This window comes from Chiloscyllium punctatum, chromosome 9, assembly GCF_047496795.1.
Source record: "Chiloscyllium punctatum isolate Juve2018m chromosome 9, sChiPun1.3, whole genome shotgun sequence".
NCBI lineage: Eukaryota > Metazoa > Chordata > Chondrichthyes > Orectolobiformes > Hemiscylliidae > Chiloscyllium > Chiloscyllium punctatum.
Window position 1 is genome coordinate 27,179,601 of NC_092747.1, and position 72,089 is coordinate 27,251,689.

Consider the following 72,089-nt stretch of genomic DNA (forward strand, 5'->3'; position numbering starts at 1 on the left):
TTCCATACACATATCACCTTTTGTGTGAAAAAGCTGCCCTTTAGGTCTCATCTACATCTTTCCCCTTTCACCCAAAACCTATGCCCTCTAGTTCTGGACTTCCCCATCTCAGGTGAAGGACTTTGTCTATTTACCCTATCCATGCCCCTCATGATTTTATAAACCTCTATAAGGTCACCCCTCAGCTTCCGACGCTCCAGGGAAAACAGCCCCAGCCTGTTCAGCCTCCCCCTATAGCTCAAATCCTCCAAACCGGGCAACATCCTTATAAATCTTTTCTGAACGATTTCAAGTCTCACAACATCTTTCCAAAGGAAGGAGACCAGAATTGCACACAATATTCCAAAAGTGGCCTATCCAATGTTCTGTATAGCCACAACATGACCTCCTAACTCCTATACTCAATACTCTGACCAATAAAGGAAGGCATTCCAAACGCCTTCTTCACTATTCTATGTACATGCGACTTTATTTTCAAGGAACTATATAAAAACAATGACTGAAGATGCTGGAAACCAGATTCTGGATTTGTGGTGCTGGAAGAGCACAGCAGTTCAGGCAACATCTGAGGAGCACTAAATTCGACGTTTCGGGCAAAAGCACTTCATCAGGAATACAGGCAGAATGCCTGAAGGGTGGAGAGATAAATGAGAGGAGCTCCTTTCAAGGAGCTATGAGCCTGCACTCCAAGGTCTCTTTGTTCAGTAACACTGCCGAGGACCTTACCATTAAGTGTATAAGTCCTGCTAAGATTTGCTTTCCCAAAATGCAGCACCTCGCATCTGTCACTCCTCAGCCCATTGCCATTTGATCAAGATCCTGTTGTAATCTGAGGTAACCTTCTTCGCTGTCCACTACACCTCCAATTTTGGTGTCATCTGCAAACTTACTAACTGTACCTCTTATGCTCACATCCAAATCATTTATATAAATGACGAAAAGTAGTGGACCCAGCACCGATCCTTGTGGCACTCCACTGGTCACAGGCCTCCAGTCTGAAAAACAACCCTCCACCACCACCACCATCAGTCTTCTACCTTTGAGCCAGTTCTGTATCCAAATGGCTAGTTCTTCATGTATTCCATGAGATCTAACCCTGCTAATCAGTCTCCCATGGGGAACCTTGCCGAACGCCTTACTGAAGTCCGCATAGATCACGTCTACCACTCTGCTCTCATCAATCCTCTTTGTTACTTCTTCAAAACCCTCAATCAATTTTGTGAAACAGATTTCCCACAAAAAAAGCCATGTTGACTATCCCTATTCAATCCTTGCCTTTCCAAATTAATGTATATCCGGTCCCTCAGGATTCCCTCCAACAACGTGCCCACCACCGAAATCAAACTCACTGGTCTCTGGTTCCCTGGCTTGCCCATGCCACCATTCTTAAATAGTGGCACCATGTTAGCCAACCTCCAGTCCTCTGACATCTCACCTATAACTATTGATGATATAAATATCTCAGCAAGGGGCCCAGTAATCACTTCCCTAACTTTCCACAGAGTTCTAGGGTACACCTGATCAGCTCCTGGGGATTTATCCACTTTTATGCTTTTCAAGACAGCCAGCACTTCCTCCTCTGCAATATGGACATTTTTCAAGATGACACCATCTATTTCCCTACATTCCATATCTTCCATGTCCTTTTCCACAGTAAACACTGATGCAAAATACTCGAATTGACGGAAATAGGGAGATATCCAGATGAAGATGTCAAGGAACAGCTCAAATGTCAGTGTTTATGCTGTTTCTTTCATACATTTACCCTCAAATAGAGTCTCTGCCTAACAATTCTAACCTATGCTAACCTCCACTTACAGGTCACCTCTGCATTCACTATCAGAAAACTTTAACTTTAAATTTAAGATTTTCATCACCATACTTAAACCTCCATTCTCTATATCTTATTACCTCCTCTAGCCCTACAACCATCTCCATTCCCCCATCTCTGTCTTCCAATGATTTGCCCATTCTATTTACTCCGACACTGATAGCTGCGCTTTTAGCTGTCTTCTCTTCATACTCTGAACGTTTCTCCATAAAACTCTGCTTCCCTTAGTCTCTCTTCCTTTAAAGTTCTACTTAAAGCCAACAACTTTGACCAAGTTTTTAACCACCCATCCTAATTGCCCTTGTTTTGATGTAGTGTCAAGTTTTGTCTCATCAAATTCTTGTGAAGTGCATTTTAAGCATCTTTCTTTGTGAATGTGAAACAAGGAAATGGCAGAGGAGTTAATCAAATATTTTTCATTACTCTTCATGGTGGAGTGATAGCCTAGTGATGTTACTGCTGGGCTATTAGTCTGGAGACCCAGATAATAATCTGGGTTCAAATCCCACCACGCCAGATGGTGGAATTTGAATTCAATTTAAAACAAAATCTGAAGTTAAGAGTCTAATGATAACCATGAAGCTGTTGTCAGTTGTCAGAAAGACCCACCTGGTTCACTAATATTTTTTAGGGAAGGAAACTGCCATCGGTTACCTGGTCTAGCCTACATGTGACTCCAGACTCACAACAATGTGGTTGACTCTTAACTGTTTAGGGATGGGCAATAAATACTGCTTAGCCAGAAACAACCTCATCCCATGAATGAATAAAGAAGAACCTACTTCAAAATCCAATTAATATTAAAGAATATTGGGCAGGAACTAAGAACCATTATCTCCACGAAAGAAATAATATCAGACAAACCGATACAATTAAATTAAATCCCTGATGGCTTATATCCTAGGATCTTAAAACAGGAAGCTATGGAGATAGTGGATGTATTGCCTGCAATTCTCCAAAAATCTTTGGTTTCTGGCGAAGTACCAGAGGACCGGAAAACTGCTAATGTGACAGCCCTATTCAAAAAAAGCAGGGGGGTGCATATAAGGGTAACTGTAGGTCAATTAGCCATACATCTTTTGTTGTACAAGTATTGGAATCAATTATTAAGGAAGTACAAGCAGCACATCTGAGTCAGGATGGTTTTTCTAAAAGGGAAATTGTGTCTGACTAATTTATTCGTTTTTGAGCAAGTCCCAAGAAAAATGGATAGAGAGGAATCACTGCATATGGTGCATTTAGACTTCCAGAAAGCATTCAACAAGGAATGTAACCAGAAGTTGTCATAAGGTAAGAGCCCACAATGATTGTGGTCGTAGACTGGCATGAATTGAGAATTGGCTCACGGGCAACCAACAGCAAGTAGGGATAAGGGGTTCCTTTTCGGATTGGTGACCCATGGCCAGTGGGGTTCCACATAGATCGTGCTGGTACTGCAACTATTTATAACATATAATGAGTGACTTAGAAGAAATGAATGTGCTGTAGCCAAATTTGCAGATGATACAAAAAAAAGGCAGAAAGGCAGGTTGAGAGAGGAATATAAACAACTTACTGAGAGAGATTTAGAGGCTAGGTCATTGGGAAAAAAAGTTTGGCAAGTGAAGTATAATGTGGGAAAATATGAAATTGTTTATTTTCGAAAAGCGTACAAAAGAAAAAAAGATTGTTTGAATAGAAAAAGAACTGCAGCAAGTTGCCACACAAAGGGACTTGTGGGTACTTGTAGATGAAACACAGAAAGCTAGCAGCAAGGTGCAGCAAATAAACAGGAAGGTGAAAGGAATGTTGGCCCTTATTTCAAGGGGTTTAGAGTATAAGGGTAGGGAATTCTTACTGCAACTCTACATGGTTCTGGTAAGACCACATCTGGAGTACCATGAACAGTTTTGGTCCCCTTATTTAAGGAAAGATATCATTTCATCGGAGGAAGTTCAGAACAGGTTCACTAAAATGATCCCTGGTATGGACGGATTATTTTTTGAGGAAAGGTTAAACAGGTTGGGAGAGTTGATATCATTGAAATGTACAGGATATTTTAGTGACTTGACAGGGTAAATGCTGAGACGATGTTTCCCCTCATGGAAGAGTCCAGGACCAGGTAGTATAGTCTCAGAAAGAAAGGGCCACTAATTTAAGATTGATATCAGAAGAAATTTCTTCTCTTAAAGGGCTGAGTGTCTTTGGAATTTCTTGTCTCAGAGAGCTTTGGGGCAGAGTCCTTGTGTATATTTTAGGCTGAGATAGATTTAGTTTTGATTAGTAGAGGAATCAAGGATTATGGGGAAAGGGCAGGAAATGGGACATGAGGAATGTCAATACTGGATTAGTGGTGCTGGAAGAGCACAGCAGTTCAGGCAGCATCTTTTTACCTCATGAGGAATGTCAGTCAGCCATGATCCTATTAAATAGTTGAGTCGGCTAAAGGAACGAAATGACCTTGTCCTGTTCCTATTTCTTATAATCTTACAGTCTTATGGTGAATCAATCCATGATATATAAAATTATCTACCAACAAGGTAGAAAGAAAGTGAGTGGAAGATAAAGGACTAGAATATAAGGTGCTTTGCCAGAGAGCATTTTGCAGAACTGACCATTAAAATGTGTTCTTGTATTTTAGGGAAGTTGGACACTATTATAGTAAGAGTGTAGAGGAATATGAGACTTGTTTGATTTGGCAAGCATATGTATATCAAATGGTTACATTTTAGAGACATGCAACAATGAAACAAAAATGAGCTAAATTGTGTAAAGGGTCTCTAATTAAATGTTCTAAAAGCTCTTTAGGCTCAGGATATACATATTTACTTTGACCTGCTGTCATGTTGGTCAGATACATTTCCTGCTCACAATTAGGAAACTGATGTTTGATCCAAACAACATTAGAATTAAAATACAAATTTGTGTTGTTGATCTGAAGCATTCAAAAGTAGTTAATTAAAATATCAAACAAAAGTTCACATGGGATTGTGCAGCTGTCAGACATTATATTTGATGAATGCAAAGGAAGGCTGTAATAGGATTATTACTATTTCAGCTGCTGCTTTAATCTGAACAGTGTGTCCACTGCCAAGTACGTTTTTTTAGCTCATTTTTGCCTTTGCATTTTAAAATAAATAGAGCATCAGGAATAATATTCCCAGCTTTGTCTATGATTTGGAGATGCCGGTGTTGGATTGGGGTGTTCAAAGTTAAAAAATAACACAATACCAGGTTATAGTCCAACAGGTTAGTTAGCTTTGTCTATGTTGCAATTGCAAGTGATATGAAGAGTTCTCTCATGCAGAGTCCACATCAGGAAACCTTTTGTAATCCCTTCCCAGATGCTAAAGAATCTATATTTCCAGCATTGTCCAGTCTTAATTCTATGAACCTGTTATGTTTGATGCCACGTGATTGCACTCAATGCAATATGAAAATATTTAAAGCAGAGTTTGAATGTGTATCTTGAATGAAAATCACATTTATGTGACAAGCAGAACTGCTTTAGAAATTTGCCATTCTTGAATTGTGATGTGTTCTGACTGACTAGAGAGAATGGAATCTTTTGCATTCATATGCATTAATGTATGTCTTTGAAAGAACACAAAGGCAAGAACCATTGAGACTGAACATAGAGGACGTAGAGGAAAATGTAAAGAAATTAAAGATCATTGCAAATGGTTTTTCAACAGATTGTTTCATATAGGGAATAAAAAGCTTTTATTGTTGCCACATTTAGGATAACTTTAACATTACCAAGTTATTAGGTTGGAAATCTCATTGATAGTCCAGTAATGTCACTGTTTTAGTATTCCAGAGGCCCAGGCAAGTGCTCTGAGGACATAAGTTCTTTTAAGTTCAAATCTCACCGTTAGTAGTTAATAGAATTTACAGAGAATTTATAAAATCAGGAATTGAATTGAATTGAATTGAATTTATTGTCACATGTACCGAGGCACAGTGAAAAGCTTTGTTTTGCGAGCAATACAGGCAGATAACAGAGTTAAGTTGCGTAGATAAATAAATAATAGGTAAACAGCAGCAAAAACAAGAGCATAGCGACAGGCAAATGTTAAGAGTTTGTGAGTCCATTCAGTATTCAAACAGCAGTATGGTAGCAACTGTTTTGAAACCAGCTGGTGCGTGTGTTCAGGCTTCTGTACCTTCTCCCCGATGGTAGAGTTTGTAGAAAAACATTGCCATGGTGGGATGGATCTTTAAGAATGCTGGTGGACTTTTCTTGACAGTGGGCCTGGTAGATTGATTCTTTCGATGGGAGGTTGGCCTTTGTGATTGTCCGGGCCAAGTTCACCACTCTCTGTAAACATCTCCGATCTTGAATGGTACAGTTGCCATACCAGGTCATGATACATCCAGAGAGAATGTTCTCGATGGCACACATATAAAAGTTGGCAAGGGTACTCGCCATCATGCCAAATATCCTCAGCTGCCTGAGGAAGAATAGACGTTGTTGGGCCCACATGAAGAGTCCAAGAAAGCTTGTTGTGGATGACCACTCCCAGGAACTTGACAATCTCCATTCGTTCACCTCTGTGCTGTTAATATGTAGGGGGGGCATGAGTAACATCCTGCCAAATGTCAATGTTCCTTGGTGTTGCCGGCATTGAGAGCTAGGTTGTTCTCAGTGAACCATTTTTCCAGGTCTCCCACCTCTTGTCTGTAGTCTGTTTGTTGCCATCTAACACTCGACCTACTGTGGTGGTGTCATCAGCGAACTTGTAAACGGCATTAGTCTGGTATTTGGTGACGCAGTCATGGGTATACAGTGAGTACAGTAGGGTGTTGAGTACGCACCCCTGGAGTGCTCCAGTGTTGAGTGTTAGTGAGGATGAAATAGTGTCATCCTCAGTCATTACTGATAGTGGCCCTTAGGTCCGGAAACTAAGGATCCAGATGCAGAGTGTGGGTCTTAGTCTGAGATCACTAAGTTTAGTAATCAGTCTCGAGGGGATAATAGTATTGAAGGTTGAACTGTAGTCAATGAGTAGGATTCTTATGTAACTGTTCTTGGTGTCAAGATGTTCCAGGGAGGAGTTAAGTGTAAGTGATATGGCATCAGACGTGGATTGTTGGTCCGATAGGTAAATTGGAGTGGGTCAAGTGTAGTGGGGAGGCTGGAGTTGATTAATGCCATGACCAGCCTTTCAAAGCACTTCATGACCACTGAAGTTAGATCCACTGAGTGGTGGTTGTTGAGACATGCTGCATTAGCCTTCTTGCTAATCTCAGTACTGATGATTGTGATGCTGTCATTAATTGTGGTAAAACCTATCTGGTTCACTGATATATTTTAAGGAAAGATACCTTTTGCCTGAGTTTACCCAGTCTGGCATTGTTGTGACTCTTGCCGTACAGCACTGTGGTTGATCCTTAACTGTGCTCTGAAATGGGCCGAGCAAGCCATTCAGTTGCAGGACAATTAGGGACAGATAAGAAATGCTGCCCTTGTCAGTGATAGCCACATTCCATGAGTTTGTTTTAATTAAATGCTTGCTTGACCCCACTAAGAAACCTGTCATAATTATTGCTCTTCTAGTTTTCATGATACCTTTGTGTACAGCTGAACCAAATGTAATGTCATGGACCTATCTCTGGCTGGTCACCCGTACAAACCATCACTTCCCACAGAATTCAGAACGGAATACTTGTTGGATCGTGAAATGCATTCAGACGACTCCTGCATTCCCCGCCTGTTTCATTTTGGCTGCCTGATTGTCACCCATTCCTTCTCTCCCTTGAATCTCTTAAGCCGTAGGATGAACATATCAATCCTGATGAAGGGTTTTTGCCTGAAATGTTGATTCTCTTGCTCCTCAGATGCTGCCTGGCCTGCTGTGCTTTTCCAGCACCATACACTCAACATCAATCAATGTGATATCTATGAAGCTGTAAACCTCCCTAAAGGTCCACAATGCTTAACGTCCAAAGCCGGGAGCTTAATTGCTGCAATTGACACCACTTCCTGCAGATAACAAGATAAGGATGTACTTAATAAATGGGAGGACACTAGAAAGCTCAGAAGGACACAGTTCCCTAAAGGCGGCAGATAGCTTAACAGGGTGATTAAGAAGGCATATGGGATATTTGTTTTTATTAGTTATGGCATAGATTTTAAGAATAGGGAGGTTATATAGGAGCTATACAGGACTTTGCTTAGACTGCAGGTGGAGTAGGTCTGGCCCTTCACATTCTACAAAGACTGTGATTGCACTTGAGGGAGTGCAGAGGAGATTTACCAGGATGTTGCCTGATATGGAGTGCTTTGGCTATGAAGAAAGGCTGGTTGCTTTGGTTGTAATTTTCCAAAAATGTTTTGATTTTGGAGAAATGCCCAAAGATTGGAAAACAGCCAATGTGAATACCACTATTTAAAAAGGGAAGGGGACAAAAAACAGATAACTATAGGCTGATTAGTTTAACATTCATTGTTGGCAAATTATTGAATCAATTATTAAGGAAGTGTTATGATGTGGAAGTCAAACCCCTCTGTTAATTAAAACCAAACACCCAGAAAAGCTCACCTCGCCCTATAATCTGTTAAGTGTGAGGGAGTGAAAGAGGACTCTTAATTTCCACTATTTAAAGAAAAATAACAATTTATTTTCCTCACAAAGCACCTAACCAAAGCTATTAATAAATCTAAGCCCCTTTTTTCTTAACTAATTATTATCTGACCCCAACTCTATAAAAAAGACTGCTCCAATAACACAATTATTAAGCATTACATTAACTTAACCTCAAGTCCACACAGTCTCTGTCTTCTCTGCTGTCTTCCATCTTCTGTCTCTGATCTCCCTGGGTTGTCTTCTTACTTTTTACTGCTTTTACAAGAAGATGTACTTTCTGATAGAGAGTGTCTTCTTATTTCTTTGGAAGCAAGTTGTTAGGTGGGCAGTTAGCTCTCTGACAGTTGTGTTGCTGTTTGTTGGCAATTGCTCTGACCAATTTTCAAAATGTCCTGGGTTTATACTCCCCAACATCATACCCTCTCATTGGGCTGATGTTGGCAATACAATAAATTCAAACATAGTTGGGTTTTGGTATACTCGGCATAATTTAAGTTAATTGGTTAAATTTGAATTGTTTTCAAAACAGCAGTCAAAACTCAGGTACCCATTGAACAGCCATTTGCTAGATATATCTATGTTGGAACAGCCTGTCTCTTAACTGTTCTGTTCTGTAGCTATGGCTCTACTTTAAAAATTCAGAGAACACTTGCGATCTTAAAATAAACATATATGCTTTAGACTCTGTACCAGGAGCAATAACAGAACATTTGGAAAATCACAATCTAATCAAATAAAGTATGTATGGCTTCATGAAAAGGAAATCATGTCTGACTAATTTATTAAAGATTTTTTGAAAATTTTCAACCAAAGTAAATAAAGGCAAACCAGTAAATGTCATATATTTGGACTTTCAGAAGGCATTTAACAAAGCACCTCACAAAAGGTTTAGTCATAAGATAAGAGCCCACGCTGTTGGATGTAGTATAATGGCTTGGATAGAGAATAGGGTCATGGCCAGGAAACAGTGAGTGGGGATAAAGAGTTCTCCTTCAGGTTAGTGACCAGTGGGGTACGACAGGAATCAGTGCTGGGATCTCAACTGTTGACAATATACATTAATGTCTTGGAGTAAAGAAGTGAATGTACTGTAGTCAGATTTACAAATGACACCAAAACAGATGGGAAGGCAGGTTGTGAAAGGGATGCACACAGTTTACACAGAGCTATTTTTAGGTTAAGTAAATGGAGTATAATGTGAAAAAGTATGAAGTGGTTCATTTCGGAAAGGAGAACAAAAGAACAGAACATTATTTAAATGGAAAAAAAAACCTGCAGAAAGCTGCAACACAGGGACTTGGGGATACTTGTGCTTGGAACATAGAAAGTTAGCACACTGACATATCAGGTATTCAGGAAGGCGAATGGTGTGTTGGTCCTTATTTCAAGGGAGTTGGAGTATAACAGTTGGGAAGCTTTACTGTGACTGTACGAGGTGACATCACATCTGGAATACTGTGAGCAGTTTTGATCCCCTTATTTAGGGAAAGATATTATTTCATTGGAGGTGTTCAGAATAGGTTCACTAGAATAATCCTTGGTATGGGATTGTCTTATGAGTAATGGTTAAATAGATTGGGACTTTACTCATTGCAATTTAGATGAATGAGAGATGATCTCATTGAAACATAAAGGATTCGTAATGGGCTTGACAAGGTTAGTGATCAGAGGATGTTCTGCTCATGGTTCAGTTTAGGACCAGAGGGCATTGTCTCAGAATTTAGGAGCACCAACCTAAGTCTGAGATGACATGAAATTTCTTCTCTCAGAAGTTTGAGAATCTTTGTAATACTTTGCTACAGAAAGTTGTTGGGTCAGATTTCTTGTGAATTTAAGGAATATTTATAGATATTTAAGGTTGAGAAAGATGGATAAATTCTTGAGCAGTAGGGAAATTAAGGGTTACAGAGAAAACACCTAGGAAGTGGATGTGAAGAATTGTGGATCAATCTTTATCATATTGAATGGAGGAGTGAGGTTGAGGGAACAAATGGTCTACTCCTGTTCCTATTTCCTGTGGTCTTATGGTCTCAGAAGGCTGAAGGGATTCCTGGTTATGGTGTATAAGATTAAGAGAGCATTGAAATAATTGTTCCACTTAGTTGAAGGGACAATAACAAGACAGCATAGTCTTAACATGAATGGAAGGAGGTTTAGAGGGGACTTGAGGAAGACAATTTTCACCCAGAGGGTGGTGGGGATCTGTACTGCTTGGGAGCAAAGTTGAGGTGGGAAACCTCATGACCTTTAAAAATACTTGGATTAGCACTTGAAATGTCATAATATTGAAGGTTATGGGCTAATTGTTGGAAAGTGGAACTGATGCAGATTTAGAGTAGTTTATGTCAGTGCAGACTTGGTGTTTCAGAGGGCATCTTCAATAATATACTTTTCTATGATTCTATATATAGTTAGTGAGGAAGCATCCTGGGAAGAAAGGACTGCCCTGCCATTATCTATCACTATATCTGGCACGTGTTTGCCCTACTAAAGATACAAAAAAAGACCCACCAGCTACTCATTCCCCTTTCCTTGGTATCCCTTGAAAATAGGAATGGAATTCTTCACTAACTCTTACTTTAAAAAAATAAATTTCTTAGCTGATTAAACTAACTCCCTAATTTTGTAACTAAGGATGCTGCCTGGCCTGTTGCGCTTTTCCAGCACCACACTTTTCAACAATAATACTCACCAGCCAATCAACTCCCAACCTTCCTACCAATTTGATTCTTGCAGCTGTTTGGAGATAAATTGTTGTTGAAGTTTTTGTTTTCCTCAATTTTGATGAGAGTTTCGTTTAGAAAAGACTACATCAAGAGTGACAAATGTATCAGAGTTTGGGCCAACTGCTGACCAGACTTTGGCAAGTTTACTTTGCTCAGTAAACATTTTCTAGAATGTGCTATCATTCAATGCTTGTTAGAAAGGTTGTCAAGTCAGAAAACATTTTTGTGCTAACTGTCAGCTGTCTGTACCTTTTATATATTTTTTATTTGTTCTTTAAAATCCATGACTTGTGTCTGGTGCCATTATTACCATTGATTTGTGGGGGTCTATGTTTAGTCTTCCATGAAATGAAAACTGCAGCCAGACCTTTTGTGGTCTGAACTGCCTGTATAGATTGCAAAATGTTATGTGGATTATTTTTGAGTTTCTTTTTGTGTGAATGTCTTTTGTCATTAGGACTCTGAGACGTGTCTTTTCAAAGATGTTAATATTCTCTATCTGAACTGAGATTACTTTAAACAGTCTGTCATTGCAAAGGTTGGCTTTGAAGTGTACCTCAACCTTCAGCTTAAAATTGGTCTCATTATCTTCTTGCATGCTTTGTTGGTTCCACATATTCTTCCTGCGATGTTACCTATATTTTGCGAACTTTGATATGTACAGCGTTCAGAATCAGTGTAGATAGGCCATTCTTTTAGTCATTTTTGTTAGATTTCGGTTATTCCATTAAATCCAAATGCACCAAGCCACAGAGACGGAATGGTGACAGAAATTGTGATGCACTGCACCTGTTGTTTAGACAAAAAATGGCACATTTCATGCACCTGAAAGCAGACCAACTTTTCTCCATTTTGCACAGATATCGGTCCCATTGGTACATTTACCAACATGTTCATTAGGTACTAGCACCATCTGAAGTCTTGTTTTTAAAAATAAAGTTGTGGAACCAGAGGAGAATGTGTATTCCCTGCTACTTCACAGGACTTATGGTCACTCCCCCCACCCCAGCAACCTTCAGATGAACTGAATCCTCACAGGCAGCATTCTTTATAATTCATTAAAACAGAATATCTGCTTTTAGACAGGAGGATAGATTAATGCTGTTCTGCAATGCAAGTGAGAAGTTGTGCTTTATCGCCAGAATAACCATCACTTTACATGAAAAATAGTCGATCACAGCATAGGTCTACACAGCCGTGAAGAGAAAATGACAAATGTATTTTTGAGAAAGCTATCTAAGGCATTAGCATTACCAGCTTTGAAACATGGCCAGCAAAGAACAAAGGATATAGAACAGTATCGGAAAAGCCCCTTCAGCCTGCCATGTCTGTGCTGATCATGATGTCATTCTAAAGTAATCACATTTGTCCGTACATGATTAGTCTCCCCCTATTCCCCAACTGTTCATATGTCTGTCTCAATGTCTCCTAAACATTACTATTCTTTATGCTTTCACCACCTCCCCTGACAGTGTGTTCCACTCTCTGTGTAAAAAAAAATGCCCTGCTCATCTCCTTTAAATTTTTCCTCCTCCCAATTTAAATCTATGCTCCCCCTAAAACTTGTCATTTTCACCCTGGGAAAAAGTTCTGACTATCTGTCCTATCCATGCCTCTCATAAGCCTCCAACACTCGAGCAAAAACAATCCAGGCTGTCCAACCTCCCCTTATAGCTAATATACTCCAAACCAGGTAACATCCTGGTAAACCTCTTTTGCATCCTCTGCAAAATGTCCACACCCTTCCTATAGTGTGGTGACTAGAACTGCACACAATACTCCAAATGTGGCCTAACTAAAATTTTTTACAGTTGCAAGATGACTTGACAACTTTTGTACTCAGTGTCCTGACTGATCAAGATAAGTATGCCATATGCCTTCTTTACCAGCTTGTCCATTTATGTTACCACTTTCAGAGAGCTATGGAATTGCATGACAAGATCTCACTATATATATCAATGCTCCTAAGGGTCCTGCCATTAACTGTATACTTTATTTTTGTATTTGACCTTCCAAAATGTGTCACCTCCCATTTACATAGAACATAGAGCATAGAACAATACAGCACAGAACAGGCCCTTCGGCCCACAATACTGTGCCGAACATTTATCCTAGCTTAAGCACCCATCCATGTACCTATCCAATTGCCGCTTAAAGGTCACCAATAAAGTTCACCAATTTGTCTGGATTAAACTCCATCTGCCATTTTTCTGCATAGCCTTCCAACTGATCTATGTCATGCTGTATCTTTTGACAACCTTCTTCACTACGCAATTTGCCACCAATTTCGTGTAGTCTGAACATTTTCTAATTGGACCATCTACAGTTTCATCCAAATCATTTATTTATATTACAAACAACAGAGGTCCCAGCGCTGACCCTGTGGAACACCATTGGTCACAGACCTCCAGTCAGAAAAACAACCCACTACAACTGCTGTCTATCTGCTATGACCAAACCAATTTTGTATCCAACTTATTAACTCACCATGGAAGCCATGCAACTTATTCTTTTGGACCAGCCAACCATGAGGAAAGTTGTCAAATGTAAAGTCTGTGTAGACAAAATCCAATGCCCTACCCTTATCGATCATCCCATGACTTCCTCAAAAATCTCAACCAAATTTAAGAGATAAGACCTCCCCCATTGCAAAGCCAGGCATGTTCTTACAATGAATTAATCCAAAGAAAATTGCAATAGTGTTTGGAAACCACTAACTATTTCTAAAATTAATAAAGCAGATTTCATAAGAATGGCATTGGTCATCAGTTCATTATACAGTCTGCATTACATGCTAATCAACATCCATCCCTAACAAGGCTTATAAAGCTAAGGTCTGATACCACTGTAACTATATTTCAGTCAAGTTTTATGTTTTCTTAGGATTAGCTGTGTAGTGTCCAACTATTACCCAATCAAAGGTGAGGAAGGATTTAATGAACAATCAAAATGGCATGAACGCTCTCAATGGCCAGTTCTTTCATCATTGCCATTGAAGAAACTCAAAAACTTAAGGATTGGTAGAATGACAATAAAAATCTTCTTGTTGTTTCTTAATTTACATATTAATGACAGAACATGAGCTGCTTGCACATTTTGGAAAAAGATGGAAGGAAAATTATTCACACATATTGTATATTCTTATAGGGTATGAGCAAACAGGGTTTGTGTTCAGGGTGAGAGGATTCTCAGCCTATTCATCTGGATCCAGTTGTACCAGTTACAGAGCAGGATACATAGAGTCAGGGGACAGGTGGCTTCCAGTCTCATTTTATCACTGACTTGTGCTGCAAAGTCAAATGCACAGGGACTTCACAACAGGTTTATAAAGAATAGAGTAACTTAAAACCAGATGATTAAACCCAAAAAAAAACAAAGTTTGGAATTAAATCTTGACCTGAACTATTTGATAAGACCTCACTTGTCCTCACAAGTGGTTTGAAGCATAGTTTGATCTCGGCATTAAATGAAATTTATTATCCATTGAAGTTTTCATAGTTCTTTATGACTGATCGAATTTCAAAATTCTGCTTTTATTTATTCTTGGTTCTTTTGAGGGGGGGGGGGGGAATTACAAGGAAACAAAAACAGCCTCGACTTGGTTAATTGTAGTGGGGCCTCCATCTATAGGTGGCAACGGTGGTGGAGAGAACATCAATATATCTGGGCCTGTTCTTTCAGGGTTCAGAGTTCTTGGCAATGTGGACAAGGCATACAAAAGGAGCAGATAGCCAACACTCTCTGGTGAGGGAACCAGGAAGAATTGGACCAGGCAACCAGTTGCTGGATACCTAGCCAGATCATGTGGTAGCACCCCTGAGCCAGAGTAGCCTCATGGAGTGTGAAAGTGAGTAGATTTCCTGCATTGAGTCAGCATTGAAGACTCAAGGCCGGGACCAGAGCAGACCAAAGACACTAATGGTAGCTAGAAAGCTAGGACGTAGTAGGGGAATAGGTTGCAAGACATCTGAGTGAAACATTTGGGCAAAATCCCTGAGTTCAAGGGGCCACAATGAGAACTTCATCACCTTGGGATCTGGGAGACAAGCTAGTTGGTATTATGTGGCCGTGAGAATTTAAATGTAGGGAGTTCCTCCATCTAAACTCATTATCTGGCTGATCAGAGGTCAGGAGTTAAGCTCTATAGCAATATCCTGATGGATTGGTAGCATCTGATGATTATCCATTATAAATAGCTCATTCTTCTGAGTTATGCTATTCAATTAATGTTTGTAAAGATTCATTGCCAACTGAATGAAAACAAAATCTCTGTTTTATAATCTTTGGGTAGTGCAGTTGTTAAACTGCCTGTTAGACAATGATAAAACAGATGTGAGCAAAATGATCTCAAAAGTTAGTGCAATAAGGGAAATAATGTGATTTGGATTGTGCTGCAATACTCAGAGTATGGCAGCACTAAAAATATCTTCTCTATCCTCAGAAAATTCTTTTATTAAGAATGCACAGTTTAGAGTCCATTTGTCATACAAGATGTAGATCTTTAAGAAAATAGAAAAAGGAAGAATTTTCTATCCTGAAATGTCCTCAAATGTATAGCCACTATTGATCTTCCTGCTTTCTGTATTCAGTCATTTTGGATGACCTGCAGGCAAATTGTTCCACGCATTTGACAAAAGAATGGCTCATCTCCTCATTCAGTTTGCACCAGGTGTCATTAGTGTTAATGAAAAGTGAGATAACTAGCATGTAGCATCCTGGATAGAAGCATATTATTGTATCGACTTGTTAAAGAGTCTTGCAGAGCAATGTCTTGCCACTGGGACAATACTCAAACCAGGACATGCAGCATATTGTCATGCCATTGATGACAAACACATTTGCTTTAACAGTCAACATAAAATCTGAGATAAAAGCAAAAGCTTGAAGCTTTCAGCCAAATGAAAAATTATATCACATAAATTTCAATGTAATACACAAATCAAAAGAAATTTCTCAACAACAACAATTTGTTTATGTGTCTATAAATTCATAAAATATCTCATGGCATTTCATAAGAACTTTATAAGGCAAAATTTGACACTGAGCAGCTCAAGGGTAAATCTTAGGGTAAATGACAAAGAGGATGGTTTTAAAGGAAAACTTATGCAGAAAAGAGAGAAAAATTGCAAGAGGGACTTCCAGAGTTTTGGGTGTGAACACAGGCGAGCAAGGGATCAGAATTAGATGAGTGAAGATCTCCTTTTAGAGCTGGTTTACAGAAGTTTACAGAGTCCTGGAGAGGTAAGGGATGTGAAAACAAGGAGGAGAATTTTAATACCATGACATTGTTTCACCATATGCTTCACAGGAACCAGTATAGGACAGTGGTCAGTGACTGGAGCTAAGGACAACAGCAACAAAAGTTTCAAATTACCTCAAGCTTCTAGAGAGTAGAATATGGGAGGCCAGCCAGGGAGTGCACTGAGTTGCCCAAATCTAAAGGTTACAAAGGCGTGGGTGAGTGTTTCTGTAGCAAATGAACTGAGACAGGGACAGTATTGGACGATATTCAGAAAGTGGAAATAGGTAGTTTTACTGATGGCACAAATGTGGTTGAGAGCTCATTTCAGGGCTAAATATGTTACAGATGTTGTGAATAGACTTGTTCAGTTTGGACAGTTACCATGGTGGTGTAGACTTAGCTAGGGAACAGTGTTTATAGTGAGACAGAAGGGGCTTCGGTATTTTAAATATTCAATAGATGATTTTTGCGGATCCAGTAGTGGATCGTCCAATAAGCATCTAGTAATTTAGCAATTGTAAATGAGGTGAGGAGGAAAGATATAAAAGAGACCTAAGGGGCAATTTTTTCAAGTAGAGGGTGGTGTGTGTGTGGAATGAACTGCTAGAGGAAGTGAAGGTAAAAACAATGACTGCAGATGCTGAAAATCAAATACTGGATTAGTGGTGCTGGAAGAGCACAGCAGTTCAGGCAGCATCCAACGAGCAGCGAAATCAACGTTTCGGGCAAAAGCCCTTCATCAGGAATAAAGGCAGTGAGCCTGCAGCATGGAGAGATAAGCTAGAGGAGGGTGGGGGTGGGGAGAGAGTAGCATAGAGTACAATGGGTGAGTGGGGGAGGAGATGAAGGTGATAGGTCAAAGAGAAGAGGGTGGAGTGGATAGGTGGAAAAGAAGATAGGCAGGTCGGACAAGTCAAGGAGACAGTAAGTGAGCTGGAAGTTTGAAACTAGGATGAGGTGGGGGAAGGGGAAATGAGGAAGCTGTTGAAGTCCACATTGATGCCCTGGGGTTGAAGTGTTCCGAGGCGGAAGATGAGGCGTTCTTCCTCCAGGCGTCTGGTGGTGAGGGAGCGGCGGTGAAGGAGGCCCAGGACCTCCATGTCCTCGGCAGAGTGGGAGGGGGAGTTGAAATGTTGGGCCACGGGGCGGTTTGGTTGATTGGTGCGGGTGTCTCGGAGATGTTCCCTAAAGCGCTCTGCTAGGAGGCGCCCAGCCTCCCCAATGTAGAGGAGACCACATCGGGAGCAACGGATACAATAAATGATATTGGTGGATGTGCAGGTGAAACTTTGATGGATGTGGAAGGCTCCTTTAGGGCCTTGGATAGAGGTGAGGGAGGAGGTGTGGGCACAGGTTTTACAGTTCCTGCGGTGGCAGGGGAAAGTGCCAGAATGGGAGGGTGGGTCGTAGGGGGGTGTGGACCTGACCAGGTAGTCACGGAGGGAACGGTCTTTGCGGAAGGCGGAAAGGGGTGGGGAGGGAAATATATCCCTGGTGGTGGGGTCTTTTTGGAGGTGGCGGAAATGTCGGTGGATGATTTGGAGGAAGTGGTGGAGGCTGATACAATTGCAACATTTAAAAGGCATCTGGATGGGTATTTGAATAGGAAGGGTTTGGAGGGATATAGGCTGGGAGGTGGGAGGTGGGAATAGATTGGGTTGGGATATCTGGTCGGCTTGGACGAGTTGGACCGAAGGGTCTGTTTCCGTGCTGTACATCTCTATGACACTATGACTCTAAGATGCTGATCTATTGTATTATGATGGATATTGTCGGCATGCATGTGAAAACGAGCACCAAGGGGAGGTTGGTTTTCTCACGAAGTTAAATCCCCCTGAAACTGATACTGTGTCAAGATTCTGAGCAAATCCCAGTCTCTTCTGGGTTTCTGTGGGGTTGGATTGAAGGTGAGTAGGGAACTTAGATTTATCAACTAAGTTATTAAGCTAATTAAGTAGCCAATTTAAGAACTGTTTCAATTCTTAATTCAGGAGTTTTCAGCCTGTTAGCAACTCACTAGAGTTACCAAGGTGAGTGTAAGATGGAAAGGGCTCTTCAGTAAAACTGACAAACCAGGAATGCTTTGATCAGCTACACAGAAGAAGAAAGCTAATAGAAAGTTATGTTTTATTTTGAGGGAAATGTATGCAAGAATAGGGAGGTTATGCTCCAGTTATGCAGGGTGTTGGTGAGTCTACACCTGGAGTGCTATATGCAGAATTGGTCACCATACTTACGAAAGGACGTTAATGTTTTGGAACCAGTTCAAAGAAGGTTTACTTGACCTGAAATGAGTGGATTGCCTTATGACGAAAGGGCTGCATCTTTTGGAGTCTATAAGAGTCAAGGGCGTTAAATGAAAGAGCCTGAGGGGACTTGACCAATCAGATGTGGAAAGGATATTTCCTCAATGGGACAGTCTAGAACTAGGAGTCATAGTTTTAAAATAAGTGGTCACCCATTTAATACAGAGATATGGGGACCTTGTTTTTCTATTGGAAAGTGTGAGTATTTGGAGTATCCTTTTTCAAAAAACAGTGGATGCAGAATCTTTAAATTATTTTTAAGAAAGAGGTACATAGATTCTTCATTAATGGGGACGTGAATGATTATCAGGAATGGAGAATTGAGATTAAAATCCGATCAGCCGTGTTCTTACAGAAGGCCTGAGTGACCTGTTTTTGATCCTTGTCCATATGAAGATCTGCAGCCATGACCAAGTAATAAGTTGCTGTTCAAAGCTCTTCTTTCTGAGAGTTCCCTGCTCAAAAGGTCATAAATTCGTTAGAAACCTGTCCACTGATCTAACAATTCACTCAGCTTCACCTGCACTCCCCAGCTGTAAACCTTATTGCAGCCGGTGAGCTGCTTATGCAGTGCTTCCTTACATCTCTAATAAGAGACAAGAGCAGAAATGAGACCATTACCAACACCTTGAAAGATAGCAGTGCTATCATTGTCTTCTTCTCAACTATATGCTTTTCTGTAGCATAGAGGTGCTGGACACAGCCTTGGCTGGAAGGAGGTGACATCCTCAACACGAGGCCCACGATAGGGAGGTAGCTCTCTTGACACAACTGAGCACCAGTGCTCCTAGAGGCTCAGACTCTCATGGTAGGTCACTGGTGACATTTGCAACCTCCTAGAACAAGATCTCTTTCCCAATTGAGCCGCTGGTCTCAGCTTCTCAGTGAGTTTGGCTCCCACTAGGTCCTGAATGGAGGGAAAGCAGAGAGTGTGAATGTCTGTTGTAATTCATGTGGCGCATACTTTGAGGGGAGGGTGCTTTTGGTTAGAGCACTTTTGGAATACTGCATTCAGTTCTGGTCTCCCTGCTCGAAGAAAGATTTTGTTAAACTTAAGAGGGTGCGGAAAAGATTTACATGGATGTTGCCAGGGTGAAAGATTTGAGCTAAAGCAAGATGCTGAATAACCTGAGGCTATTCTTCCTGGAGTGTTGGAGGCTGAGGGGTGACATTATAGAGGTGTGTAAAATCATGAGGTGCATGGATGAAGTGAATAGCCAAGTTCTTTTTTCGAGGGTCGAGGAGTCCAAAACTAGATGGCATAGGGTTTAAGGTGAGAGGGACAAGATTTAGAAGGGACCTAAGGAGCAACTGTTTCACAGAGGGTGGTGCATGTATGGAATAAGCTGCCAAAGGAAATGGTGGAGGCTGGTACAATAGCAACATTTAAAAGATATTTGGATGGTTATATGAATAGGAAGGGTTTGGAGGGATGTGGGCCAAATGCTGGCAAATGGGACTAGATTAAGTTTGGATATCTGGTCAGCATTGACAAGTTGGTCTGTTTCTATGTGGTATATCTTCGAGGAGAAAGTGAGGACTGCAGATGCTGGAGATCAGATTTCCTGAAGAAGGGCTCATGCCTGAAACATCGATTCCTCTGCTCCTTAGATGCTGCCTGACCTGCGCTTTTCCAGCAACACATTTTCAGCTCCATGTGGTATATCTCTATGATTCTATGTGCCTTCCTGCAGTGGTCACCTCCATGTGATCAAAAACCAGAACAGATACTGTGTTCTTCATAGCCTGAGATACTAAGTCCAATTGCTACATTACAGGAAGGATTTATTTTCATTTAAGGAATGTAGGCTTTTCTGGCTAGGCCAACATTTATTGCCCATCTGTAGTTATACTTGAGAAGGTGCTGGTGAGCTGCAATTCATGTCCAAAAGGTAAACTCACAATGCTGTTATGAGAGTGTTTCAGGATTGTTGACCCAATGACATTGAAGGAATGGTGAATTATTTCCAAGTGGTGAATGGCTTGGATGAGAACTTTCAAGTGGTCATTTTCTGGTGCCCTTGTCCTTCTAGTTGGAAATGGTCTTTGATTTGAAAGGTTCTATGGAAGGAGCCTTAATGAATTTCTGCAGTGCATCTTGTAGATAATACACACTGCTGCTACTGAGCATCAGTGGAGCAAGGAGAAAATGTTTGTTGTCGATCTGTTGCCATTCGAGTGGGCTGCTTTGTCCTGGAGGGTGACAGAGACAAAATAAAAACTGCAGGTGCTGGAATCCAAAATAGACAGGCAGGAAGCTGGAAGAACACAGCAAGCCAGGCAGTATCACGAGTTGGAGAAGTTGACGTTTACTGTGTTCTTCTGGCCTCCGGCCTGTCCTGGAGGGTGTCAAGCTTCTTGAATGTTGTTGGAGCTGCACTCATTCAGGGGTGATGCCCATGCTCTGTTTGGATTTGTATGCTTTCTAATTTAAACCTATTCAATAGTGATAGTTGACATTTATGTCAGAGTGAATTACCATTTGATACTGAAGCCATCTCAACTCTCTTAAGCTTTATCGTGAGAGAGAGAGAGAATTATGATACCTTCGAACAGAAATTAGCTAAGCACGGCTGATGTTTTCCTTACCTTAAATACATGGTAAAGTTTCTTTATAGTGCAGACCATGGAGTTAACAGGACACAGACAAATTGCAAGGTTTCTTGCCAAAAAAGCTCTAAATGGATTCAACATTTGTAAATAGTTCTAAATCATTGACTACCATATCCCAGCTGGATGGTTTAGTGAGTCTAATCTTTCATTATAAAGTAAGCTCTCTCATTATTGTACTGAATGTCTCCCTGAAGACAATATGCAGAAGAGATGTAATTGCCAAAATAGATATTTGCATTATCAGCTTGTACCACAATAGACTATTGTACAGAGAGAGAAATAAATGATTCCTTGCTGTTGCCTTTGCCTGTTTGACTCCTGAATTGTATATGTATTCCTTAGATTTTAGTACCCATCAGCTCATATGAGAATAATCAAAACATGTTTGAAGTTGGTACTTGTAAAGCAAATATTTCGAACAGTTTTTGAACATTGTATTTAAAATCCGCAATGATTTTTGATGAACTTTATATTACAACAGAAAATATTGAGCTAAGTATTTTAATTTGCATTTGTTTACTTTTAAAAATTGTACAAGAATGTTTCTAAATTGATGATAGTATAACTAGTATAGAGTCATAGAGTCCTGGAGATGTACAGCAGGGAAACAGATCTGTTAGTTCAACTCGTCCATGCCAACCAGATATTGTAAATTAATCTCGTCCCATTTGCCAGCATTTGGCCCATACCCCTCTAAACCCTTCCTCTTCATATACCCATCCAGATGCCGTTTAAAGGTTATAATTTTACCAGGCTCCATCACTTCCTCTGTGAAATTTGTTTTTATACTGTGTAACTAGTATTAAAGGGACTAACAAAAGCGATCTTGTGGTTCAGTGATAATGTTCCAGTCTCTAAGCTAGGAGGTCCAAGTTCAAATCCCAAATCCACAACATGATAGTCATGGAAGGTGCATTTATAATGTGGTCAAACAGATTGATTTCTAGAATGCAATTCGTTCCGACACAGTTACGGCAGATGGTGGGAGCCTGACAGTTTCCTGGCTGGTCATGCTGTAGTTCTCAGCCCCGGAAAAAATGGGGAAGGTTAATAGCAGGAAGGACTTCCAACTGTAAAACCAGCTGCCAAATCCAAAAAAAGTTATGGCTGACACCAGGGTGATCAACCAATATTCTAGTGACCCCATGTAATATGGGAAAAGTTGAAAGAAAGATAAAAAATGAGGTAACTTTTTGTTTTAAAAAATAATTTCTATTTTTATTCATATTTTGACAAATGCTGTAATAAATATCTTGACTCATGGGGCTTAAAGGTCAGCTTATTATTTCTTCAGGACACTGTAACTGTGATTTGCTGAAAATACTTAGAAGTGGAAAAAGGAAGGAAACAAATTATATTGGTGCTGCGCAGAAGGTTTTGATGGGTTTTAAAGCATTGATAATAAATGTCAATAAACCTGCCAGTGTACAATGTTAACTGTTGTGAGATTATGTTGGGAAAGTGATTGTTGGGAAAGTTCAACTTGGAAATGGCAGTAATCCGGGAAGAAAGATCATTTAGGAACAGGCTTGTTTGTGGAACCTGGATATTGCTGACAGAACCAGCATCTGTGTCTCATCCTTGAGTGCTTATGAGAGGTAGTGATGAGCAGACTTTACTGAACTCAAAGGTGCAACTTGTTATACTTGGAGGGCAGCTAAGGGTCAAACAAAATGCTAACTCCTTGAGTGAAATATCGGCCAGAGGTAGTAAGGACAGCAGAGTTCCTGGGATATTAGTGAATAAGAGGGATTTTAGGAACAATGAAGATACCAGGTTCCAGATATTTAAAAAAACATTGAATTTAAGTCCCCCAACTGTTGTGGTGGGAGCTGAACTGCTATCTGGGACTGCTTTGTTGCAAAAGTATTGAGTTAGTCAAACAGTGTGTCAGCATTTCTTTCAGTTTTATTGCTTTGTTTTTTCTATAGTCGTATTCTCATATTTGGCATATGCTGATGTTTCATTCCAGGATCTTAAAGGGTTTTAAATGTCTATTGGAACATTTGCACATTTGTGCAGTTTATTCTTAAAAGCATATTCTATCCAAGAGAATGAAATAATATGCAGGCCCACTGTGAGGAAAACTAACTTCTTTGGTGAGTTGCATCCTCTTCATTTTGTGCACTTTGATTAATTTAATCATTTTTTGAACAATGCTATTTAAAGGGAAAGGTCATTCCTACCTGTTCATCAGGAAACTGCATTCATTGACTTGCCAGAGCTGGGTGAGCATCTTGAACCACTCCCATAACCTTTCTTCTTGAAGTGTGAAAACTAGGCTCTCATTATGACATTGGAGTTCAATTCTTCTCTTAACTATTAGTTTGATGGGGGAAGCTGGAAGCAAGAGGTGTGGCTCTCGGAAAGGGTAGTTTTTTTTAGGTTTTTCGTTACTTGTCTGGTTGATCAGGGACCAGCAGCAGGAATGCCCCTTCAGATTTCACAGGAGGTCTCTGTTTCTGGATTCTGGAATCTGTTTAAGTATGGACTGGGAGACTCATCTTGAAGGCAGCTTGCCATGACTGACCTGAGTGTCAGATGACACTCGTTTTTTTTGCCTCCACTGATGGTAAACTCCGTTGAGATCAAAGCGGTTTGGTACTGCACTGTGCCACCAGGTGTCCCCTTTCCATTGTGAGTTAAAAGTGGTATTCTCCAGCCAACCGAGCTGAGGAACCTGCACATAGGCCATCCTAAACTTGTATACAATGATATTCCAAAACCCAGTCTCAGAGAGGATAAACTGCACCATGCTACATGAAAAAATCAACCCTGGACGGATCCAAATTAAGAAATCTTCATGATCAAGCAATCTTCTGATTTGAGGAGAACTGACCCAGGTTTGAATTGGACAAATAACTACACTAAAAAGCCAATGCCTTCATCAAACCTTGAGTAGTAATTTTAAATATAATACTTTCAATCAGAGTTGCAAATCATATTTGATTTTAGCTTCCACATCACATCTGAGACAACATCAACATAGATGTTGGGCAATCATTTCCCTTACACACATCCATTGAATTGACAGGATTGCCTAAGAAAATATAGAAAGGATGGAATAAGTGAAGAAAATAGGCTTCCACCCCGCCCCCGCCCCCCCCTCCCCCCACAAATCCTACCATTACTATAGTTGAAGTGCAGCCCAGTTGAAAAACAAAATTATGGGCAGAACTTGAATCTGTCCGTTTTTTATCCCATTAATTTAGTGGCAATAGGAAAGACTGCCCACCCTTGCAACTGGGCAAAATAACCAAATAATAATTTACAATCGTTTCTGCCCTGAGTCCTATCTTTTCTACGCTGCCTTAAGTCATTGCCAAAGAGAAAGCTAAAGTTGAGGCAGAACCTTGAAATATCTCTGAAAATTGCAAAAAAAACCCTGTTGTTGCCAGTTGTACGGTAAATAATTCTGCTCAGCAAAACAGCTAGCACATTGAAACCAGAAGAGGGTGTGTTAAGCTGAGAAGCATGTTGTTGGAGCAGATCTAGATCACAAACTGCTGATCAGCAACAGAATTCTGTTGGAGGTGTGCTGCATTTGGTCATTTTCGTCATGAGTAGGTTGTTCTGTTTTTAACCTCTGTGTTCTCAATAAATCCATGAAACGAAAAGGATAGATTTTAGGATAGATCCATCAATTCTTCCACCTTAACTTCCAAAATGCGCACACAATCTATAAAATCTATCTTGAAATGTGTGCGAGTTTTTTTGCTCCATGCAAAAGGAAACTGATGTAAGATAATGGAAGAAAGAAACAGATGAATAAGATCATGCTCTCCAATTTTGCGACTTATTCCCCATTCGCTCCAAACCATGTGACCAATGCAGATGACGTCACAAATTTATCCCTCAGTCACTGAGTCAGAAATACTACGCTCCTTTTGGGTTTGACATTCAGAGTGTGGATGAGGATCGATATGCCATGACTGAATGCTATATTTTTGGAATGCAGTGGACATCAGTTGCTCAGCAAATACATGATACATTCATTGATCCCACATGAGGAGTTCTGCTTGAAAGAAGCACAAGTCAGAAACTCACATCTACAATGTTGTCATCCTTTTACTTAAGTGTTCCTTTCAGGCATAATCTCTTCTTCAGAGGGCATAACATCATCAACAACTTACACTTGAAAGCACTTTGACATAATAAGTGTCCCATGACACTTAATGGCGATTGGAGTACACTGGACAGGAGGTGAAATAGGAATTGTGGCTAAATCTGTGCTTGAGAAGCTATGTCTTTAGATTAGATTACTTATAGTGTGGAAACAGGCCCTTCGGCCCAACAAGTCCACACCGACCCACCGAAGCACAACCCACCCAGACCCATTTCCCTACATTTACCCCTGCACCTAACACTATGGACAATTTAGCATGGCCAATTCACCTAACCTGCACATTTTTGGATTGTGGGAGGAAACTAGAGTAAACCCACACAGACACAGGGAGAATGTGCAAACTCCACACAGAGAGTCGCCTGAGGTGGGAATTGAACTCGAGTCTCTGGCGCTATGAGGCAGCAGCGGTAACCACTGTGCCACCGTGCTGCCCACAGATGGTTGAAGGATCGGGCAGAAGTGATGAGCTATATGGTATGGGGAAGAGAGATTCGGCATGCATGAATGGAGCAGGTGAAATCTCCACCACTGAATTGAGTGGAAGGAACCACACAGTAAATCATGATTGGAGAGATACAGAATATGTGCTGCATCAAGATGGAAATTGGAAATAATGAAGATTGATGAGAGCAGGAGTTGTTGTATATCTTAGAAGGGGGATGAAGATAAGCACCAGATTTGTCAATGACTTTGAAGTTTGTCTAGGGTGAGGATTAACAGGTTGGCAAGGTGAATGCTGACGGAATTAAAGTTAAGATAGCAAAACTGTAGTTGTGTTTTTAACCATGATGGACATACTGTAGATTACATTACAGGATGAAAGCAAGCAACCTTGGTGACATATTGAATGTATATTTTGGAAATCAGTTCAGAGGAAGAGGATAATCAATGATAGAGGAGACATAGAATCAGACCCTGATGATAAAGGAGAGTTGTATAGAAGTAGAAGGACAGCAAAATAGAAGGATAAGAGCTAAAAGTTCAATTATTTCTCTCTTTTAATAGAAATAAAGATTTGAATGAAGGATTAATTACACTGTTAACAACTTGCATTTATATAACATCCAAATATATTAAAAGGATCCAAAACATTTCACAGCATGGCAATCAGACAAGAATTGACAAAAGTCAAGTGTGTTCATATAACTCATGACTCAAGCTTGATTGATTTTTATGTTATTTGAACTTTTCATTGTAGGTTGACTTAAATCTCACTAATGCCATTTATTAGATGCCTTGATCTAGTTTAGCTTCTAAGTAGACAACAGGGTCAAGTTTTTTGACATTTAACTACAATATGCCGCTAAGAATAGCTATAAGCGCTAAATATAATGGATATACATAGGAATCAGGTTCAGGCTGAAATTCTATACACATTTTCAAATTATGCACACTTATGTGGTGTGTTCTTAAGTGAATTCTACTGTACAACATGATGAAAGTGGCATATTGTGCTCCAGGATACAAATTCAACTGAAAAGTGAAATGGAGAGTGACACGCTCAATATGTACACTAAGCCCAGTTTGGCATTAACATGCTGACTCTGCCTTTTCAAGTATTCTGTTTCACTGACTTGATCTATCCAAGGAGAGATTCTGTGCCCATTATCATGAGTCTGTCATTGACATTTTTTGCAAATTGTCTTTGATAGCCTCGGATAATACTAAGGCAGTGCATTGTCGTCTCTATGGAGATAAAGTAGAGACTTAGAAGATCTGATAACAACACTGAAAATTAAGCATCTTACTTTAAAAAAAAGTGCAGGATTTTTCTGTGGTAGTCAGATAAGAAACGACAATGGCAGTGACTGTAAGTATGTGCTGCCTGTTGCGATAGGGATGCATCCATAGTTTTCACGATAGCAGGCAACTTTGTGTCTGGTTTGGTTAGAGGATCAGAATCAGAGCTGAACAATTTGTACCCAACATGTAGGGTGAGTTATTTTTCAGCTACTTAAACTAAATAAATGTCATTTTCTTAGCCGCATTAATGTTAGCTTGATCATTTAGAGTCATAGAGATGTACAGCATGGAAACAGACTCTTCGGTCCAACCCGTCCATGCTGACCAGATATCCCAACTCAATCTAGTCCCACCTACTAGCACCCGGCCCATATCCCTCCAAACCCTTCCTATTCATATACCCATCCAAATGCCTCTTAAATGCTGCAATTGTACCAGCCTCCACCACTTCCTCTGACAGCTCATTCCATACACATACCATCCTCTGCGTGAAAAAGTTGCCCGTTAGGTCTCTTTTATATCTTTCCCCTCTCACCCTAAACCTATGCTGTCTAATTCTGGACTCCCCGACCCCAGGGAAAAGACTTTGTTTATTTATCCTATCCATGCCCCTCATAATTTTGTAAACCTCAATAAGGTCACCCCTCAGTCTCTGATGCTCCAGGGAAAACAGCCCCAGTCTGTTCAGCCTCTCCCTATAGCTCAAATCCTCCAACCCTGGCAACATCCTTGGAAATCGTTTCTGAAACCTTTCAAGTTCCACAACATCTTTCCAATAAGAAGGAGACCTGAATTGCTCACAATATTCCAACGGTGGCCTAACCAATGTCCTGTACAGCCACAACATGACCTCCCAACTCCTGTACTCAATACTCTGACCAATAAGCACACCAAACGCCCTCTTCGCTATCCTATCTACCTGCGACTCCACTTTCAAGGAGTTATGAACCTGCACTCCAAGATCTCTTTGTTCAGCAACACTCTCTAGGACCTTACCATTAAGTGTATAAGTCCTGCTAAGATTTGATTTCCCAAAATGCAGCACCTCGCTTTTATCTGAGTTAAACTCCATCTGCCACTTCTCAGTCCATTGGCCCATCTGGTCAAGATCCTGTTGTAATCTGAGGTAACCCTCTTTGCTGTCCACTACACCTCCAATTTTGGTGTCATCTGCAAACTTACTCACAGTACCTCTTATGCTCGCATCCAAATCATTTATGTAAATGACAAAAAGAGGAGGGCCCAGCACCGATCCACTGGTCACAGGCCTCCAGTCTGAAAAGCAACCCTCCACCACCACTCTGTCTTCTACCGTTGAGCCATTTCTGTATCCAAATGGCGAGTTCTTCCTGTATTCCGTGAGACGTAACCTTGCTAACCAATCTTCCATGGGGAACCTTGTTGAACGCCTTACTGAAGTCCATATCAATCACATCTACTGCTCTGCCCTCATCAATCCTCTTTGTTACTTCTTCAAAAAACTCAGTCAAGTTTGAGAGACATGATTTCCCATGCACAAAGCCATGTTGACTATCCCGAATCAGTCTGTGCGTTCCAAATACATGTACATCCTGTCCCTCAGGATTCCCTCCAACAACTTGTCCACCACTGAAGTCAGGCTCACTGGTCTGTAGTTCCCTGGCATGTCCTTACTACCCTTCTTAAAGAGTGGCATCACGTTTGCCAACCTCCAGTCTTCTGGTATCTCACCTGTGACTGTGATTGATGATACAAATATCTCAGCAAGAGACCCAGCAATCATTTCTTCAGCTTCCCACAGAGTTCTAGGGTACACCTGATCAGGTCCTGGGGATTTATCCACCTTTATGCATTTCAAGACATCCAGCACTTCTTCCGCTGTAATATGGACATTTTGCAAGTTGTCACCATTTATTTCGCTACTATCTATATCTTCCATATCCTTTTCCACAGTAAATACTGATGCAAATACTGAGGTTTAGTACCTCTCCCATTTTCTGCGGCTCCACACAAAGGCCGCCTTGCTGATCTTTGAGGGGCCCGATTCTTTCCTGAGTTATCCTTTTGTCCTTAATGTATTTGTAAAAACCCTTCGGATTTTCCTTAATTCTATTTGCCAAAGCTACCTCATGTCCCCTTTTTGCCCTCCTGATTTCCCTCTTAAGTATACTCCTACTTCCTTTATACTCTTCTAAGGATTCACTCGATCTATCCTGTCTATACCTTAGATATGCTTCCTTCTTTTTCTTAACCAAACCCTCAATTTCTTTAGTCATCCAGCATGCCCTATACCTACCAGCCTTCCCTTTCTCCCTGACAGGAATATACTTGCTCTGGATTCTCATTATCTCATTTCTGAAGGCTTCCCATTTTCTAGCCATCCCTTTACCTGCGAACATCTGCCCTTAATCAGCTTTTGAAAGCTCTTGTCGAATACCGTCAAGATTGGCCTTTCTCCAATTTAGAACTTCAACTTTTAGATCTGGTCTATCCTTTTCCATCATTATTATAAATCTAATAGAATTATGGTTGCTGGCCCCAAAGTGCTCCCCCACTGACACCTCAGTCACCTGCCCTGCCTTATTTCCCAAGAGTAGGTCAAGTTTTGCACCTTCTTTAGTAGGTACATCCATATACTGAATCAGAAAATTGTCTTGTACACACTTAACAAATTCCTCTCCATCTAAACCCTTAACACTATGGCAGTCCCAGTCTATGTTTGTAAAGTTAAAATCCCCTACCATAACTACCCTATTATTCTCACAGATAGCTGAGATCTCCTTGCAAGTTTGTTCTTCAATTTTCCTCTGACTATTCGGGGGTCTGTAATACAATCCGAATAAGGTGATCATCCCATTCTTATTTCTCAGCTCCACCCAAATAACTTCCCTGGAACTTTACGGGAATGTCCTCCCTCAGCACAGCTGTAATGCTATCCCTTATCAAAAATGCCACTCCCCCTCCTCTCTTGCCTCCCTTTCTATCCTTCCTGTAGCATTTGTATCCTGGAACATTATGCTGCCAGTCCTGCCCATCCCTGAGCCATATTTCTGTAATTGCTATGATATCCCAGTCCTATGTTCCTAAATTGGAGAAAGGCCAATCTTGACGGTATTCGACAAGAGCTTTCAAAAGCTGATTAAGGGCAGATGTTCGCAGGTAAAGGGATGTTTGACTCTCTTCTGTTCTCAACTGTGCCCGTCTCAGATCGATCTCTTTCCTCACTATCTCCTTGGGTTCCCCCCCACCTTACTAGTTTAAATCCTCCTGAACAGCTCTAGCAAATCTCCCTGCCAGTTCCTTTTTAATTTAGGTGCAAATCGTCCTCCTTGTACAGGTCACTTCTACCCCAAAAGAGATTCCAATGGTCCAAAAATGTGACTCCTTCTCCCATACACCAACTCCTCAGCCATGCATTCATCTGCTCTACCCTCCTATTCCTGCCCTCACTAGCTCGTAGCACTGGGAGTAATCCAGGTATTACTACGCTTGAGGACCTCCTTTTTAAGTTCCTGCCTAACTCTCTGTAATCTCCCTTCAGAATCTCAACCTTTTCCCTTCCGATGTCATTTGTTCCAATGTGGACAATGACCTCTTGCTGTCCCCTCTCCCTTGAGAACATTCTGCACCCTCTCTGAGACATCCTTGATCCTGGCACTGGGGAAGCAACACACCATTCTGATTTTTCGCTGCTGGCCACAGAAACATCTGTTTGTACCTTGGACTAGAGAGTCCCCTAACACAATTGATCTCTTGGAACCTGACGTACCCCTCATTACATTAGAGCCAGTCTCAATACCAGAAACTTGGTTGTTCATGCTACGTTCACGTGAGAATCCATCACCCCCTACATTTTCTAAAACAGCATACTTGTTTGAAATGGGTATAGTCACAGAAGGCTCCTGCACAAGCTACCTACCTCTCTTACCCTTCCTGAAGTTAACCCATCTATGTGACCGTATCTGAGACTTTTCCCCCTTCCTATAACTGCCATCCATCACATACTGTTGCTGTTGCAAATTCCTCGTTGCTTCTAACTGTCTCTCCAATCGATCCATTTTATCTGGTAAGATTCGCAACCAACAGCATTTATTGCAGATATAATTCGCAGTAACCCTTAAACTCTCTTTAAACTCCCACATCTGACAAGAAGTGCAAATCACTCTACTAAAGGCCATTTTTGCTCCTTCACAATCTACAGACCCAGAAAATAACACTGTCTTATTCCTCTACAAAACACTGCCCCAGGTTAAATTAATAGCTATGGCTTATATTTTAAGTTTAATCAAGAGACATATCTCAAAAAGCATATAATCAAGGAAGAACCCACTCTACCCACTACTGCAGACTTTCTGTAGGTCCCACTTCAAACAATACACTTATCTGCTTCTGTGCTGTGAACTTTGCCCAAACAGTTCCTCCAAGATCAGTTGTGAATTTCACTGTGTGTTAATTTTCCCAGATGCACTCCAATGTCCAGCAATATTTGAATTCAAATAGCAAAGGCAGTAACTGTGCTGGTTCACTGCTGTGTCAGTTTCTTTCTCTCTCTCTCTCCTGCACTGACCTCACCATGTGCTTCCTTTGTCTGTTCTTCTCCGTTTTAAAACTGCTGTTGTTTTGACTTTTTTTTCCCGAAGTTCCAAAACAATGCAACAGCATATAAAACAGTAATTGCTGCTCCTGGAATTTGAGGAAATCACCTCCAGCACCTTAAATACCTCAATAAAGGAACAGCTGTTACAGCCAGAAATTTTTCCAGTCCTCCATCTTGGATTACCCAGAATCCCCTTCTTTTCCAACGTTTACTAAAATTTATTATTTTCAGCACTTCAGTGAATATGTGGAAATCCTTTTAATCAACAAAATACAAGTCGTAACCAAGTGATGATTGAAGCTTTTGTTATGTTTACAATTTATTTGGCTTTTAGCTTTGAAATAGAAAACCAAAAGAGAAATAGTATTAGTCGAGCATGTGAAAAGAAACAGAAGTGAAATTTAAGCAGCAAGCTGGAAGCAGACTTTTTTTTAAAAAAGCACTGTAAGTAAAACACATAGAATCTGCTTTCATCTCTGCATATCTCCGAGGCATAAAACACTACCTTTGTAAGTGAGATATGAAGATGACCGACATTAACACTGGAGGTTGAGGGACATTCGCTGATGACTGTGGACTGAAATGCCAACCTCAGCAAGGTCAGGAGGAGAGTTAGAGAAACAGGAACCAGGGAATCCTTACTGGTCTTGGCCACTTTCACCCGTCTTCAGTAAATGCAGCAGAAAATGCAACAGTAAACAGTAAACAGTAAACAGTGGGCGGCACGGTGGCACAGTGGTTAGCACTGCTGCCTCACAGTGCCTGAGAGGTTCAATTCCCGCCTCAGGCAACTGACTGTGTGGAGTTTGCACGTTCTCCCCGTGTCTGCGTGGGTTTCCTCCGGGTGCTCCGGTTTCCTCCCACAGTCCAAAGATGTGCAGGCCAGGTGAATTGGCCATGCTAAATTGCCCATAGTGTTAGGTAAGGGGTAAATGAATATGTAGATGTAGGGGTATGGGTGGGTTACGCTTCGGCGGGGCGGTGTGGACTTGTTGGGCCGAAGGGCCTGTTTCCACACTGTAAGTAATCTAATCTAAATGCAACAGAGTCTGTCTTGCCAGAGTGGGGTTCCATTACCAGGTAATTTTTTTTAAAAAGTATTTTTCATTGAAAAGTATTTTTAAAATATTACGATAAACCGATAACAACACAACTTAAAAACAATGCAAACCGAACAAGGTTACACCCATGTGCATATAAATACAAAAAATGTAAATAAGCGGATAGAATAAAAATAAAAATAACAAATAATACAGCTCAGTGTAACAAAACAGTAGCTCTCGATCTTTGAGAGCATTAACTAATGCACATTCATATGTTCGTAATTCTTCCTCTCAGGATATTAGATTCATTTGACAAAATCATCATGGCTATACAAAAGTCCTTAATAGAGGGGCAGATAAGTCTGTATAAAAGTCCTCGGTTTTTTTGGTGCGCCATACTCGTGAGAAAATCTAAAGGGATATGCTCTGTGATTAACTTACACCAACCTGATAGACCCGGCAGCGGGGAGTGGTGGTTTCAGACACCCAACACAGCAGAATATTTTTCCTAGTGCAAAAAGTAAGGATATTTAAAAGTTTTTTTCCTATGCATGTCTCAGTAAGGTACCCCTGGACAGGTCCAGGTGATGTTTAACAGAGAGTTGACTGCCATGCAGGATTGTATAGATGGAAGGCTGCCAATGAATGACCTGGGAGCTCTGAGGCGGCGCAGATAAATTCCACCTGCATTCTGTTCTCCAAACATTACAACAGAATTGGCTTAAATGCAATGGTCCATATTCAAAATGAAATCTGTGTTGTATCAAATCTGACGTGTTTGTTTTTCTGAAGTAAGAGCTGTCCTCATGAATTTTAATGTCGGCCAATGAGAATTGTCGCTTGCTCCAGTGTATTGGATGTATACATCCTCAGGCAAACCTCTTGATCCTGTGGAGTTCACCGCTACTGCTGTATCAGCCTGGCCAGTGGCTCACTACAAATGGGGTTTTCCTGCCAGATGGTGTAAAGCCCCACTCTGACTCCCTTCAGTGTAACTTAGCTATGGGCAAGTTGGATTTCATGTGGATTGCTTCTTCACAGAATTTTCACTTAGGGTGGTTAAAATGCCCCACCACATTAAAATCCACCTACATGTTGCCCTGTGAAGAAGATACTCAATTTTACAATTCTTTTCACAATAATAAGATCTGGGTAGCACTCCCCAAACAGGACAGATTAAATATCAAAGTCAATTACTTGAAAAATCCATAGACATTGTTGTAAAACTACCAAAATCATAAGAAGATACTCCTTAAATTTAACAATACCCTCCTGGCTTTAACTGCACTATCTAACCTTTCATTGAAGTTCACATATCGTGAGTGACAAGATACAAGTAGAGATGGAAAAGGTGCTCAATATAATCTACCTTTAATATTCTGGTTTTCTGCAGTACAAGATTCAGACTGAATCCAAAGATAATGGTGTGTCCAAAGCATCTAACAAATAGAACGTTGCTTTTAAAAAAATACTGATAACAAGCTGTCTGTTTTACTACTTGAAGCTACCAAGAATTTCAGTCACAGTAATTATAGTGGGGTCACTGCATTGATGTTGTATTCATGAGTTATATCAGCAATTCCTTCATGACGCTGATAACACTGATTTGACGGTAAGCTCTGTATAATTTGCTCCCGATAGCAGCCACAGAGAATGCTTACTTTTGGGATTATTTAATGATGCATTCAGCATAGGGCTACGTATACAAACAGAAAAACAAACTACTGACTCCTTTGCCAGCTTACATTGCTTTGTTACATGAATCCACTGAGCCCACATCAACAGAACCTATAGGCCCATAAATCAATTATTATATCAATACTAATGATTTTTCAAGGAGAAAATTAATAAATTCTTTTTCCTGTATTTCAAGAGCAATCTAAGTTGCTGACATAGGACTCACAGAAATGACTGATATGCTGATAGTGGCTCTGACCTATTGATACACCAGAATCCCAACTGCTATTACATCAATACTTCAAGTCAATCAATGCTTTGAAGTCTACACTGCAGTAAATCTTAGAAAACTCATGCTATTATCTTAGCGACAGATGCTTTATGTGTGTGTGTGTGGTGGTGGGGGTGGGGGGGAGGTGCACAGTGGCTCAGTGGTTGGAACTGTTGCCAGGGACCTGGGTTCAATTCCACCCTCAGGTGACTGTGTGGAGTTTGCATGTTCTCCCTGTGGCTGCGTGGGTTTCCTACAGGTGCTCCAGTTTCCTCCCACAGTCTAAAAGTGTGTAGGTTAGGTGATCTGGGCTTGGGAAATGCAGGGTTACAAGAATTGGGTAGGCGTGTGGGTCTGGGTGAGATGCTCCTCAGAGGACCAATGTGGACTGATGGGCTAAATGGCCTGCTTCCACACTGTAGGGATTCTATTATTTGTGAAACGTAAGTTGCTTTAAAGCACAAATATTGTACAGTACAATTTTGCTTAACTTCTTGACAAGTATCCCTTATCAGCAACAAGATTTTGATTCTAACCTCCCCATAAGAGTGGGGGTGTCAGTGGTATGGTATGGGCAGACCTTGGGAGGGGGGTGGCTAGAGTTCAAAATCATCTCAAGCTCATTTCAGGCCTCTTTAAGTTTAAAATACAAGCTTTGGACAAAATTCCCATAAAAGACAGGTCAGGACCAAATTTACAGATAAATTTAACGTTATATTGCCACAACTTGAAATTAATAGAAAAGAAATAGGTGGCCCAGGTTGAACTGAAATGGAAACTTCTGGCTTCCAAGGGAGGGGTATTTAATGGCTGCCACAGACAGCATATAAAAACACTTACAGCAGCCTTGGGCGACTGACTGTGTGGAGTTTGCACATTCTCCCCGTGTCTGCATGGCTTTCCTCCAGGTACTTCAGTTTTCTCACACATTCCAAACATGTGCAGGTCAGGTGAATTGGCCATGTTAAATTGCCTGTAGTTGTTAGGTGCATTAATCAGAGGAGGGTGGGTTAATTTTCAGAGGGTCGGTGTGGACTTGTTGGGCCGAAGGGCCTGTTTCCACACTGTAGGGAATCTCATCTAATCAGAGCTAGAGGCCATATGACTACCAGAAGCTAACCAGTATAAAAAATACGATTGCATTTCTCCAAACAGACGTAACTGTTAGGACCTATTGTGGACCAGGAACAGCAGTAGTTATTATTCCTTAAAGGAGTCTTACTTTCCTCTCATCCCAATATCTAGCCTCTGGCCAGCCTTCCCAGTCACCAGCTGAACCCTTCAACTGTTTCAATGGCCTACCACTTGAATGAGGCATGGTGCCAGTGAGGGGCAATGTACTGTACAATCCCTATAATAAAGCATGGGCTGAGTCTGCCTGAACTTCAATGCTCAAACCAGCAGGTGGCACTTGCAGCATTTTGTTCTTCTAGAGTTTGCTGGGCCACCATGTTGGGTAATGATAATGAGCTCTATTTAATTGTCAAAATTCCTTAATAATATAGGATCTTTTCAACTATAAATGCCATATTTGTGGTCAACTTTTTCAAAGCTTATTCCAGATGATAGTCTTTGAAAATTTATACTGGGTGACCTACCTGGTCTCTTTATATCTCATAATATTAGGTTTCTAAATATCTGCCTGCTTTTCGTTTTGATCACTCAATGTTCACAAATGTGTAGTTTTTCTCAATTTTGACTCATTAATACTGTTATGGAATTCTTGTCTGATTAAAGGAATATTTGTTATTTTCAAAGAAATCCCCACCAATTCCAACATCTCAAGTCTTCCATTCTCCTCATGCCAGATCTGTTTCTCCTCTTTGTGAAAGGCCACAGAGCAGCTTGGAGCTCAATGCTGCAGTTGGGCTGCTTTGGGCCACCCTCCTGCTTCAGTTCATGTCCCTGACCTGAACCCTTATGCCGTGACCCCTGCGCCCCCACCATTACTTCGGTGCTGCTTTGACCCCATCTCTCCCCTGGTAGGCTGCTGAATACACGTCCTTGATTGTTTTACACTCCTGGCTTCATATTCTCTTCATTGTGATGTCTCTCTGATATTGGCAACTGTCTTTTAGCCCCCAGGATTGTTACTTTTGCTTCTTTGATTCACTGATATGTATAATGTGACTGCATGTTGCTTAAAGCCATAGGAAAACATCCTGTTCAAAAAAAGCTGTGAAATTTTGCAGGACAGAAACATTGGAACACACAGAATAAATAAATCATCTCCTGCTTTAGATTGATTATAACATGACAACACCGGTAATTTTAAATATATTGCGCACTGCTGTAAAAATATGAGCTACTATTTTAAAATCATCCTGATTATAAAACAAAATTCTCACTAAGATATTGCCTACTTTTTTGAATTGTTCATCTATTTTGCATTAATATATGGAATTTCTGTTTCCCTCCTTCCCTCTCACTTCCCAACATTTCCTTTCTTGACTTCTTTCCTCAGTCAACCTCATTCTTTCCATGTCCCTTTCCCTCTCTCTCTCCTCTTACCGTTCTCCCTGCTATTTCTGATGCTGTTTGTACTCCAAGCCGGGAGATGCTGACAGGAAAAGGAACACTGAAAGATGTGAACTGGCTTGAAATAAAAATGAACAGAGAATGATAAATGTTTGGAATGATCACTTCTTTCATTTATTTTCTGGTTTTGACAAATGGAGGTCTTGAACAACTAAATGTACACAGACTCCTTTCTTCAGAGCGCTGAGAGACAAAGGAGGAGTTTTGTGAGGCTCTGTGCATCCCTGTGAGAGACTGCGTGGGCACTAGGGAGACAGCAGTAGATTTGAAACAAGCTAGTGAGATGACTGTATGTAAAGTAGATCCTGGGAGCTATACATCTGGTAGTTTACTCCAATTCCATACATAATCATAATAAAAATTAACCAGGAAGCAATTTGATTATTATGCGCGCAAAATCAAATTGTAAACAATAGTCCAGCTTATTTCAGTTAGGATATCTTACCTGACCAACTTCTCTACTATTTGAGAAAATTGCATCCCAAAAGACTACTATAAAGTTTGTGGACCGATACAACCCAGTTGCATGATTTGAGTCATGTGTGTAGGTAGTTTAAAAAGACAAATAAGAAATTTTGGTGAACATCTATTAGTCCATTTCATTTTTGTTTCCGTAGTCCTTTCACATGCCGTAGTCTTTGGGCCAATTGCTCAGCTCTATTAATGCCATCAATCCATTAACTGATGGGTATTCACTTATACATGATAAATGATAAGACCTATTAACATTGGGTGTTAGATGAATCATCAGAAGCACCTCAATCACTTTCTGTCATGTTTTTAAGTGGCAATGGGAAAGGTCACATTACGCTGATCACTGACATGAACTGCATTTATCAAAAGGCCAACCTCCCACATGGGCACGGCTACCTTGTAATATCTATGAGGGATCACAACCGAAGGTTCCAGGTCAACAAAGAGCCAAGGACAACTATGTTAAGCATGTAATTGTAGAAATTAACACACTTATTATATCACTTTTCTTTTAGTGTGCATTCATGAACAGTAGAACTTTTAAATGAGAAGTGGTATTTACTCATCAGCAGACAAAACAACTTGCCTTTAACACAGTAACATGCCCCAATGTACTTCCCAGGACTGTTAAAGACAAAATTTAGCAGGGCGTTATATAAAGTGACCTGAAATTGTGACAACAGAAAGAGTTTTAAGAAGCATCTTTACGGAGAAGGTTATTGCACTTAAAATAATTGCGTTAATGGTTTGTTATTATGGTGGACAGATAAATATCATATGAATGGAATGAGCTTTCATATATTAATAATGGAAATAATTATTTTCAGGCGTGTATTCTTTGATCATTATGATCACTGCAGTTGTAATGTCTTGTATTTTCATGGCACTTTGTGACATAATCCCACAACATTTATTTTTGTTCCTACAGCAACAAAAACTATGTAAATATCATAGATAAATTTGCCGTAATGAAATACATAACATAATTCATCAGAAACCAACCCCTAAAAGTCAGCGGGAGAAAGCTGTAAAGCAAAGCTGAGGGAATTGATGTCCAAAACGTAAGACTTAAGAAACACAAGCTGGATTTTTAATACTTATAATATTGGAGTATGATGCCAAATAGTTTCATATTTTGAACATTGAAGATGAATGAGATTCACAATCTGTTTTCTCTGGGACTTAACAATAACCATATATTTGAAATAAGGCAGATTATAGGATTTTTTTCATTGTGCGGTGGTAGTTTTATACAAGAGTTAGAAATGCTGGCCCACAATTCTTATGGGGCTTTCCTGATCTCCTGCATAACATTCAGCTGGGGATTGATGGACACTCTGTGGAAAATAGTATAAATGGCCATTTTCTGACTGCCTATGCTATTTCACTGGGGCTTCGTTCATTCATTTAGCCAAGAGCCCTTGTGGAAATTCCAAACCAGCACATTTTTCTTACAATAGTGACAGCATTTCAAAAGTATTTAATTGGTTATGAAGTGCTTTGGGACATCTGAACAATATGATAAGGTGCTATTGAAAATGAAAATCCCTTCCTTTCTAAACATGTCCAGCTGCAGAGTTCATACAATCGTGCTGGTAATGAAACATCTCCAGCACCAACATAAAAGTGAAATACTCTGGTTGCTGGAAAACTGAAATAAAAACTGAAGTTTTGGAAAATGTCAGTTGACAACCAAGTCCAATAAGTATATGGCCAAGAGTAGGCCATTCATGTCATTGAACCTGTTCCTCCTTTTAACTAGGCCATGGTTTATCTGTATCTCAACTCTACTCACCCTCCTTGGTCCCATATTCATTAATACCCCTACCTAATAAAAATCTTTCAGTCTCAGCTTTTCAGGCTCTCAGCCTCAGCAGTTTCATTTTAGGAAAGGTTCCAGGTTTCTATTACTCTCTGTGTGAAGAAATATTTCCTGATATCACCCTCAGTGTACTTGATCTAATGCTACAGTTATGCTCCCTTGTTCAGAATGCCTACTAATTAGAATCACCACTGTCACATTTAAATTAATCACCCTTTCCGTTTAATGACTCACCATAATAACTTGCAATCCGAGACAGATTTTGAAATTCTTCTACATTCATCATTCTGTTACTTTCTTACTTTTCCCTTCATTTTCCACCCTCACCATTCCTCTGTTGAAAGCAGTGACTCAAGTTATGTTCAGCAGATCTCAGGTACCTTTCTTTTCACAACTCTGAAATGTTAGCATCTTCCGCCAACATAGACGAGCCGTGATAATCAGGAGTTGGAACCCTAGCATGTTACCATTGTGAACTATTAAAACTCAAGTGTTGATCCTTTGGAGGACCTCATTCATCAATGGTCCGTTTATCCTTGATGTGGAGGAGCCGGTGTTGGACTGAGGTAGACAAAGTTAAAAATCACAAAACACTAGGTTATAGTCCAACAGGTTTATTTGGAAGCACTAGCTTTCGGAGCGATGCTCCTTTATCAGGTGGTTATGGCCTGATGAAGGAACATCACTCTGAAAGCTAGTGCTTCCAAATAAACATGTGTGATTTTTTTTAACTCTATATATCCCTACCAGTGTCTTAATTTAAAGGTCGTGCTGTCTGACTGTTTTTGTGGTCTGGTCTTGATTTTCTTTTGCCATATTTTGGCCAGCAATCCCTGTAAATTGTTACTTAGGTGCATTGACTTTGTTTAATTTTATTTTGCTGGTTCAACATTCACCAGTAGTATTGTTCAGCCAAGCAAGTGATATGAGAATATACAATCTAAAAATCAGGAGTGTCTTCATTTGATCCAAATTTAATTAACTGCATGACTAAACATCTTATTTTCCTTTGTGGCATATGTATGTATATATGCACACCCTGAGATAAGTTGACATTTGTGCAGGACTGCACAGTTCACTTATAGCGAACAATTAAGAAACAGGTCATGTGCTGTCCAGCCCCAGTCACAAAGAACTGGGAGTTAGTCACTTTGTGGCTTAATGAGTATGCGAGAAAAGGAATATGAAGTCAGGCTGACGCTACCCTTCAATAATCTGCCTCATTGTAAAGGAGGGGATGAAAGGGGCTTATTGTTAATTACAAAGTGTGATACACCTATCCAGGTTTCAGTAGTGCTGAGAGACTGGTGCTGTTGCATATAGTCATGGAAAGAACTGCTTCCTTAACACACTGTTCAGATGTCTTCAGTATCATTTTATGCAGCATATTTCAGATGCAGTTTTGAACTCTGAGTGGTTTTATAAATTGTTTAATCCCTCCAGGTTTTGCTTATACTTATAGGCCAAAACCTTTTCTCTCTATAAACATATCTGTCTTTTTATGGCCAAGGAGGTGGCTGCTTTACTTATTGAGACGAATTGGCTCTTCAGAGCTCTCTGTTCTCAGGACAATTGAAGCCTTACTAAATGGCACTGCCTAAATAGCAAATGACTCTTAAGACCTTCATGCGGGTAAGTGAGTTTAAAACGTTAATGATATCATTTGTCTTTGTTTGTATTACAAATGGGGATGAAGATAAAATGCAGGAGGCAACATTTATTAACATTCCCAGAATGAAGAGAGTAACATTCCCTACTCTGTGAGCTGTACTGTAATCCTACAGCATGGAGCTAACAAGGTCAGAATGTGAAAATCTCCTGGGGATGGAGGAAACACTTATTGCTGTGAAATCCTTGCCAAACCTCTTGCTGTCACAATGTTTCCCACTGGGACGTATTTTTTGCTTTTCAGCAGGGAATCACTTGCTATCCCAAACTGCTAGAAAGTCAGTCGGCGTGTGTTTTTCCAGTCCAATTTAATATTTCCTTTTCAGTAATGGAAAGTGGCGGAGAAATATTTCTGGAAAGTTTTACCCTGAAAACAGACAGGAACCACGGGAAAGCAGAGATTCAGGAGAGGGAGACTGGGACTATCGGAGGTAAAGTGGAGAGACTCAGATGACATTGAAAAAGGGGTCACACCAGTCCTGTCCAACAGGCATGATGTACTCTCTTTTTCCTTTAAATATCCTCTCAATATCCTCCTTTGTTTGTCACACCACTATGCAAATGCATAATCTCACACTTGTCCAGACTGAAATCTATTTGCCACTTTTCATCCCATTCAAACCATCAACATTTTCCTTCTGCAATTATTGGCCACCCTCTTCATGATCAGCTACATGACCAGTCTTTGTATAGTCTGTAAATTTCTCAATCATGCCTCCCACATTTAAGTCTAAATCACTAACATATACCACAAACAGCAAGAGGTCCAACTTGGAGCCCCATGGAGCACCACTGGAATCTGCTTCCATTCACAAAAACATTGGTTGACCATTATCTTTTATTTTCTGTCTCTGAACCACTTTTGATTCCAACTCATCACATTGCCATGAATCTCATGGGAATTCATTTTTTCTGAGCTGTTTGCCTTTGTCAAAAATCAATGGTGACCAGGTATGAATCCGGACACAGCCAAATATTGTTAAAGGAGTTTGATCTGTACAAAACAGGCCTAAAGTCAAGTTCTCCTACTAGCCAAGACTAAAGGTCTCTTGGGAGAACTGACAAAAAGTTATTATTCAGATATAGCAAATAATGCAGGAAGCTAATAGACTGTATTTACACCACAGTAAGATGCTCCAGCGACAGCCTGCCCACTTCGTCTGTTCCATCTCTAAATTTTCTTCCCCTTATCCTCTCTCGGGTGGTTTCTTCTTCTCTTCTGTCTACTCAGACTCTTGACCTTGGACACCAGGTCCAGGTTTCAGACTCTAGGCCTCCTAAGCAGGGATGCCAGTGACGAGCAGCCCAGAGCAGGAATGGCAGCAGCCAGTCTGCCAGTGCAGAGTGCAGAGTGTGGCAGTAATGGCCCAGTGTGGAGTGTAAGGGCAGGAATGACCCAGTGTGGAGTGTAAGGGCAGCAATGACCCAGTGTGGGGTGTAAGGGCAGCAATGACCCAGTGTGGGGTGTAAGGGCAGCAATGACCCAGTGTGGAGTGTAGGGGCAGCAATGACCCAGTGTGGGGTGTAAGGGCAGCAATGACCCAGTGTGGGGTGTAAGGGCAGCAATGACCCAGTGTGGGGTGTAAGGGCAGCAATGACCCAGTGTGGGGTGTAAGGGCAGCAATGACCCAGTGTGGAGTGTAGGGGCAGGAATGACCCAGTGTGGGGTGTAAGGGCAGCAATGACCCAGTGTGGGGTGTAAGGGCAGCAATGACCCAGTGTGGGGTGTAAGGGCAGCAATGACCCAGTGTGGAGTGTAGGGGCAGCAATGACCCAGTGTGGGGTGTAAGGGCAGCAATGACCCAGTGTGGAGTGTAGGGGCAGCAATGACCCAGTGTGGGGTGTAAGGGCAGCAATGACCCAGTGTGGAGTGTAGGGGCAGCAATGACCCAGTGTGGGGTGTAAGGGCAGCAATGACCCAGTGTGGAGTGTAGGGGCAGCAATGACCCAGTGTGGGGTGTAAGGGCAGCAATGACCCAGTGTGGAGTGTAAGGGCAGCAATGACCCAGTGTGGGGTGTGGCAGCAATGACCCAGTGTGGAGTGTAAGGGCAGGAATGGCCCAGTGTGGAGTGTGGGGGCATCAATGACCCAGTGTGGAGTGTGGCAGCAATGGCCCAGTGTGGAGTGTAGAGGCAGCAATGGCCCAGTGTGGAGTGTAGGGGCAGCAATGACCCAGTGTGGAGTGTAGGGGCAGCAATGACCCAGTGTGGAGTGTAAGGGCAGCAATGACCCAGTGTGGAGTGTAAGGGCAGCAATGACCCAGTGTGGAGTGTAGGGGCAGCAATGACCCAGTGTGGGGTGTAAGGGCAGCAATGACCCAGTGTGGAGTGTAGAGGCAGCAATGACCCAGTGTGGAGTGTAAGGGCAGCAATGGCCCAGTGTGGAGTGTAAGGGCAGCAATGACCCAGTGTGGGGTGTAAGGGCAGCAATGGCCCAGTGTGGAGTGTAAGGGCAGGAATGACCCAGTGTGGAGTGTAAGGGCAGGAATGGCCCAGTGTGGAGTGTAGGGGCAGGAATGACCCAGTGTGGAGTGTAAGGGCAGCAATGGCCCAGTGTGGAGTGTAAGGGCAGCAATGGCCCAGTGTGGAGTGTAAGGGCAGCAATGGCCCAGTGTGGAGTGTAAGGGCAGCAATGGCCCAGTGTGGAGTGTAAGGGCAGCAATGACCCAGTGTGGAGTGTGGGGGCATCAATGACCCAGTGAGGAGTGTAGGGGCAGCAATGGCCCAGTGTGGAGTGTAGGGGCAGCAATGACCCAGTGTGGAGTGTAGAGGCAGCAATGGCCCAGTGTGGAGTGTAGGGGCAGCAATGGCCCAGTGTGGAGTGTAGGGGCAGCAATGGCCCAGTGTGGAGTGTAGGGGCAGCAATGACCCAGTGTGGGGTGTAGGGGCAGCAATGGCCCAGTGTGGAGTGTAAGGGCAGCAATGGCCCAGTGTGGAGTGTAAGGGCAGGAATGGCCCAGTGTGGAGTGTAAGGGCAGGAATGGCCCAGTGTGGAGTGTAGGGGCAGGAATGACCCAGTGTGGAGTGTAAGGGCAGCAATGGCCCAGTGTGGAGTGTAAGGGCAGCAATGGCCCAGTGTGGAGTGTAAGGGCAGCAATGACCCAGTGTGGGGTGTAAGGGCAGCAATGACCCAGTGTGGAGTGTAAGGGCAGCAATGGCCCAGTGTGGAGTGTAGGGGCAGCAATGACCCAGTGTGGGGTGTAGGGGCAGCAATGGCCCAGTGTGGAGTGTAAGGGCAGCAATGGCCCAGTGTGGAGTGTAAGGGCAGGAATGGCCCAGTGTGGAGTGTAAGGGCAGGAATGGCCCAGTGTGGAGTGTAGGGGCAGGAATGACCCAGTGTGGAGTGTAAGGGCAGGAATGACCCAGTGTGGGGTGTAAGGGCAGGAATGACCCAGTGTGGGGTGTAAGGGCAGCAATGGCCCAGTGTGGAGTGTGGCAGCAATGACCCAGTGTGGAGTGTAAGGGCAGCAATGGCCCAGTGTGGAGTGTGGCAGCAATGACCCAGTGTGGAGTGTAAGGGCAGCAATGGCCCAGTGTGGAGTGTAAGGGCAGCAATGGCCCAGTGTGGAGTGTAAGGGCAGCAATGGCCCAGTGTGGAGTGTAAGGGCAGCAATGACCCAGTGTGGAGTGTAGAGGCAGGAATGACCCAGTGTGGAGTGTAAGGGCAGCAATGGCCCAGTGTGGAGTGTGGCAGCAATGACCCAGTGTGGAGTGTAAGGGCAGCAATGGCCCAGTGTGGAGTGTAAGGGCAGCAATGGCCCAGTGTGGAGTGTAAGGGCAGCAATGGCCCAGTGTGGAGTGTAAGGGCAGCAATGGCCCAGTGTGGAGTGTAAGGGCAGCAATGGCCCAGTGTGGAGTGTAAGGGCAGCAATGGCCCAGTGTGGAGTGTAAGGGCAGCAATGACCCAGTGTGGAGTGTAGAGGCAGGAATGACCCAGTGTGGGGTGTGGCAGCAATGACCCAGTGTGGAGTGTAAGGGCAGCAATGGCCCAGTGTGGAGTGTAAGGGCAGGAATGACCCAGTGTGGAGTGTAGAGGCAGCAATGGCCCAGTGTGGAGTGTAGAGGCAGCAATGGCCCAGTGTGGAGTGTAAGGGCAGCAATGGCCCAGTGTGGAGTGTAAGGGCAGGAATGACCCAGTGTGGAGTGTAGAGGCAGCAATGGCCCAGTGTGGAGTGTAGAGGCAGCAATGGCCCAGTGTGGAGTGTAAGGGCAGGAATGACCCAGTGTGGAGTGTAGAGGCAGCAATGGCCCAGTGTGGAGTGTAGAGGCAGCAATGGCCCAGTGTGGAGTGTAGAGGCAGCAATGGCCCAGTGTGGAGTGTAGAGGCAGCAATGGCCCAGTGTGGAGTGTAGAGGCAGCAATGGCCCAGTGTGGAGTGTAGGGGCAGCAATGACCCAGTGTGGAGTGTAGGGGCAGCAATGACCCAGTGTGGAGTGTAAGGGCAGCAATGGCCCAGTGTGGAGTGTAAGGGCAGGAATGACCCAGTGTGGAGTGTAAGGGCAGCAATGGCCCAGTGTGGAGTGTAAGGGCAGGAATGACCCAGTGTGGGGTGTAGAGGCAGGAATGGCCCAGTGTGGAGTGTAGAGGCAGCAATGGCCCAGTGTGGAGTGTAGAGGCAGCAATGGCCCAGTGTGGAGTGTAGGGGCAGCAATGACCCAGTGTGGAGTGTAGGGGCAGCAATGACCCAGTGTGGAGTGTAAGGGCAGCAATGGCCCAGTGTGGAGTGTAAGGGCAGGAATGACCCAGTGTGGAGTGTAAGGGCAGCAATGGCCCAGTGTGGAGTGTAAGGGCAGGAATGACCCAGTGTGGGGTGTAGAGGCAGGAATGACCCAGTGTGGAGTGTAGAGGCAGCAATGGCCCAGTGTGGAGTGTAAGGGCAGGAATGACCCAGTGTGGGGTGTAGGGGCAGGAATGACCCAGTGTGGGGTGTGGCAGCAATGACCCAGTGTGGAGTGTAAGGGCAGCAATGGCCCAGTGTGGAGTGTAGAGGCAGGAATGACCCAGTGTGGAGTGTAGAGGCAGCAATGGCCCAGTGTGGAGTGTAGAGGCAGCAATGGCCCAGTGTGGAGTGTAGAGGCAGCAATGGCCCAGTGTGGAGTGTAGAGGCAGCAATGGCCCAGTGTGGAGTGTAGAGGCAGGAATGACCCAGTGTGGAGTGTAGAGGCAGCAATGGCCCAGTGTGGAGTGTAGGGGCAGCAATGACCCAGTGTGGAGTGTAAGGGCAGCAATGACCCAGTGTGGGGTGTAGACCCAAGGAAGACAGGCCTTGTGAGGTGATTGTGGCAAGTGACATCTGTGTGTAGACATAACAGGGGAAAGCATTATTCACGGGTGAAACCTGACAGCTCACAGGTCGTTTCTGTCAACAGCAAAGTTATCAATTATTACAGGGCTTTTATTAATCCAATTAATACAGGCCCAATTATTAATCCTTAATTGAAATTCCGAAATCCGAAAAGCTTTGAAATCCAAAATCTTTTTTTGTTGACTGTGGAGCGTCATTTTGGTGTGCAAACAGGTGACCCAATTCCACACCCACTCGACCCGTCACTCAGATTTGATGTGGCGGCGTGGCCCAGCACTGGTAGGCATCAATTGTGTCTCAGCGCCCGTACTATTCACACGTGCGTCTGCTGTTGGGTAATTATGTTTTATTTCACTGTGAAAATGTCATTTATTCCAAAATCCAAAAAAAATTCCCAATTCCAAAAAGCAACTGGCCCCAAGGATTTCGGCTAAAGGATTGTGTACCTGTACTTTGTTTCCATTACTTTGTTTGAGAGCAATGACAGCCTCGAGGGGAGCAGCGGCAGTGATCACTCTCCTGACAGCAGCAGCAGCAACAACACGGGAGGGGGAACTCACATTCTGCTTAGCAGACAGTGCATTCAACTACTGAAGGGAGAGAGTCAAGAAGCCAAATGTATGGCTTTTCAACATGATCACTACCAGAAGTCATTGTAGATTGCAGGTTTCCCATCAGGAAAGGACAGAGAAAACGAACTGACATTATCCTGACCCAGTGTTAGATAACTGTTGAATTTTGAATGATTTTATTGACATGAGTATTTTACAGAGAGAAGTACAATAAAATACAGTGAAAAGCTTTCATTTGTCACTGTGATATGGCACTATATTGATAGTTTAAGAATAAGGAAAAAAAAGAGAAGTCCAGAGTTTCTGAGCCAGCTGAGAACTACCACCACCTTGCTGCCGTACACACACCAGACACATCAACATCAGAGTGGCGTCTCTCACTGCTAGGCCCACTTTGATGATGTCATCTTGATGCCCTTCTGCTACTGCTTTGTTGCCGCCAGTGCTGGACCCAACCAATGACAAAGTCTCCAACTCTCAGGCCTACACTACTGACATTTCCTCTCCTGATAAAGCAGTCACTGATTCTGAATCCTGTCTTTGCCCTGGAAAGACAAGTAAGAGCTCACTCAACTCCACACTGGGCCTGCTCTCGCCTCACTGGGCTTGCTTTCCCTCACACTGGGCCTGCTCTCTTCACACTGGGCCTGCTCTCCCCCACACTGGGCCTGCTCTCTTCACACTGGGCCTGCTCTCCCCCACACTGGGCCTGCTGTCCCCTCATGGGCTTGCTGTCCTGTACTCTGGGCCCATTCTAACCCACACAAGGCCCACTCTTCCTAACAGCGGGCTCTCCCCTCACTGGGCTAGCTCTCCCACACACTGGGCCTGCTCTCTTCACACTGGGCCTGCTCTCCCCTCACTGGGCTTGCTGTCCTGTACTCTGGGCCCATTCTAACCCACACAGGGCCCACTCTTCCTAACACTGAGCGGGCTCTCCCCTCACTGGGCTAGCTCTCCCACACACTGGGCCTGCTCTCTTGTACTCTGACCCCACTCTCCCCCACAGCAGGCCTGTTCTCCCCCACACTGGGCCCGTTCTTTCCACAAAGGCCCGCTCTCCCCCACATAGAGCCAGCTCTTCTCCAGAGTGGGTCTGCTCTCCCCCACATTTGGCTTGCTCTCTCTCACAGTGGGCCCGCTCTTCCCCACATTGGGCCCGCTCTCCCCCACACAGGGCCTGGTCTCCCCCACACTGGGCCTGCTCTTCCCCAAAGTGGGCCTGCTCTCCCCTACATTGAGCTTGCTTTGTCTCACAGTGGGCCTGTTCTCTCTCACAGTGGGCCCGCTCTCCCCCACAGTAGGCCCGCTCTCCCCCACACTGGGCCCATGCTCCCCCTCACTGGGCCTGCTCTCCCCCACACTGGGCCCACTCACCCCCTCACTGGGCCCATTCTCCCTCACAGTGGGCTCACTTGCCCCACACTGGGCCTGCTCTCCCAACACTGGGTCCATTCTCCCCCTCACTGGGCCTGCTCTCCCCCACACTTGGCTGCTCTCCCCCTCACTAGGCACACTCACCCCCTCACTGGGCCTGTTCTCCTTTACTATGGGCTTGCCTTCCCTCGTACTGGGCTTGCTCTCCCCCAAAATTGGCCCACTCTCCCCCACACTGGGCCCACTCTCCCTCACACTGGGCCCGCTCACTCCCTCACTGGGCTCGTTCTCACACACTGGGCCTGCTCTCCCCCTCACTTGGCCCGTTCTCCCCCAAACCTGACCCTCTCTCCCCCAAACTTGGCCCTCTCTCCCCCACACTAGGCCTGCTCACCCCACACTGGGCCCATACTCTCCTTCACTGGGCCTGTTCACCCTCTCACTGGGCACACTCTCCCCCACACTGGGTCTGCTCTCCCCCACAGTGGGCCTGCTCTCACTCTTGCTGGGCCTGCTCTCCCCCATACCGGGCCCATTCTCCCCCTTGCTGGGCCCGTTCTCCCCATAGTGGGCCCACTCTCCCCTACACTGGGCTCGCTCTCCCCCTCTCTAGGCCTGCTGTCCCTGCACTGGACTCACTCAAGTGCATGCTGGGCCCTGTCTCCCCACACTGGGCCAGCTCTCCTCTGCTACAAGTCCGTGCTGGGAGAACTCACTGTTTAAGGTGCTGTCCAAACTCTTCACTGTAAGTAAAGTAAAAGAGGAACAAAAGCAAAAGCGAAAAAAAAGAAAAACAGGCAAAAAGAAAAGTTGAAGAAGTGGATAGGCCCTGAACTCAGGAGTCCTACTGTGTTGCTAATCACGTTTGCCCCATCCTGGGTCAAACTGAGCAACATTGAAGCATTATGCCATATGCTTCTGCAATATACTGAAACCCACTTGCAATGGTTCTGTGAAATAGCATCAGTTGATCCTTTTGGGAAAGCTTTTAAGGCAGTTCCAATTTCCCCTATACAGGGTGCCTTCTGATGGATACAATGAGGTTCTTTTATGGAGGAATGGAGTATGACAATAATCATGTCTGTGGGGGACTTCAATTTTGGAGGCAAGGCCCTCAGCCATGGTTCATGAAGTATTGACGATGTCCCAGGAAGAAAGACATCATGAGAATGGGCTCTACCCACCAGAAAGAAGTTCATCAAACAAAGCAGTCATGCAATCACAAGGTGCAGGGTGATAGCCAAGAGGGAGGTTGTAATGCAGGAGAACCAAAGTAGAAATCCAGCCAGGACAGCAAAAATGCAGTATAACATGGGGATTGTAGGACATGGGGAAGGTGGGACATGGACATGGGGAAGGTGGCAGTACCAATTGCGAAACTGTTGGGTTAATCCTCAGCATATTTATCTATTGAAGACTGATGATATCCCAGGTGGTGCAGTCAGTGATGTTGGTCAATAAATGATACACCTGGCATCAGTGGTAACTGTCATTTCCCCCAAAGCTCTCTCTGAGAATGTGAAAATGGTAAATGCGATGGCAGTACCAGCTTCAACCTGGGCCTTCAGGATTTTGGTGAAACTGTGAAATTTACTAAACATCAGTAGAATCCCTGCAGCTATTGGTGGGAAGAGGATGTGAAGAATACCCCACCTGTGTCTGTTTGTACCTGACCAGGAATCCAAATGGAGGGACTAAAGTAGGGTTGACGGCGTTAATGCTATTGGGTTAAAATTAAGTTAAAGTCTTAAAATAAGTGTTGTTGTTAAACTCAACTTCTTCTATGCTGTCACCATAACAGCCTGTCTGAGTGTATTATTCATAGGTGCACATTTTTCACCATAACCGAGTAAACAGGAGGTTCGAACAGGAGTGTAAAAAGTTGTTAAAAATAAATTGAGAGGAGATGAGAGCAAAAAAAGCAAGTTAAACTGTCTGTACCACAATGTGCAGAGTGTAATGAATCTGAAGTGAGGGCAGGGATAGTGAGGTAAAGACAGGCCAGCTTGCTGGCTGCCCTTAGGAGCTGTAGGCCTAAGATTGTCTTCACCTGGCACTTCCTCCTCCAACTAAGAATAAGTCCTACCTTTCAGGAGGTAGCTCCCCATCCCAACCACCAGCTTTTATACATGACCTGGGCACCAGGTGTGGACCTCCTGCTGCAGAAAAGGTCACCTGGCTCTTAATTGGTCATTAATTGACTTTGCTATTGGGATGGGATGGTAATGGTCATTATGCTCCCCCACCTTCACTCTACCTCATGATCTGGGCACCATAAAGTGCAGGCCAATGTGTATATTAAAACAGGGGAACTGAAGGGAATAATACGTTGTGAGGAAGCACATATAGCCAAGACTGCCAAGGCAATACGGAAAAGTCAAGACTGGGAACAAAACATTGCAGGTTACAAGAATTAAACAGTATAGGTGTTTCATTAAAATGGTTAATTCATTGAAACATTGGGCAGAACTTTCAATGCCTACTCAAAGGATGGACAGGGGAATCGTTATTGGACAGGAGGCAAAAGTTCCGTTTCCAATGTTGGGCTAAAGTTTTGGTGTTCAGTTTGCAAACCCTTTCAGATGGGTTGGCTTTGGTTAAGAGCCTTTTTTTGCATTAATTTGTATGCTATGAATACACATTAACACCCAGCTCACTGGAATTACGTTCATGGGCACATCCTTGAGAGACAAAAACAGGAAACCTGTGTTCATGAACCCAGTATAGAGATATACAGGGCATGAAATTGCAGGGTGGACCTCTTCCTCCAAGTTCCAGTGAGTATGAACTTTTCCAGTAACTTGCTCCTTCATAATTGAGATGTTTCGTTATGCAAATGTTTATAGGGTAAAGGGTAAAGTGAGAAGCCTGTCTGGGTTAGGCAACTCAGGAGGAGTCTCTGTTAATTGTTATCTTGCTTTTGTTGTTAAATGGAGTAAGGAGTGAAACTTGACCAAGTCAGGTAGCTACACTGCCAGGTATTGACAAACCTGACTGCAACAGGTGATCGGGTTTCCAAAGAGGAGACCAAAACAAATTGTTACTACGTGTGGTTGTGTCTTTGTCTTATACAAACCTTTGGGCATGCGTGGAAAGTCAGTGACCCCATGTTGGGTAAACTATTGATGGTTGTAGCTCCTTTTACATTTTAGCTATGAACCCTGGCAAATGAATGAGAGGCAGCACCACTGTTTCACTTTCAGTGCCATATTGGTAGCTGCAAAGAATTGAAAGATATTGTTTGCATGTGGAGTATCTAATAATTGTTACCGGGACCCAATCCTGCAACCTTACAAAGCCAATTTACACTCATAGGAACGTGAAGCATTGAGTAGACATGGTACAAAACAGTAGTATAAACTATATAAACAAAAATGGGGGAATTTGCATAAGACACAAAGCTTGGCTGGGTGGTTGACAGTAAGAAAGAAGGTTTTAATTTGGAGGAGGATATAAACGGATTTGGTCATATAGACAGATCAGTGGCAGATGGAATTTAACATGAATAAGTGTGAGGTGATGTACTTTGGAAGAAGTTACAAGACAGAAGAGTACTCAATCAATGATAGGACACTGGGAAGCTCAAAGGAACAAAGGGATCTTGGGGTGCTTGTCCATCAATTGCTGAAGGTGGAAGGAGATATTAAGAAAGTAGTTAAGAAGGAATATGGAACACTTGCCTTTATCAACTAGATGAAAGTGGATGCTGGAGATTAGAATCAAGATTAGAGTGGTGCTGGAAAAGCACAGCAGGTCAGGTAGCATCCGAGGAGCAGGAAAATCGATGTTTTGAACCAAAGTCCTTCATCCTGATATTGGAGTATTGTGTAACAATTCTGGTCTCTGTACTATAGGAAGGATGTGATTGCACTGGAAAAGATTCACCAAGATGTTGCTCAGGATGGAGTGCTTTAGACATGCAGAGAAACTGGATAAGCTTTCTTTGGAGCAGAGAAGAGTGAGGGGGGATCTGATTGAATTACATAGGTTTATGAGGGGCAGAATGGATAGAAAGCTGCTGTTTCCCCTTAGGTGAAGGGGTAAAACTGAGGGCACTTAATTTTAAAGTGAAAGGCAGGAGGTTTAGACAGGAGTTGACTAAAAATGTTTTCATCCGGAAGGTGGTGGTGTACCAGAATGCATTGCCGGGAAAAAAGTCAAGGCAGGAAACCTCACAACCTTTAAAAAGTATTTCATGAGTCATAACATCCAAGGCTATAAGCCAAGTGCTGGAAAGTGGGACTGGTGTATAGATTTAGCATTATGTCGTCAGTGCAGACTCGAACGGCCTCTTCTAAACTGTATGATTTTATGAGTCTATGACAAAGTACAGCAGAACAATCATCTTCATGGGATGCTGAAGCCAGATTCTCCAGAGTCACCCATATTCTTTCATGTCTATAGTCTCCTCTGTCCAAGCTGGCCTCTTGTTGCATTCCGTCAGGAAAGTAGCTTTCCTCCTCTCCTGGACAATCTTCAGGACAACCTTCAGGAAGCCATCACGGAAGTGTAATGCCTATTACGAATGATCTTTGACATTTCCAGGGGTAGCTGGGGAATAACGAGTAATGTTGCGTGCGTCTCCTGGGTTGTAGAGAGTGAAGTGCTATGGATAAAGGCAGTGTACTTTGACTGCAGAAGACAACTGATAAGGTATCAGACCAACTTTTAAAAAATTTAATTCTATCATGGAACATGGGCATCTCTGGCTGAATCAGCATTTACTGTCCACCCCTGATTCTCCCTGACAACATGATTGTGAGCTGCCTTGTTGAACCACTGCAGACCATTTGCTGAAGATAGACCCACCATACTATTAGAGAAGGAGTTCCAAGTATTTGGCCCAGCTACATTCAAGGAATGGCAATATATTTCCAAGTCTCATGGAGAGTATCTCAGAAAAGAACTTGCAACTGGCGGTGTTCCCATGTATCTGCTGCCCTCGTCTTTCTAGATGGAAAAGGTTGTGGGTGTGGATGGTGCTGTCTAAGGAGCCTTGGTGAATTTCTACAATCAATCTGGTAGATGCTATACACTGCTATTACTGAGTGTCAGTGGTGGGGTGAGTGAATGTTTGAGGGTGTGGTGCCAATCAAGTAGCCTGTTTTGTCCTGAATGGTGTCAAACTTTCTGTCAGGTTTTGGAGCTGTCTTCATTCAGGCATGTCCCTTGTAGATGATGAACAGGTTTTCAGAGGGACGAGGTGAATTACTGCAGGATTCCTTGCCTCTTGCCTTTACTTATAGGCACAGGATTTCTATGGCTAGTCCAGTTCAGTTTCTGGTCAATGGTAACCCCCAGGGTGTTGATATTGTGGAAAATATGTACTCATATGTGAGGGGGTGACATATTGGCATGCATAGAAGATGACCTAGCTGAGAGGACACAGAAGATAAATGCAAATGGGTCATTTTGTGGGTTGCAAGATATGATGAGTAATGTGTCAAGGAATCAGTAGTGGGGCCTGAAATCGTACAATTCATAGAAATGACTTGGATGATGGTAGCTGACATCACAAACATTCCCAGAGGTTGGGAAAGTGAGTTGTGAAGAGGACATAAGGATAGTACAAAGGAATGTAGATAGGTTAAGTGAAAGGGAAAGGATTTGGGAAAAGGTGTACAGCATGCAAAAATAAAACATTTCATCTGGGTGAGGAGAGTGAAAAGGAAACATATTACCTAAATGGTGAGAGATTGAAGGAACCCAGAGGTGAAGAGAGTTCTGGCTAACATCATATATGTAGCACAAAAGACTGGTAAGCATGTACAACAATTAATTAGGAAAGCTAATAGAACATTGTGGGGTTTTTTTGCACGCAGAATTGAAAACAAATATACAGGCGGCAAGGTGGCTCAATGGTTAGTACTGCTACCTCACAGCACCAGGGATCTAGGTTCAATTCCTGCCTCAGGTGACTGTCTGTGTGGAGTTTGCACATTCTCCCTGTGTCTGTGTGGGACTCCTCCCACAGTCCAAGGATGTGCAAATCAGGTGAATTGGCCATGCTAAATTGCCCATAGTGTCAGGTGTATTAGTCAGGGGTAAGTGTAGGGTGAGTTGCTCTTCGGAGGGTTAGTTTGGACTTGTTGGGCCAGACTAATACATAATATGGGTAGGTTATCTTATGAGAAAAAGTTGGACAGGGTGGCTTGTATCCACTGGAGAAAAAGAGGAACTTTATTGAAACAGACCAAATCTTAAGAGGTTTTGATGGAGTGAATATACACAGAATATTTCCTTATGTTGAAGAATCTTGAGCTAGGCATCCTTATTTACCAATAAGAAGTCCCCCATTGAAGACAGGAATAATTAGAACTTTTTTTCTCGAACAGTTGGAAGTTTTCAAAGGACGCTTCTTCAAAAGATGGTGGAAGTGGTGACCTTGAATATTTTTAAGGTAGAGGTAGCTAGATTCTTGATAAAGATTGTCATTGGTAGAATAGTTCGATCTGCCATGATCTTATTGATTGTAGGAGCAGGTCAGAGGGGCAGAATAATCTATACCTCCTCTTATTTCAAACCCTCTTATATAAGTGCTGTCCAGGTGCCTTTTAAATATGTCACGCAGTTGTTGGAGTCCAAAGGTTTCAGAACTTTCTGCTCATAAAGTTTTACCTGCACCATCATAGTTTGGAACATGGTTGCCATGGGCTAGTCGGACCGAAGGGCTGTGTGATTCTGTGATGCTATTTGCGATAAGCTGAGAAAACCTAGCCAACCTCTGTCTTAAAGTTCTTCCCACTTTTAGATCTACCAACATCTTTAGACTCAAATAACGAAAGTTCTGCCTGTTAACTCTGTGTTTTTCTCAACAGATGCCACCTGCCCTTCTGAGTATTTCCAGCCCTTTCTGATTTTAGTTCAGATTCTGCTTTCTGCAGTATTTTGCTTTGATGTTGTTGTGATATTGTTATAAAGTTAACCAGTTAGATAGTTCTGGCTTATGTGAAATTCTTGGTCTACCATCCAATTTTCGTCTATTAATGAATATGCCAATTAAACGTTGGGGGAATGTGAATTGGTCACATATTTCCTAGTAAGTTATCTTCAGATTATTTGTTGCTGAATTTGAAATAATCCAAGCACAACTCTCTGATGTTAATGTATAATGACAACATAGAATCTACCTAGAACAACGAGTCCCAAAATCAAATAGAAATACCATGTAACATTCAACTGATACTATTTAAAAACATACTCAGCTTCAATCTCATGATTTATTACATCATCTACATGCCTTAACTAAAGGATAGTTACGTAATGATTGCCAGATATTCATTGTTCACTATTTAAATCACTGATTCATCATGAAAGTAATCACTGCACTTTTCCCCATGAACATTTTTGTTATTGATGTGGATTTTTGTATTCACCCTTTCAGGATTTTGCCACACCTGGTATTGGTTCGACAAATTGTTTCATGTGTATGGCTCCAGCCTTATGAGGAACATTTAAGGAGTCTCATTAAATTGTCATTTATGTCAGAGCAAAAGGGGACAGAATCACAGGGAATGGTAAATTCTTACGTTAAGTGAGTAGGAAGAAATGAAACTTCAATGAGAAATACAAAGACCCCTTTGTAACTAGTTCTATGAAGCTAAATCATTCCATGACATGTCCAAGATCATGGCATCTTTTCAAAAGTAATTTTGCAGAAGTGGAGAAGTTAGTTGATCCGGAATTATATTACATTGCGTGGGATTGCAAACAGTGCTCAAGCAGAGAGTTAAACAAGAAGGGGGAGCAATGGTGTTGTCAAGAGTACCATTGAGTGAATCAAATTACTCACAAATGCTACAGGGCTACAGCAAATTATAAGGTCCAATATCATAATTGGCAGGGATTTCAGTTAAGGCAGACTTAGGAAAGAATTTCTATTCTCACTATTTCACACAGGCTGACAATTGGTCAAGAGTTGCTGTTCAGTCCAGGATTCAGGGAAAGGCTTTGTGTGTGTCCTAATGGCACTTTGTATTTTCATTCAAACCATTTCCACCTTCAAAATGTTATTTGCAAAGGATAATTAAATCTTGGCCATCCTGTAGAGCACGAGTCACCAGTTTCCCCCAAACAAACTCAGAGTTGCTATCAAGACTTATAAAGTGTATTTAATATACCAGAATCGGAATCAAATTCCATTTTCCTGTTCGAAGGACGCGTCACGCCAGAACATTAGTTGGAGTTGTGACATAGGCGCTCAATGACGTGCGATTTTGCTTTACATATCTCTCTAATTTGATATATCTGTTGCATCAAAAACATACTCTTCAGTGGATGACATACTGTTACCAAAATAGTTTTGGGAAACACATATCTCCGCTGTCTGCAAATCTGCCAGTAATATAAAACGCTGTCCAAAAGTTTATAAATGGAGATATCTGTGCACTCAGTCTTAAAAGTCAGCTCTTATTAATTTATTCTGTATTCAGAGCTATTCTGAAGAGTCATCTAGTTTTGTAATGTTAGCCCGCTCTCTCTCCATGGATGCTATCTGACCCACTGTGATCTCCCGCATTTTTTGTTTTCAATACAGATTCCATCATCTGCAGTAATTTGTTCCTACATGAAAATCTCTAACCTCTGTTGGGAATATTTCTGGAAATCTTCTCTGTTTGGAAAAGCCTAAGTCTATCACTAGGAAAAATGATATTGCTGTATATTGTTACCTCAATTAATGACTCATTGGGTAGAAATTGATCACTGTCCGTCTTTGACAGGCATTTATCTTAATTATCCTTTTATAGGAGGTGGCTGGACCAGCATTTGTTATCGACCACTGATCGCCTTTGAGAATATTGCCACCTCCTTGAACCACTGCAATTTGTCTGTTGGAGGTAGGAGAGAGTAGCTTGCAAAGTCCTTTCAGAGGGTAGTTTAAGAATCTGCCACATTACTGTGAGTCTGGAGTCACATATAAGCCAAACCAGGCCAAGGTTACCACCCCTGTGGATAGACATGCAAAAAAAGACCAATTTCAGGACAGACACACATGTGCTCCAAAGATGCTTGAAAATTATCTCATGTTGTGTTGGGCTGTCTCTCGGGCATCTGTGGTAGTTGTCAACAAAGGGATTGGGCCTCCTGCATATGCTAATATAAGGTCAAGAACCCATTTAAGTACCTTTATCAGAGACTACATTGCTCTTAATGCAGCAGGCCTCAGGCTTTCTTGATTGGGCTATGCCCTAGTTACTAATTGTTGCTAAGTAAAGCAAAATTATTTTCGTTCCCAATTGCTGAAGAGAAGGAACAGATGTAATCCTCCTCCCATGTCGACAGCACTCCCGATGGCTTCTGATGACTGTAATGGCTTCTCACTCACCTACTGTCTTTGGCCCAATCTCTGCACAGGACTCATCCCATGCTAGGTGGCGAGAAACTGAAGTCTTCTACCAGTCAAGCAGCCTTTGGAGACAGAACAGATGCTGACGCTCACCCAGAATAATTATCTGATACCTGAGGAGCAACATAATGCCTTTCTGAACTTTTGTTTTCACTTTAAACATGGACCAAAGACATTTCCAGACCATTTTTGAATCTTGTTTTTCTGACAAGCATCTAAGCAAAATTACACCTAGCACATCTGGACGGTGTTAATAGAACAATTCACTTGATTCTAGGATTTTCAAACAAATCCTTCATATTTCCAGGCACAGTAGCGTGGGGTTGATTTGGGGAAGAGCCAGAAGATGATGAAAACTTTGGTCAGAGAGAGTGGTACAGAAAAAAGTGCTTTTGAAGTGAGGAGAAAAAGGAGGACAATGCGTCAGTGTCTGGTCCTCCTCTGGCATGAGCTCACTATCTGAGAGTTTCACTGTCATTTCCACTGAGCTACGGTATTTGTTGGGGGAGATGAAATTGAGTGTTGAGTCTGTTAAAACTCACAAGTCACTTTCAACTTCATCCGGTGGTTGTGAAACGCTATATAAATTCAAGCTGTTCTTGCTTTTCACTTGTCTCTCACAACCTTTTAGATGGATTACATATTTTCACCTGCCTCTCCTTCTTATGTAAAAGAGATTTATTTAGCACCTTTCATGACTATGATATGTTTCAAGGCATTTTATAGCCAATGAAGTATATCTGTTGTATTGTAGGAAATACAGCTTCCAATTTGAGCATGATTTTGTTATTATGGCATTTATAAATTTATTTTATCTTTTAAACTATCTTTAAATCTAGGGTAAATGAAGGGCACAGGCTACCCTGTTCTGAAGTCTACCTGATAGTAACAAACATGTGCAACAAAAATAAATTGCTGTAGAAACTCAACAGGTCTGGCAGCACCTTTGGAGAGAGAAAGCAGAAGTTAACATTTGGGATCCAATGACCTTTCATCCCAAAAGGACCCTAAATGTTAACTCTGCTTTCTCCCCACAGATGCTGACAAACTGTTGACTTTCTCCAGAAATATCTGTGTTTGTTTCTGATTTCCAACATTCACATTTCTTTGGCTTTTTTTTGTTTAGTAAGCTTGTGCAATTTGATTATTAAAGGATCAAAGGAAAGCTCAGATTGTTTTACTGAGAAGAATGTGCAAAATACTTAGAGTCATAGAGATGTACAGTATGGAAACAGACCCTTCGGTCCAACCCATCCATCCTGACCAGATATCCCAACCCAATCTAGTCCCACCTGCCAGCACCCAGCCCATATCCCTCCAAACCCTTCCTATTCATATATCCATCCAAATGTCTCTTAAATGTTGCAATTGTACCAGCCTCCACCACTTCCTCTGTCAGCTCATTCCATACACGTACCACCCTCTGCGAGGAAAAGTTGCCCCTTAGGTCTGTTTTATATCTTTCCTCTCTCACCCTAAACCTATGCCCTCTAGTTCTGGACTCCCTGACCCCAGGGAAAAGACTTTGTCTATTTATTCTATCCATGCCCCTCATAATTTTGTAAACCTCTATAAGGTCACCCCTCAGCCTCCGACACTCCAGGGAAAACAGCCCCAGCCTGTTCAGCCTCTCCCTGTAGCTCAGATCCTCCAACCCTGGCAACATCCTTGTAAATCTTTTCTGAATCCTTTCAAGTTTCACAACATCTTTCCGATAGCACTTGTAGACAATGGCTGCTGTCTCTGAGTTTACAATGAGTAAATTCTGACACTCCAATAGTCCCAGAAAGGTGTTGTTGGAATCAGGTTAGAAACCAATGTGCTACAAACTGGCCATTTGTTTCTAAGATGAAGTGTCAAAAAAAGTTAACCAGGATGAAAGGTGTTTCGCATTGCCATAGGAAGAGATAACTGAGATAAATGTACAGGTTTTCAATCAAATAAATTAATGTTACATTTTGTGCTGCTAAAGATAGAGAAAAAGCTACTTGATTTCATGAATTACCACAACCAGATATTGGAAAGAGATAGAATCTGACTGAAGATCTTATAACTATCTAAGCATTCTCAGAGATTCATGGCCAAGAGAGGGAAGGACCATCAGGGAAAGACTTTATCACTAGTGGTAGATTTAAGAAACTTTCTGAAAACTGAGGAAAGCATCTGGTATTGGTTATTTAAAGTCAGTTGGAGAAACATAAACTTTTGGAAGCTGGGAACAATTGTGGACCATTTGCTAAAAAAGACTGCAGTTCTTTCAAGAGTATGATGAGCAATAAACATAAAAGAGGAATATTCCTCTCTAATTTGTAGAATAAATTGCCTAAAAAAAGAAAATAGTGTGGAGTCAGTAATGTTTTTCATCAATTCTTATGGTGAAAATGTAAAATGTGAAATCTTTTCTTGGTAGTAGAGAATTTAAACTTTGCTAAAAAGAGACAAGAATTTGATGTTTTGTTTTGTATTTTGTATTTTGTCTTGTATTTATTGAAGCCAGGACAGCAGTGTAAGAAGGCATTTGCTTGACTGGAAATGCAGTAAAACCAGTTGACCGGCAATTTTAATTCTCAGACTGAGATCTGTTACATCCACCTGGGAGAACAGATTGAGCCTTTGTTTAACATCTCATCCTAAGGATATACATTGCCTTAAACTGACCTGCATGAAGTTTAATCTGTCAATTTCCTGTCTCCTCCCAGTTTGGTATCGTCTGTACCTTTGAACAATTTGCCATCAAATGGGTAACCTGAATCCAAGGTGTGTCATTTAACATTCAAAACAGGTAAATTTGACTTGGCTGGAGAGTGAACTGTAAAAATCTCAAATGAAAATTTACCAAGGCCTCGGGAATTTCAGTAGATTAGGGAAGATGAGTGCTGTCTTGTGGGCCAGGAGGAGAGGAAACAATTCCACCAACCCATGGAACAAAGCTATTCATCCCCAGAGTGACCTGGTACACCCCAGGACCTTCCAGATGTTCAGTCTGATCAACCAGTCTTACAGATAGAACAAAACAGCGCAGAACAGGCCCTTCGGCCCTCGATGTTGCGCCGATCTGTGAACTAATCTATGCCCATTCCCCTGCACTACCCCATCATCCAAGGATTGTTTAAGTCTCCCTAATGTGGTTGAGTTAACTACATTGGCAGGTAGGGCATTCCATGCCCTTACCACCCTCTGAGTAAAGAACGTGCCTCTGACAGCTGTCTTAAATCTGTCACCCCTCAATTTGCAGCTGTGCCCCCTCGTACAAAGCAATGTCATAATCCTAGGAAAAAGACTCTCACTATCCACCCTACCTCATCCTCTGATCATCTTGTATGTTTCTGTTAAATCCGCTCTTAGCTCTCTTGTTTCCGATGCGAGCAGACTCAAGTCCCTCAGCCTTTCCTCATAAGACCCTCTCTCCAGACCAGGCAACATCCTCATAAACCTCCTCTGCATTTTTTCCAATGCTTCCACATCCTTGCTGTAATGAGGTGACCAGAAATGTACACAGTATTCCAAGTGAGGCCACAACAGCGTTTTATACAGTTGCAGCATGACATCATGGCTCCGGAACACAATCCCTCTACCAATAAAACCTAGCACACTGTATGTTTTCCTAACAGCACAACCCACCTGGGTGGTAATTTTCAGGAATCTATGTACATGGACACCAAGATCCATCTGCACATCCACACTACCAAGAATCTTTCCATTGACCCAATACTCTAGCTTCCTGTTATTCTTCCCAAAGTGAATCACCTCACATTTATCTGCATTGAACTCCCTTTGCCATCTCTCAGCCCCAATTCTGCAGTTTGTCCAAGTCCCCCTGCAACATTCTTCCACACTGTCCACCATTCCACCGACTTTAGTGTCATCTGCAAACTTACTAACTCAACCACCTATGTCTGCATCCAAATCATTTATAAAAATGTCAAACAGCAGTGGTCCCAAAACTGATCCTTGTGGCACACCACTAGTAACCAGACTCCAGGCTGAATATTTTCCATCAGCCATCACTTGCTGCCTTCTTACAGAAAGCCAGTTTCTAATCCAAACTGTTAAATCACCCTCAATGTCATGCCTCCGCACTTTCTCCAAAAGGCTGTCATGTGGAAGCTTATCAAAGGTTTTACTGAAGTCCATGCAGACCACGTCAACTGCCTTACCCTCATTGACATGCTTGGTCACCTTCTCAAAACTCAATGAGATTTATAAGACACAGCCTGCCCTTGATGAAACCATGTTGACTATCTCCAATCAAACTGTTGCTTACTAGATGATTATAAATCCGATATCTTATAATCTTTTCCACAACCTTTCCTACAACAAATGTAAGGCTCACTGGTCTATAATTATCTGGGTCATCTCGACTGCTCTTCTTGAACATGGGCACAATATTTGCAATGCTCCAGTGGTAAACCTGTGGATAATGATGACTCAAATATCAAGGCCACAGGCTCCGTCATCCACTCCCTAGCTTCCCAGAGAATCCTCGGGTAAATCACATCTTCTTCCTCCCTCCTCTCTTCTGCCCCTTCCAACGTCCTGTTCCCTTCTTCCCTAAGCTCTTTAGCTGCCCACAGCCATTGTCAACCCTTCCAATTTCTTCATCCATCTGTGCTTTCCCCTCACATCACCTTGTTCTTTCTGGCTGCTCTTGTGATCCTCCACCTTCCTCATGTCCCTAATCTCTGTGGACCTCTCCAGTGATGGGAACCAACCCCCACCCCTTCAGACCTCCAGTCTCTTCAAGATGCTTCATCAACATAGAATCCCTATAACGGCCCAACAAGTCCACACCAACCCTCCGAAGAGTCACCCACACAGACCCATTCCCCTACATTTACCCCTGACTAATGCACCTAAATTAAATATCCCTGAACACTATGGGCAATTTAGCATGGGCAATTCATCTAACCTGCACATCTTTAGACTTACAGGGAGAATATGTAAACTCCACACAGACAGTCACCTGAGGCTGGATTTGAATGCGAGTCCCTGGCACTGTGAGGCAGCAGTGCTGATCACTGAGCCACCGTGCTGCCCCAGACTTCTTTTCCAGACTTTCAAAGCTGTGAATCATCTTCAATGTCTTCTCCCAGCCCCCGACTCTCTCATCTTTCTTTCTCTCTCTGGTCTGCCTTACCTTGTTCATGTTGGTTAGCCAAGTCACTTGGTTGGATAAGTACAATCATGAGGATAATGCTCATAAACCTCAGTATCATCCAGGACAAGGCAACCACCAAGGTTGGCAATCCATTAATCACTTTAAGTATTCACTTCCTCTGCCAACTATGCATAGTGACAGCCACGTTTAACATCTTGACCTACACTGTCGTAACTTGCTGAGGTGTCTAGCACCTTCCAAACCTGTGACCTGCACCACCTTGAAAGACAAAGGCGGCAGATACATGGAATCACCATTACCTCCACATCCCTCTCCAAGTCACACACCATACTGACTTGGAAATAAATTGCCATTCCTTCATTGTCACGAAACCATTTTGACATACCCTTCCTGACAGCATTGTGGCAGTCCTTCAGTACATGGGTTGCAATGGTTCAAAAAGGCAGCATTCCTAATTGGAATGGATACATTTCATGAGTGGAAAGGAAAGCAGAAATGCACATAATACATTCAAAATATAAATTTCTCAAATAAATTAAAAAGGATCTTTTCCATTTGAAGTTGCTAGGTCAAAATCCTGGAATTCCCTCCCTGATAGTACAGTGTGTCTAACTACCACAGATGAATCACTGCTGTTCAAGAAGGCCCTTCATCACCACCTTCTCAAGGGTATCTAGGTACAGGCAAAAACTGATGGCCTAGTAAACAAAATCCACATCCCAACAGTGAGTAACAACGAAGTTAGATCAGAGGCTGAGGGATGACCTTATTGAGGTTTATAAAATCATGAGGGGCATGGATCGGGTAAATAGACAAGGTCTTTTCCCTGGGGTGGGGGAGTCCAGAACTAGAGTGCATAGGTTTAAGGTGAGAGGCAAAAGATTTAAAATGGACCTAAGGGGCAACTTTTCATGCAAATTTTGTGTGTATTTGGAATGAGCTTCCAGAGGAGGTGGTGGAGGCTGGTACAATTACAACATTTAAAAGGCATCTGGTTGGGTATATGAATAGGAAGAATTTAGAGGGATATGTGCAAGGGCTGGCAAATGGGACCAGATTAATTTAGGATATCTGGTTGGCATGGATGAGTTGGAGCAAAGGGTCTGTTTCTGTGCTGCACATTCCTATAACTCGATGACTGCTATTTAGAGAATTTATGCTGCACAGGTAATCCTCAGTTTTTCTCCTTATAATCAATATTATTGTTTTATGTGGAATTAAAGTATTATAGCAATGGTTCTGTTGCTGCCCATATCAATTTTATCACCTTTTTTTATAGATATTTTTATTAGAAATTTAGCATTTTTACAAATTTACAAAAATAAACAAAACTCTCAAGTACAAACATTGATATACAATTAAATCTTAAATATATAATAACCAAAATTTAACAAAAGAAAAATACCGAGAAAAATAAACAAAATTCAACTAACTTCTAATCTCACCTACAACTAACCAGAGTGTATATTTAAGTCTCTTATGTTATTCAAATAAGAGAAAGAGAAAACAAAAACAGCGGATAACATAGAAATTGGGTAGTGAGATACATGCTCGGAATGTGTGAACATCAAATGTAACAAAACCCGTATTCGTGTGGGATTCCTCTCCCAAGGGGCCCCGGACCAGCCAGGTTCGTAATCTCAATTAAATAAAAGCCCTTGTTAGGATAGCCGAAATATCTGTATTCATATAATTCAAGAAGGGCTGCCATATTTTATAAAATAATTCGGTCTTTTGGTGCACCATATTTGTAAGGAAGTCAAGGGGAATACATTCCATAATTAATCTGTGCCAATTTGAAAGTCCAGGGGGGCCCTCAGCCACCCAGTTTACCAAAATATTTTTCCTTGCACTGAAAGAGAGAATAGAAAATAGTCTCTTCCCATTCATGTCCAGGGAGGGAAAGTTCGAAAAGCCCAAAAGGAGAGATACGGGGTCCACTTTAATTTCAGTTCCTAAAATTTCTGTCAGGGCACTTGCTACTTTAGTCCAGTATCAACGGATCTTATGACAGGTCCATAGACAATGTACAAGAGTGCCCACCTCTATTTTACATTTGGGACACATTGGAGATGCTCCTGCCTTCAATTTTGCCAATCGAACCGGTGCTTTATGGGCCCTATGAAGTATCTTCAGCTGGGTAGCCTGGGTTCTGTTACAGATAGTGATTCTTCTAGCGTTTTCCCAAATGTCATCCACGTTTCTATAGAGATTTCTAGTCCCAATTCCTGATCCCATGTTTTAAACAGATTGTCCATATCTCCCGATATTTTATCATGTAGTAAATGATAAATAGTACTGATGGAGGATACCCCCATTGGTTGTAGTACTCTACATTCTCTATCTGATTTATAAAGACTGTCTAATAACGTAGTCTTCTTCTGTATATAATCTCGAATTTGGAAGTATCGATAGAGGTCTCCATTAGGCAATCCAAATTTCTGGCACAGCTGTTCAAAAGACATCAAGACCCCATCTTTAAATAGGTCCCCTAGACATGAGATACTCCTGGATCTCCAGAGTTTAAAAGTGGCATCTGTAAACCTAGGTTGGAATCCCCATGCTCCCACTATTGGCGCAAAGGGGGATTATCACCCTTTTTGAATAGACCTAACACATTAACCTGTTTCCAATCTCCTTATGCATCCTTTTGTGTCCATTTACTGCTTCTGAATGAGTAAAAAACATTAGTCCAGTCAAACAAAGAGGAAAAAATTAATCCTTAAAAATCTTAAGGGTGGTAGAGAAAATGTTCACACCCGCATAACAATTTTCAGTATTACACAAATCTTCTCTCTAATTTCTCTCAACTCCCTGATGAAGACTTCCTATTTTGGGAGATTTATTTCTTTGAAGCCCATTTAGTCTGTCCTAGATCTAAATCTTTAATTTATGGCCAAATTCTTCATTTTGCCTTGATACTTCTTTGTGAATACATCAAGGAAGTAATTATTCACAATATTTACTGGCTTCTTGTCATCCTCAACTTCAAGCCCATTGTGTCTTTGAGTGTTCCTTTTCTGGCAGCTTGGAATGGTAGTGTAATTGGTTATGTCACTGTAAAAGTAATTCAGAGATCGGATTAATAAATCAGATCAGGTGTTCAAATTCCATCATAGCAGTTTGTTTGAAAAAACCATTTAAAAGAAAAATAAAGTGTATTTTGTTTTTCTGAAAATGGTTCCTGTGAAGTAATTTGTCATGTTTCACTCACACGGTTTAAAATGATATTCAACTTTTCTCTCAAAATTGCTTGGAATCCCCTTCGTCCTTATTTGCTTAACAGGAAATTACTATGAGAATGTTCTGAGTCATTGCCTTAACATTGGTGCTTTGACACCAGAAAGAAAGCTGTCATTTATATCCATAACTTTATTCAAGAATTCCTTCCCTTTCCCAAGTTTAACAGAGAAATTTACTTTGCATCAATTACTTTAGAATTTTGAGGCAATCCTCATCCATGTGTCTTTCAACACCCTCACTTGAATTTTTCATTTCACTTTTACTTTATTTTGGGCAACTATTATTGAATTTGGCTCTGCCCTTCAGTATCACCTCCACCTTTCCAACCTAAAGCTCATTTTGATAATCTCTATTATCTCACACACATACCCCATCCCCTGCCTAAACTTAAATTATCCAATATGGAAAACAAAGCATCTCGTGACTCAGAGCTTGTGCCTGTACAACTTGTGAGCTAACCTGGCTGACATCAGTTAATATTCTATTTCTCATAATCTACTGCTTCGTGTGAGCACGTTCTGCAGAACAGACTGTTTCCACATTGCCAAGCTTGCATAATCCAAACCAGCAACTAACTTGGCTATCTGTGAACCTTCCTTCCTTTTTTGGCATGCTTGTCATTACTCTTGACACCCCTCCCCCTCCGACTGTTAGTACAGTATCTGCTGTATCTGATATAGCTGTCCTCATGCTTGTAAAAGTCCTCAAATCCTTGGGGAAACATTAAAGCATTAATCTTTCCATTTGAAAGACCTGTCTTCCCATCATACGTCTTTTATTTTAGTTATTACACATTCAGAATGCAAAACACATTGCAGTAATAAATCAAACTGCTACTAGTGCCATGTCTAATTAATGTCCATAGGTAGAGTCGGAGAGGGAATTCCCACCTGCAAAATGTTAAAGCTGCTCAACAAAGGAAGGTATCAATGGAGGCTTTTAACTACTACTGACAAAGTTATGAAGCTTCTAAAATTAGTTGAATATTAATAACTAATTTGTGACATTAATTATTAGCCATTTTTATTAAATTATCTAAGTTCAATTTTACCCATGTTACAAAAGCACTCATTTTAATGTTTTAAACCTTCGCACTCCTCCCATTGTACATTTTCAATTCCACTAAGTCCTAACAGTCAACATTATGAAGCTAGATCAGAGGAAAAGAGAGGAATTTTGAACTGGATGATGGGGTTAGGTCATGAGCAGAGGGGGTGTTAAATGAGGAAGAAATGGAATCCAGTTCCACTGAGGGGGGTCAATAGGTATCCACCAAGTTTATTCCCAGGAGGAGAGGTTTGCATTTAAATTATGTTGGTGAGCTTGGATTTAAACCTTTGCAGGTTTAGCCAGCTCGGTTTCCTGAACTCTGGGGACACAAAGCAACAGCGCAGGGAACACAACTTCCTTATACACCAGTAGATGAGGGGATGTTTCTTGCTTGCATCCCACCCACCCCCTCCAAGCTGCCCTGCAGTCTAAGACATCACATATAAATACCACCTTGCTCTCTTACTCTTAATCAGATACCTGTTCACAACTGGACTCCCAAAGTTATCAGCCTCCATACCCACACCTCTTGGCATTGACCCTACATTCAGTATAAAAGCTTCGACCTCTCTTGAGAATAAGCCAACACTCCTTGATTTTGGGGTCAGGGATTAGATCAAGCTGGCCCTGTGGCCTCCTCTGGATTATTGCCCGCTGAACAGGAAGACAAGCTTGGCATTCTCACTAGCTAGCAGGTGAGGAACCTGCCAGTGATGAAAGCCATTCACAGTGGAACTAAAGCCATGCAACATGTGAGGAAAACCTGACTTCATCTTTTCCCAACTTCCCAGCCAGCCCTTTCACAGAGCCGAAAGCTAGAAGTCCTGCTGTTCTCTATGGAATCACATATGGCCAGCCGATGGTATCAGACTGCAAGTATCCAGTAAACTCTACTTCTGAGCTGAGGCGAGGTCACTGGACCCAAACATTAACCCTAATTGCTCCCCACAGATTTTACAGCAACTTCTGTTTCTGATTTCCAGCATCCGCAGTTCTATTTCTGACCTCACTGGATTGTACAGTCTCAGTTCAGGAGAGAGATCTACCTGATTAACATGAACCTGGTAATTGTTATGCTGCTGCAAACCGCTGGCCTCCTAAGTGTGGGGGAGAATGAAACGTTGTGCATATTGATTCACATCAGGCAGTTGGATTATGAGTTCTAATGATTACCTTTTTGAAACACTTGGAGACTAAACTACACCTGCATCAGCACTGCTCTGGAGCCTGATGTTCCCCTCCCCAAGATATTATTCATGGTTTCATTGGGAGCAGTTGACTGAATGTTTAAGTTGCATTCCCAAGACTTGAGCCTGCAATCAATGCTCATCGAACAGAGTGCCATGTTATTAGATGTTTGTCTTTTTAATTAGTGACTAACCTGAGACCTGATCTGTCCTCATTCATGGTTGTCATTCATGCATCTAGAACTCCACTTCCCTACCCCAACCCTTCCATCATTTCTGCATTTAATTGTTTCAAAACTGATTCAAATGTTTCTACCCTTCACCAAAAATCCGTTCCAAGTGTTTCCCACCCTTTGCATAAAGAAAACACAGGTTTCACAGCTTTCAACATGTTTTTTCTCATTTTAAAAAGGGAGGGCCACTTTTCTGTCAACATGTGTTATTGTGCAAAGGCATTACATCCAACTGAGGCCTTTGAGATACAAAATGGAAAACCCAATGACACGAGCTCTCAGTTCAGGTCTTTGCGTGTAGGAAAATCCTCATTCTGTTGTCAAGGTCCGAAAGCTGTAAGAAGCTGCCTCCCAACCATGTCCCATTATTCATAAACCTTTGACAAGGAGAAGACCTGACAATGCTGACGTTGCCAGGGAAAGGAGGGGAAGGAACAGCCTATGAACCCTTGCAGGACAATCCAGAGACTGGTGTGTATGGATGTTAATGACATGGTGATGACATCTGTTTACATGCTGCCTCACAGGAAATAATGCAGGACAAAAAGAATTGCATTGTCACTGTCATGCAAAGCTATGTGAAGGTACATTATGCAAATATTTTTATACACGGTGTCATCAGGAAGGTGTACACTGATCATGGGTCACAGAGGATGCTACTCAGTGTGTACAGCTGACTATAGGTCAGGCTCTCGCAAACAGCCAGCTAAGGGATCAAAGGTTACAATGACTATGTCAGCATCTCAGGTTAAAGATTTCTGTCACACACCGATGTTTCTTTATATGTCAGTATTCCCATGCTACATGTTTGATCTACCTAACTCCGCAGAATTCCTCATCACCAGAACTTTCCAATAGGCACCAAGACATCATTTGGCTGGTGGTGAGAAGGGCACTACCTATGAGACCCTTCATGTATACCCAGAGTCTCTGTGCTTCTGCATGCTGCCCTCAAAGCAGGGTGAGGTGAGACTGCAACACATCTCCTTCTGGATGATACTTTTGCAAAGGCAGTCTGGAGAAAGAAACAGTGGTTTTTGTCGAGATTCATCCTGAGCAGCTTTGTGATGCAGGCATGTGGGCTCTGCAGTCTGTTCCCCAGGATGTACACCGAGACTAACATTGACCACACCTGGAGGAGCAGCAACTCAGTGAAAGATGCAATTTGCTCTGCCCAAAACGTGTTGGTCTTCCAGAGCGTGGAGTCGACACTGACCGAATGTAGCAGCTTGCACATTCCAAGGTCCAGGACCACGTGCTGAGGAACACAGTAAAGCTTGGGACACCAAGACACAGTGGGGGAAGACACTGTCTGAAGTCTTTCTGCTGAAGTTAAATGGGGGTCTGTTCAGTTATTGGACCCACCTATACCTCAAATATATATAAATATAATAAATGTCAATATAATCTTGCACATGTAAGAGATGCCTTTGGTTTGTTTGGTGGATAAAGCCAAACTCCAATGTTTGTTTGTTTCCTTCCTATAGTGCTGTACAGAATCAAACTGCTTTAGTGACTGTGCACGTATATATATTTTTTATGGTTTAAGTATATTTTTGAAACAAAAGTAACTCAACAGTTGTCTGATCTTTACTGGGACTGTGAAGGAGAAAGAGGAGGGGAAGGGATAAACAATAACAACAGAATCACAGACAAGAGATTCAGGAGGTTTCAGCATGGTCTGAGGAAGAGGATGAGCTCTCCAATCTTGTTGGCTGGTCTACTGAGAAAAGACTAGCAAATATGTCCTAGCTACCTATGGATGAGTGCACTTCCTAGCTATTGGTTCCTTTCACAACACAACACTGTGGGCGGCCTGGTGGCACAGTGGTTAGCATTGCTGCCTCACAGCGCCAGAGACCTGGGTTCAATTCCCGCCTCAGGCAACTGTCTGGGTGGAGTTTGCATATTCTCCCAGTGTCTGTGTGGGTTTCCTCCCACAGGCACAAAAATGTGCAGGCTAGTTGAATTGGCCATGCTAAATTGCCGGCAGTGTTAGGTGAAGGGTAAATGGTCTGGGTGGATTGCTCTTCGGAGGGTCGGTGTAGACTTGTTGGGCCGAAGGGCCTGTTTCCATACTGTAAGTAATCTAACCATGGATAAATCTGGAAGTTCCCAGTAGCCAGACCAGAAGTATATTCATGAATTGACTTTACAGGAAAGCAATGGAACTTGTCCAGTTCTCCACGGAATCATACAGCCGTATGGGCAACACGGTGACTCAGTGGTTAGCACTGCTGCCTCAAAGCACCAGGGACCTGTGTTCAATTTTAGCCTGCCATGACTGTCTGTGTGGAATTTACACATTCTCCCCATGTCTGCGTGGGTTTCCTCCGGGTGCTCCAGTTTCCTCCCACAATCCAGAAGATGTGCAAGTTAGGTGAATTGGCCATGCTAAATTGCCCATAGTGTTCAGGGATTTGTCAGTTAGGAGTATTATTCAAGAGCAAATGTAGAATAATGGGGAATGTGTTTGGGTGGGATATTCTTTGGAGGGTCAGTGTTTCCTGACTGTAGGGATTTTAAGATTCTAAGAAGATGTCTGAGCCATCTGGTTGACAGCCATTGCTGGGTTCTCTCAGGCACACAGGGCTACTAACAGCACTCAGGGCTCCATGGCATCATCCAGCCAGATTCCAGATTCGGAGAGGATTTCACTCCCTCAGTGTTCAGCTCATTTGTCACCATAGACAATAATTTCTGCAGGTGTGTTCCTGCTATCCATGGAGCTGTCACAAAATTCACTTTCTGTGCAATGCCCAGATTCTGCAAGTGCTTTCCCACATTGCATCATCGCCAAGGTAACAACATGGCTAATGGTCCCAGTGTGAAAACCTCACACTGATCCAAACAATGTTTCAGTAGAGCACTTTGTTTTTCAATTCATTCATAGTGTATGGGATGCATATTCATTGTATATCCCCAGTTGCCTTTGAGGGATTTGTGATGAGTTGCCTTTTGAATTGCTGCACTCCATTCAGTGTTCGGAAGGGAGTTCCAGGATTTTGATCCAGTGACCTTGAAGGAACAGCAATATATTTCCAAGTTAGGATAATGAGTGGCTTGGAGGCAAACTTGAAAGTGTTGGTGTTTTCTGCCGTGCTCATCCTTCTTTATGGTCATGGTCATGTGTTTGGAAGGAACCTTGGTAAATTTCTGCAGCATATCTTGCAAATGTCACACACTGATACTACGCCTCATTGGTGGTCAAGTGACTTAATGCTTGTGGACATGGTGCAATTTAGCAGACTGCTTTGTCAAACTCCTTTAGTATTGTTGGAGCTTCACTTATTCAGGCAGATGGGGTGTGTTCCATTGTGGTCTGACCTGTTTCTTGCAGATATTGTACAGGATTTGGGAGTCAGGAGGTGAGTTGCTCCCTGCGGGTTTCCTAGTTCCTGAACTACTCTTATAGCCTCAGTATTTAGATTA